Source organism: Tetrao urogallus (genome assembly GCF_951394365.1).
Source record: "Tetrao urogallus genome assembly, chromosome: 2".
NCBI classification, from domain to species: domain Eukaryota; kingdom Metazoa; phylum Chordata; class Aves; order Galliformes; family Phasianidae; genus Tetrao; species Tetrao urogallus.
In genome coordinates, this window is record NC_136814.1 from 29,747,343 (window position 1) to 29,817,728 (window position 70,386).

Below are 70,386 nucleotides of genomic sequence, written 5' to 3' on the forward strand. Positions count from 1 at the left end.
CTCCTGTGTTCTTCCCCTCCAACTCCTGGACACTAACCTGTCCACAGGGCTCAGTGATCGCAGCTACAGCTTCACTCCCTGGGAAACCACTCACTGGAACCAGTGCCGGAGCCTTCTCGTTCCTGGAAAGGGGCAGAGAGAAGAGTGGTATAGAGGGTACAGGATGGACTGGAGCTCAGGGAGCAAGGTGGGAGCTGCCCTACCTCAGCGCCTGCTGGAGCTGGGCCCAGCTCTCCTTCACATCTCGGTGTTTGGCAGTGACACGAGCTGCCAAACTGGGCTGCAGGCTGAGCAGCTGGGACACAGTCACGTCCAGCATCTGGAGGAAAGGGAGCAGGCAGGGAGCAGTGTCAGGACTGCTGAGGGATGTGGTGGCTGTTTGTCCCCCCGCTGTTCCCCAGGGTATCTCCCCCAAGCAATATCCCATGGGTGCCAGAGCTGACCTGGTAAGACACATGAATCGGTCTGCCAGGATGCTACCTTGGCTCGGAGGATGAGCCCTGTACTTACCATCACTTGGCTGGCTATGTCCCTGACATCCTGATCCCGGCCTATCTCAGCTTCCCCTTGCTTCCCCATGCTGCAGACACTCTTCCACTGCAAGAAGAAGCTACGATCAGTGGTGGGAGAGGGACAGGACCTGCTGACATGTCAAACACATCGTCCAGCAAAGCTGTGCTTGCTGTACTGGGCTCTCATCCCATACTGAGCTCTGTCCCCCAGCTCCCTGAACTCCGTGCCCAGAAAATGCTCAGCATGGCAGCTTCCACACAAGGCATGAGAATGGGGTGCTCCCCACCCAACTTCACTCTGCATGGGGCTGTGTGGTCCTGGGGTTCAAGCGCCAGTACCTTGGCATGGATGGCATCCAGTAGGGCATCTGCTTGCTGCAGGAAGGCAGCAACCTCCAGGGCCAGCTGCAGAGCCTCGTGGTGCTCCTTTAGAGTCCCCTGCAGCCGCAGCCACCTGCACAGATGGGAAGGCAGAAGTGAAGGGTGATCTGTGCCACGGTGCTGGCTGCACCAGCAGGAAATCCAGCTCTGCCCTACATAGCCCACACTGCCTCTGCTCACATCTTATTGAGGTGCTTGCGCCGGGCAGAGATGCTCCTGCTCTCACTTTTGCCATGTTTCTCTAGCTTCTGGGCCAGGCTGTTAAGCTCCTCATGCAGGTTCTGGAACTGCTGCTCCTCCTGCTCATACAGAGACAGAAAGAAGAGACAGAGGTGTGAGACCTCACTTGCAAGCTGGAAGGCAGAGATGGAGTGGGCTGTGAGGCTGAACTCCCCCAAAATCAACCTCCAGCAGCCTCTTACCTGCTTCAAGTCGAGGATGCGGCGGGTGAGCTGGATCTTGTCCGGGCTCTCCTGCAAGAGTGCTTCCAGGGATGGCTTCTCCTCCTGGGACAGGGGAGGCGGTGAGCAGGCAGGGACACAGCTGGCGTCCCACCCCAGAGCATGCTTCCCACAGCCCGCACCTTGCTCCGCATCCAGGCCTCCAGCCGCTCTGCCTTCCTGCCAAAGTCCTGCAGACTGCGCAGCCCACCCAGGGCCCGGCTCTGGCTGGCAGCTGTCTGTCTCAGGAGCTGCCACTGTTCCCGCAGGCCCAGCAGCTGCCTCCGCACCGCCTCGGCACAGGGGCTCGGCCCACACATCAGCTGCTCACCCATCTGCAGGGCCATACTCAGCACCAGGGGCTCCCGGGGCTGTGCCCTATCACGAAAGCCTTGGGTAGGGGGGGAGCTCACCTGGTTGAGCTTTATCAATGTGTTCTCGAAGTCCTTCATCTCCCTCTGCAGGGTCTGAGCTGCCTGTTCCCAGTCCTGGAGGTCGCAGCCATCCTTCAGGTCCCGCAGCTTGCCTCGCACCCAGCCTTCTGCCTGCAGCATGGGAAGAGCTGTGTGTGCGAATGCCTCTAACAGAGCACATAGACTCAACCCACCCTGGCACAATGGGGCAGGATGGCGAGCAGCCGCCTTCCCTGCCTGCTCCATCCCAGCGGGAGCAGCTCCTCGCCCCCACTCCCTCTTTGCTGCCCGTTCCCATGCTGCTGGGGAGGGAACAGATGAGGAGGAAGGCGGGAAGGCGCCCGCACACGTGGGGAGGAAGCAGGGCCCGCTGCGGGCTGACCCCCTCTCCCGGGGCTGACAGCCAGGCGGAGGCGGCCAAGCATGATCTCACGCCGCAACAATGGCTCTGCTCGAGGCCGCTGCGCAGCTCTTCCCGCCCCACCGCCCGCACGGAGGGCAGCCGGCCCCAACCCACGCCCCGCCGGGCTCACCTGCAGCACCTCCCGGTTGAATTGGGCGAGCGGGGGGCTCGGCTCAGGCAGACCAGGGGGTCCCACAGCAATCTGCCCGCTGCTTCTTGCTGCCGCCAGCTCCTTGCTCCTGGGGCTCTCCCTGTGGGGTGCTGCTGGGGGGGCTCCCACCAGCTGGAGAGTGTGTGGGGGGGATCAGCGTGCTGCCCCAGGGCCCTCCACACCACCTCCAGGACAGGCACGTGGTTTGGAAGCCTGGCTCAGCTTCGTGGGCCTGCCTCGACCCTCAGTCCACCGCCCTGCCAACATGTTTGGAGCGCTCTTGGCCCGTTCCCAGACCTCAGTCCCGGGCACCACGCTCATGGCTCCTCTAGCATGTGCCCACAGCATGGTGACACACAGCATGGTGCTCCTGAGTCACCCCATGGAGGATGGAAGGGCACAAAGCGACCCAAGGAGACCCCTGCTCCTGTTGAAGGGAGAAACATAGCCTCTCCCTGGGGCCCGGTGCTGACGAAACACACTGTCAAGGCTCCAGCTCTGCCGGGGGCCATGGCGAAGGTCAGCCAGCACGAGGGGCTGGCCCCACTCCAAGCACGGCCCTGGGACCAGCTGCACAGAGCTGGGGGGAGTGCGGCCACCCGGAGCTCATTCCCAGCATGGCGGCTGGGCTCCACCGCCCCCAGGGACAGTGCTACACCCAACCCTGTCACAGCTGAGCCCGGGCACAGCGGGGAGCACCAAGCCAGCCCAGGCTGGAGCTGATTTCACTTCATGCCAGGTCCGGCCATGCCAGCCTCCAGCTCACTCCAGGCATGGAGGAGATGCAGGGATCTGCACTCCACAGCCAGCTTCCCAGGTGGCACGAGGCAGCGGCTCTCCAAGGACCCAGTGGTCCTGCTGGCTGGCACCTCCTGGGAGCGGGGCTGTGAGGCTGGGCAGTGGCTGCAGGCTCCTAAGCACTGTGGCATGTGCTGCCCTGCTGATGACATGGGAGCTGCATTTCAAAGCCTTTCTGCCTAACCACAAGAACTACAGAAGTACTTTCTTTTTTTTCTCTCTCTTTTTTTTTTTTTTTCAAATAGCAGCACAAATTCTCAGGCCCTTCTGCAACTCTGACATCTTCAGCCTCTGCACACAGCAGCAGTCCATAGCCCACTGCCTCCCTCTGGGACCCACAAACCCAGAGCCAGCCCCACTGTGCACACTGGCCCCATGCATGCCCCAAGGCTCCCTTCGCCTCATTTCTGAGCAGACTCCTTGGCAGCAAACCCACAGCCCCTTCTGTCAGCCCCAAACCATGCCCGTGGCTGGGATGCTCAGGATACGTACCATACCAAAAGGGGAACCTCTGTCCACGGGAGAGCAGAAACCACCGGACCGTGGGCTGCCAGCCTCATGCTTCTCATCCTCAGCATCCACATCCTTCCTGAGAAAGACCTAGAGGAGGGCCAGGCAGGTCCCCATCAACATCTCAGTGGTCTTAGCATCTTGTGCCAGCCACTCCCTGCCTAGGCAGGGATGTACTGACTGCAGGCATCCTTCTCCCGCACAGCATAGCAGGGCAGGAAAAGCACAAGCCCACCGGGAGCTGCCACACCTGGTGGTCCGGGAGATGAGAACTGAAATGCGGCTAACTCACAGGGAAGGGCCGCCGCGGGACAGAGAGGTCACGGGTGTGAGCGGGAGAGGCAGGGGAAGGGAACCCGAGAGCCGCGGGTAGGTATGAAGAGAAGCACGGAGAGGAGCCCCAGTGAGCTGCTGTGTTCCTGCCCCGGCGCCGCTGCCCGTCCCACAGGGAGCCGCTCCATCCTTCCACCCGCACGCCGCATCCCTGCACAGCCGACCCCCGCTCTCAGCCGCACACCCCCGCGCCGTGCGGACAGGAAGGGCCGCTCCCGACCGCGCACCGCGCCGAGCACATGGCGCTGCCTTATATGAGCGCGGGGAGCCCTCGGCCGCTGCCCGGAGCTGTACGCGTGCCGGAGGGAGCGGCGCGGCTCCGCCTGGCCTTTATTGGCAATGCAGAGAGAGGCTGGCAGAGCGCTGCGCGGTCCTCTCGGCGCTGTCCCGCCGCGAAGCAGCCGCCGCGGGCCGCCTTCACACGGCAGCGGGATCCCCGTCCCCGCACGCGGGGGTCTCGGCGCCGCCGGGTCGGGGCGAGGAGGGCGGCCGCCAGGCTCCGTCCCGCTCCCGGCGAGGGCAGCGGCCTCCGTGAGTCACTTCCCTTCTCCCGGCCTCGGTTTCCCCTCTGGTCAAAGCGGGGGGGCGAGTTCCCGGCTCTCCGCACGCGGCCGCATCCCAAGGGCCGAGCCCCGCTCCTTCCGCAGCCCCGGCGAAAGCCCGGACCACAGCGGCCCCGGAACCCCGAGCCCTCCAGAAGCGCAGGAGGGCGCAGCAGCCGTCCCGGCAGCCCCGGGGCGCGCCGCAACGCCGGGACCCGGCGCCTCGCCCGCTTACCTTGACGTGCGCCGTCCCCGCGCCGCTGTTGTTGTTGTTGTGGTTCCTCTCGCCGCCGGCCCGGGCGGGGTCCCGTTGTGCCCCCGCGTCCCCCCCGTGCCAGTTGGACAGCGTGATCCTCTTGATGGAGCGCCCCAGGGCACCGCGGCTCACCCTCTCCTCCTCGCCTGGGCCGGTGCCGGTGCCGCGGGGCTGCTCGCGGGGGCCGGCCCGCGCCTGGGCCAGATACAGGGAGATGCGCTGCTCCAGGCCGGCACGGAGCCCGCGGCGGCCGTCCAGCGCGGAGGCGAGGGCGATGCCGGGGCAGGAGTCGGCGGAGAACTCGGCGGCGCACTTGGGCAGCGAGAGCTTGGTGCTGATGGTGAAGGGCTGCACCTTCCTCGCCGTGCTGCCCGACATCCTCCCGCTGCCCGCCGCCGAGGAGAGGCTCCGGGACGGGCGGGCGGCCGGGGGGGAGCGCGGGCCCGAAGCGGCGGCGCGGCTCCCCCGTTCGCCGTCCCCGGCCGGCTCCTTCCCCGGCACGGGCGCGGCGGTGCCGGGGCGGGCGGCGCGGCGACGGGGCCGCCCCTTCCCGCGGGGGCTCTCAGCGGGGCGGCCCCGCGGCGGGGGGCGGCGGCGCGGGGGGCGGTGGCGCGGCGGCCATGGCCGGGGCGGCCTCTGCCGCCGGCCGCTCCGCCGGCCCCTCCGCCCCCGCCGGGGCGCGTCCCCTCCTCCGGGCCGGGCCCTCCTCCCGCGGCGGGCAGGGCAGGGCGAGGCGAGGCGCGGCGAGGCGGTCGGGAGCCCTCGGTCCGGGCGGCTTCAGGCGTCCGCCTTCTTGTGAAGGTTGAGGATGCAGAGCAGGCAGGTGAGCAGTGCCTGGCGGCTCTCCCGGGAGCGCAGCCGGCGCCCCAGGCGGCGGAGCGGCGGCAGGAGGCGCTTGCGGGCCAGCTGCAGCAGGCGGGCGAGCAGGGCGCGCAGCAGCGGGGCGGCCAGCGGCACGACGGGCATCGCGGCCCCCGCGGAGCTCCGGCGGCGGCGGCGACCCCGGGCGCAGCGGCGCCGGGACGGGAGCAGGTGGGAGCCGGAGCGCAGCGCTGGGACCGTCCGCCGGGGCCGCTTCCTCCCGGCCGCTCTCACCGCCCTGGGGGTCCCTCCTCCCTCGGACGACGCTCGCGAGGAGCCCGTCCCGTTCAGCCCCACGTGCGCCGCAGCCACCCCGAATGGCAGGGGCTTCCAAATGGCACGGGCGTCCGGGCGGAGAGGAACGCCAAATAAAACCCGAAAAGCAGCTGCCAGTTTAAATGCCCCCTCCTCCCACACGCCTTCTGTAAGCGATACGGTCCCGACCCATCTGTTGGTGGCGGTGCTGGGAAGGAGGGGGCAAGGGAGGACCGACACCTGCCCTGGGCACGGTGCGAGCTGCAGGACGGCGCCTGGCTCGTGCTCTGAGGCTCCTAAGCAGGCGGGCCCAAAATACTCCTCTGTGTCACTTCGTGCAGCCGACTGCCACCCAAGGGACGGGAGTGTACACACACGGGGCAGGGAAACACCGAGGGATGGGGATGCCAGTGGGGAAGGGGCTTTCTATTGGGTTCAGCTGGCCAAGGGCAGTAGCGTGGGGCTACTGTGGGCTGGGGGAGCGTGGGCAGGAAGTCCCGTGGTACACGTCTGTGCCCCTCCACTTCCCCCTGCATCCAACCTTTGTTGTGCTCCCGGTGGCTGTTCGGACGTGTTTCCTCCCCTTGTTCCCCTCTAAAGCCCTGCCAGGAGGTTGCTCTTGGCCTGAGCAGAACTTACGAAAATAAACAAGGGCCTGAAACAAGCGCTCGCTCTCTTTCCCCATCTTAGCTCACTTGACACAAGCTGCCCTTCATCCAGAGAACCCATTCGGGTGGCCCAGCCGAGGTGACCTTTCCCAGCCCTGCAAATCCCTCCTGGGGAGCCAGGGATGGATGAGGGAAAGAGCCAGCCTCAGTGTGGAGCTGCCACATGCCTTGGTCAGAAGCAAATCTGGGAGCTGAGGGACATCGGTGTTGTCAGCCTTAATACCAGCCTCATATCAGCCCTAGGACCAGCCTGGGCTGGAGGGCTCTCATCCTGTGCTGCCTCCATCCCTGAAGTAAAGGAGAGGCTTTGTGCTTCCTTAGCAGTGAGTGGGTTCCCTTTTACTGGGGAGACAGCAGCAGTCTGGAGTGAGGCTTTGGGTTTTGCTGCTCTAACCCTGGGTATGTCATTTCCTCTCTCCCTGCCTCGATTTCCCCAGCAGGCACCAATTGTGATGGATGAGAATGGAGATCTTATTCCCCATGGAGCTTTACCTATTGCTGTGAAAAAGTACTGAGCAGAAGGGGCCAAGATTCAGTCCCTGTAATCCCAGGAGAAAGGAAGGCACCAGCCATTCACAGAGGTGATGCACTGCCTGCCTGTTGGCACTCTGTGGGCCTCAGGTGGGAAATGGAAAATCCCTTGGGAACAATGGGACTGCAGTGTGCACTTGCTGCAGAGCCTGCTCTTATCCCGAGGCACAAGTGGAGAGCAGAAGAAGCAGTGGCTGCGCTGCCAAAGCCAGTGACTTGCACCATCATTGCCTCCAGCTCACATGGGGCAGTAGCTGTTTGCTAGGCTGCTGTGTTGTGCCAATAACACAGAGAGGTGCTGAGCCCCTTTCCCCAGCTGCAAGTTCAGGGCCTTCAGCCTTCAGGCAAAAGCACAGCCCAGAACGGTGGAGGGAGTTAACCCTGATCCTGGGATGAGTGACACATCCCATGTCCCCTGTCCTTGCAGGCTGGCAGCAAGGCAGAGTGCTCTGCTGCCAGCCAGCTTTGGGGACAAAGCCCCAGGATCCAGAAAGCCCAGCATGGCTGCCAGCTGTGCTGGCCAGGAGGGCCCTAGGGAGCACCCATGACAGCAGAGCACAGCTCGGCGCAAGAGGAATGCCGGCCATTTCTGCTGGGGTGGAAGGCGAGTGCTATAAATAGTTTGTTTAACTCACTGCATCCAGGCCCTGAAAGGCTCCAGCCCGCATGCATTCCCCTTTTCTTTGCACTGTTGAAAAAGGCCAAATCCTCTTGCTTGGGGTCAGACCCACATTGTCCCTCGGGCTCTCCGAGGACATATGGCTTTCTGGGGTGCCTCTCCTCACCCGGTGCTGGCTGCAGGATGCTGCTGGTACCCAGCTGCTGGTGTAGGGGAGCAGGAAAGGGACTGCCCCCCCAGGCCTCTGCTCACACAAAGGTAGCTTTTGCCCACAGGACTAACATTTCTGCTGCTGAGGGACGGGGCATCCAAGGGGGAGATGGAGCCTGAGTACAGCTGCTGGGGCAGCTGCCGAGGACAGCCACAGCCCGCACACAGCCAGGCTGGGGAGGACAGACACTAGCAGCTGGAGAGACATAGGAAACCCCCAGGCAGGCAGACACTCCAAGAAGGCAGGGGATGGGATGCCATGGCTGCAGGAGGGGGACAAGCCAGGCTGCTCCCTGTGGCATTCGCTAGCAGCTGAGAAACCCACCTGCTGACCCCCTGCAAATGCTGAGCTGCCAGCTGCTGGGGCCAGCGGGGAAAGGACCCACCAGCTGCTGCCTGGAGAGGGCACCTGTCACCCCAGAGCCAGGCGGGGGTGTGCCCTACAATGGGGCCTGTGTGCACCATGGGGCTTGCAGCTGGGACAGTGCTGACAGCTCCCATACTACCTAGAAGGAAGGTTGGGCCCAGCCACACTCAGGCTGGGCCGAGCCATGCTGGTGGGGCAGAACTACCCAGTTTCCATGGGCCCCAAGCCCTCACACACCAAGGGCCTTCCTGCCCCTGTACACTGGCTGTGTTAGGCCCCAGTCACCCTCCACCCCGCGCTGGGGACTTCCACCAGCTAAGACTGGGACACCCCGTTGTATAAATCATTACCAGCTGAGCCCTTGTCCAACAGAGCTAGGTTTATTGCCCCGAGCACAAAGAGAGGAAGCGGGCCTGCCAGGTGGGCAGGAGTGGTTATTGCTGCAAGCATGGCCTCCAGAGACGTAGGCCTGGGAGCGGCTAAGGGCCTGCCTGCCTTGGCTGGGTATGCACCCACTGCCATGCTGGAGCCACCCTCTCATCCACAGGAACAGATTGGGGGTGAGGAGTGTGGAGAAGTGCAAATATATTGGCACAGGAGCACATCTGTGCTGAGTGAAGGAGCCCGAGGGCTTCAGGGATCATAACAGGGTGAAAGGAGGGGGAAGAGAGGAAAACAGATGACCGTGTACTGGAGAAACGCCTCCCACCCATCAACACCACTCCTTGGCCCAACTCCACTGTGGCAGCAGGAGGTGAGGCCACGACAGCCCTGGGGAAAGGCTGTAGTGGTATGGCTGTGCGTGCACAGGATAAGAGGAGCATGATGGGATGTGCTACATAGTGGCATGTGGCAGGAGAGTGCTTAAATGATAGGCTTTGGCCTTATGGTGGGACAAAGCGGGGCAGAGAGTGAGGGGAGAGTTCGAAGGCCACGCAGAAAGAGGTTGCAGCAGGATGTAATGAACACCAGCGACCTGACCAGCTGCAGCTCCATGCTTTGGTCATGTTTAGTGCTGATGAGTGCAAGGCAATGGCATTAAGTGTGCACCTTCTCACCCTGGCTCCCCATGAACCAGCTGCCCTGCCTAAGCAAGGCAGCATCTGCTGATGCTCCCTGGGACAGGTAGCACATGCCACAGGGGATGAGACAGCACCGGAGCAAGCAAAACAAGTCCTCCTCCTCTTCCCCTCCGCAGCTCCCACCTCTCCCACTCGGGCGGATAGCCCCCAGCCTGCTCCTGTGCTTGCTTCTATGCAGCTGCCCCAAAGCTACGTGCAGTGACCTACAGACTGCTTGCCCTCCTTCTCTTCTGGGGTGGGACAAGAGGAGGAGAAGGGTGGAAAGCAAGCTCAGCCCAGAAAAGGAGAAGGGCAGCCCCTGCCTGCCTTGACCTCTGTGAAATGCTCCATGGGTGAGGGTGGAGCAAGGCGTGCTGAGAGGCAGGGCTGGTGGCTCAGCATAGGATGGAGCAAGAGAGGGAGATTATCCTGTGTCCATGGACCTGAAGGGAGGCACTTGGAGGTGGCCTGGCCTGCTGGAGTGTCCTAGTCACAGCACATCTGTCCTGGCTCCTAGCCGCACATTGTCAGCAGCAGCCACTGCAGAGAAGGAAGAGTGAGGATGAGCAGGGGCTAGTATACACAAACCCAAAGGCCATCTGAGAACAAGACTTCCCTTTCTCATCTCGCAATCTTTTGCACCCACAGGGCTGGAGGGCACTCTAACACCCACCCCACATGTCCCATCCGCCTTAACATCTTCCCCCCTCATCTCCATCCTACCTCAAGGCACCGAGCTCTCACCTCAGCGAGGTTCATGACGGCAGTGCCAGTGCCATCAGGATCCATGCTACGGAAGAACCCTGCAGGGCACAAGGGCAAGGTGAGCAACATGTCCTTCTGTCCCTGCCCTCCCCAGCCTGGAACAACACTCACTGAACATTGTCTCCAACTTCACCAAGCAGCAGACAAAGTTGTCGAAGTCCACACCAGTCTCAGCATCTGCATAACGGGCAACCACCACCTGATGCAGCTTGTTATTCAGCTTGAAACCTGAAAGGCAGAGAGTACCTAGCACCTGCAAGAGGTGGGAGAAGATGCAACTACCAAAGTTCATGTTCTCACCAGAAGGGGCCAACACCCCACCCAAGGAAGGCCACTGAATCCAGCCTTGGTAGGAGTAAAGGATGCTCTCCCTGGAGCTATAGCCCATTGCCAAATGAATGTTAGCTCACTGACCTGACTTAGCCAGGATGGACTTCACAGGTCAGATGAGGATGGCTGGGACAACCTTGTATTTATCCCAGCTCGGAGGATGCCAGCAACAAGCAAGGATCAGTTGGAGAGAACCCAGCTTACATATGGGCCTCATCTCATGACAGATTGGCTCAAAGCTCACAATGTAGGCTGGTTCCACAGTTGTCTTGCTACTTGGGACGGTTCCTACAACTTTCCTCCACCCTCAGCCCAGCCCCATCCTTTCTAGACTTACCAGCTGACTCTAGAGCCATGCGCATCTCGTATGAGCTCATGGTGCCTGACTTATCCAGGTCATACTGGCGAAAGATTGTCTGCAAAAAACATCACAGAGGATGTGAATGACAGGCCCTCCTTGCAGCTTGGTCATCCCCCTGCCCAAGAGAGGTGCTACCCCTTGCATCCCTCTCCTCCTCACCAGCCAGCTGCGGATCTTGTTCCATAGGATCTGGAACTCCACCAGCCCCAGGCGGGCACTGCCATCTTTCTGGACAGCAGAGGGTTAAGGAGAAAGCAGCCAGCAAAAGGGTGGAGTAGCTGAGCAGGCAGAGAGTGGCAAAGCAATCAGATCCTGGGTACTTTGAAGGAGAAGAGGCACTTCAGCCAGGCCAGCTCTTTTTCAAATTCCCTCCCCATCCTGCAGCATAGGCTAGATCAGAGCCTGCAGGCCAAAAGGGAAAGTTCAGTGCTTAAAGCAGCAGCTGTGCAGCTCCCCAGTAACACCAAACTTTGGCACAATGCTGCCATGCAGCAAACAGGATGCTAGGACATATCTGGAAAAGAGCTCAGAGCAATTTCTCTACGCTTGCCTGACCCTTCCAACTGCACATCCTTGTGCAAAGCTGGAACACAACCCATTGCTCCTGTTACTTTACACCTCATCCTCAATCATAGGATGATTTTAGAGGAAAGAACCCCAGCACCCTTCTTCCTCCACCAAGAATGCTTTTAGCCTGGATGGTCTCACAGCATGCCACACTAGGGTGAAGTGTGGGTGCTGGCTGCTGTGTGTGAACCCACGGGGAAGTGAAACACTGGGCACCTGCTGCCAGCTGCCATCCCAAAGCACCCTCAGTGCAGCCACAAGGACCCTTTCTGCCCTTTTCTCAGTTGCACAGCCTTGGCACAGCTAGATAGCAGAGCCCTAGTTCCCACGGAGGAGTGTCCTGGCTGCCAGGCTGAGCGCCAGGAATGGCAGCCCCTGCCCACAGTGCCAAGAGGATACATCCATCAGGTTGACCATGTTGCGGCAGGAGTCCAGACTGAATCCATCCGTCTTCAGATCTTTGTCTAAGGAGGAAGGAGGGGGATCATGTGCATCAAAGCACAACCTGCAGAACCGGCCTGAGCTACAGGGGAAAAGGGCAGCACTCACGTCTAGCAATCACTCTGTTCAGAATCGTTTTGAGCTCAAAGACGCTGATTTCCATGTCCTGCAGTTGGAGCAGAATTAGTAGAACCTCTTGCCTCCCCCCACCCCTGGGGGTAGCTGAGCTGAATTTCAGCATTTACTGCTGTGCAGGGCAGGGATGGGCACACTATGGGCTGGAGCTTGCTGATGGGAGAGACAGACCCCTGGGAAATTTTGAGAGCCCCCACAGAGCCTCTGCTCTGTGCAGCTCTGACAATGAGTGGTTTGATCCCCTCCCTGCACCCCGGACCTGCCATGAGCTTTCCAGGGCTTGGCACAACTGTACCCACCTCCCCTGCCAGCTGCTGGAACATGTTCTTGAAGCCATCCTCAATGTCATCCTCGGTAATTTCCTCCTGAGGCCAGAAAGAGAGATTAGTAATCAAAGCCAGGCATTGCCCTGCCTCAGAGGCTCAACAAATATTTGAGCCTCTCAGAGTGAAGCTCCTCTCACTTTTACTCTTTCTCACATCCCTATCACAGTAACCCAAGCCCATGCAGCCACCTCCTGCCCACAGCTCCCCCTCCTCAGCCCCAGACCCAGCTAAAGGAGACTGGTAGCTCCTACCTCATCTGCCAGGTCTGCAGAGATCTCCTCGTCCAGCTCCCTGGGAACAGAAAGGCGGGGGCACACAGTGATGAGAGAGCAGTGGAATCTGCTCTAGCACTCACCAACACATGTGATGGCCTGAGCCAACACATTCCCTAACTATGCAAAGGGCTGGGATGTGGCAGAAGGCTTTGTGGTGGAAACTCACGCTGTGTCTGACTGCTTCTCGGTGAAGACCCGCAGGATGAAGTCAGCCTCCTTATGTGGCTCAAAGGTGGAGGGCACAACGATGTACTCGCCAGGGGGCAGCCGGATCTGGTTGCTCACTTCCCTCAAGTTGATGAAGGTCTCAGAGCGTGCCCGCGACTGGTTTCGCAGGAAGAAGTCCTTCTTCAAGTGCACATTCTGGCTGCCCTGGGCCTGGAGAACACACTGTTGTAGGGAACAGCCCAGCAAGAAGAGAACCCACAAGGAGCAGTGGGACCAAGCAAGTGTAATCAGCCCACAGCCCAAGCATCTCTGCTGGAACAGCTTCATGGTCCCATTGCACCCCTGCCCAGTGGCTGCCTGTGGAAGAGCCCTTGTTGTCCTGCCTAGCATGGACCATCCCTTCCACACAGAGGTACTCAGCACCCTTTAGCACCCCAACCATTGCCAGTCTGGTGGAAATTCCACGCCACGGGGCACATGCATGCAAACATGCGTGTGGGTTTGCATCAACCCATTCCTGCCCACTCCTGTGCTCCCCTCAAAGAGGCGGATGGGTCTGGTGGCTCAGGACGTACCTCCTCAGGAACCTGCAGGGAGGAGAGAAGAAGGAAAATCAGAGTGCCAGTGCTGGGGTTCTATCTCCAATGGCAGATGGAAGGGGTGACACTGACCCACAGATTTGTCAAATCAGGTGGGAAAGGATTCCCTGTGGACTACGGTGCCAAGTCCACATGGGATCGGCAGGGCTGAGCCAGTCTCAAAGAAGTAGCATTGGGATTGGGGTTACCTCGTAGACGGCAAAGCCGATGGTATGCATGTCGCCCCCTACTCGCCGCTCCCTCCTACGATGCTTCTGCATCAGGGCCACCAAGAAGCTGCAGGCCACCTCGTCATCCCCAGGGTCATCATCCTCTTCCAGCAGCTTGATCTTAAACTGGGGATTGATCCAGAACGTGGCTGGAAGGAGGAAGATGTGGATGGTACACCTGGCTGAATCACATCACCGAGAGTGGAGATGCGGGAGATACCTGGGTTGTTCCTGCAGCCCCCAGCAGTGCTCCCTCGGCGCCACGTGCCCTCGAACACCTGTGTGTGCCACCTGCTGAGCTCATCTTTGGTGAGGGCATCGGGGGTTAGGTTGCAGATCTCCAGCCTGGAGAACTCCCTCATGAAGTCCCGGAAAGACATCCTGTGGGAAGCAGGCAGGGGCTGAGGTCAAGACATGGCTGAGGAGTTCAAGCAGCTCTGGATTCAGCCACAAGTGCCTTTGCTAGGTGGAGAGAGATGGAAATCATCCCAAAGCCCCTTCTCATGGCAGCAAGCTGACTGCTGGATGCCCTGTTGTGGAACAGGACTTATATGGGCCAGGCTGCCTCTGGTGCAGTTGGAACCCACCAACTCTTTCACCCTAAGTCTTGAGGAACCAAAGCAATGATATTCAGGTGGAAGAAAACACAAAGGCACCATCTCAGTTGTAGGTGGCCTTGGGGCGGGGTGCCAGGGGGCACAAAAGCCAGGACTACTGGCAGGCAGCTTGTCTAGGTGACACATGCTGAACAGCTTCAGCCTACCTACCACAGTGGGTGACAGGGATCAGAGCAAAGGGCTCCTTCTGTTCAATCTCCCATCTCCAGAGGTGGCCAGCAGTGGCAGAGGAAGCAGATCAGACCCAGCATCACCTCAACATCCAGCAACACAAGACCTGCACTTGAGGCTAGCTCAGACCATCAGTTTTATAGCCACCTAGGATCTGGAATCATCTGAGCAGTCACACTTTGAACTTACAAAACAACCTTGCAGTGCAGACTCCCACATCAGGCTTCCAGCATTTATCTAAGTTGCTGCTTGCTTGTGACCCTTTTGCTCTGGTGGTTTCAGAAGAAAAGAAAAAGCTTCTTTCTGCTCACTCTGCATTTCCAGTTCCTTCTAAAGTACTCAGGTTCCCCTTTCAACTACCTGACAACTACACACAGCCAGGGCCCAACCAGCCTTTGGTGAAGAACTTTTTACTAATATTCAACCTTAATCAGATCAGATAAGAAAATGTTACCGGGCTTTCTAGCAATGGAATAGCTAATAAAGGCAGGTCATGTGTTCTGGGGCAACTGCAGGTTCTTTTTCAGGCTCCCCTGCTCATTCCCAAACTGGATGCTGAAGAAAAGCAGCACTTTGCTTTGGCACTCACCAGAACTCGCCATCCTCCATCTTCAGTTGCAGCTCTTCTCTGTCGCTGGGGTCAATGTTGTCCCACTCGGAAGAGCTGGAATAGCCAGAGGAAAACAATTAGATGAGAAGTACTCAAGGTGAGCTGAGACATTTCCAGTGCTACACAGTTTGCAGTTGGCCCTCAAAAGACCCATTCCACACTGTGAAGGGAACAGCATGCTGTAAACTCCCAATCAGCAGCGCTGTGCAAGAGGTGTCCCAACTGTTTCAATGGCAGTGCCAGTGGCTCATTGAAATCCCACCTGAACTCACCCATCACTCCAGGCTCCAGTCCACTCCACCTGACCCCAGGGGTTTCTGATACGGATGAGCTGTTCCTGCTGACCCCGGTAGTTCACCTGCCAGCCATCAAATGCAGGAAGTCAAACCATTGGCCACAGCATTTTACCTCTATTACAGTCTTATGTACCCAACTCACATCTTTGAAAGCTGTGACAGAATAGGCATGGCCCTTCACCAGCTTCTTGAAGGTCACTGCTTCCATATCAAAGGCACTTGTGATCTGAAAAGAACGTGCAAACCTCAGGTGAATACGATTCATGTGTAGTTCTGTTCCCTTACCCCTTCTCAGAGGAGGCTGAGACATTGCAAGGGCAATTACTCTTTTTTTTTTGCAATGTTCCAGTCAGGAGCACTGAAGATTCATTGTGAAACCACTCAAACTTCAAAAAGCATAAGAAAATGTTATTTTGTGCTTCCCAAAACAGTATTTTCACTAGGAGCACAGATCCTCATCAGTTGCAAAAAACAGCTTACACATCAATTGTGCGGATACACAGACAGTGTTGGGAGCAACGGTCTCTTTAGCACAAGTATACCCCAGCCACACACTCAATGCAGGCAGCAGCATTTTGTGTTTGTTACTACTCTGATTTGCCAATCCAACAGGTACTGCTATCAGTGGTGACAGAGAGGGAGCACTCTGTTGTTTGTGGCTAAGAGGGAGAGGACGAAAGTGCCCTGCCTAGCTAACATGCAGATGCTGACGCAGGATGCAGACAGAGCTCTATGCAGAGCCTTGTTCAGCAGCCTGGCTTCAGATGGATGTTTCCCATTCCATCAAAACAAGACCATTCCAAGTCACTAAGATACAGTCCCATGCCCTTCATTGGTTCCGGGAAAGGTGCTCTGCCAAGAGGTGGAAGAAGTCCCCTCCCATCCAGCGTCCCAGCAAAATGACCACCTTGAGCTGGGAGGAGGGCTGTGAGGCCTCACTGTGGCCATCACTGGAGGAGAAGACATTCACAGTTCACTGTGAAGAGCAGCGCAACACTTACGTCGATGGAGCAGCCCAGCAGGGACCCCCTCTCCAGTGCCTTGCGGATGATGTGGCCCATGTTGCGCGGTGCCCGCTTGAGGTCATACATCTCTGCTACGCCGCCAGTGAAATCCTCAAAGCCCTCAGTGGTGCTGCCCCCCGAGAGCGACTCGTAGCAGCCGTTCAGCCTGAGCACCGGGCAGCGAGAGTGGAACGTGAGGTGACGAGGGCACACCGTGCTGCTGCTCCGCCCCACCCCCCAGCAATTTTGTGCCCCCAGTGGTGGGACTCACTTGGCATAGGCCTTCTCCAGCAGAGCGCTCCAGAACTCCGTGCACTCCGCTGAATGCACAAACAGGAGCTCCCCATCCTTGGTGGGCAGCAGGTCGTCCACCACCACGTCCACCCACTCACCGAACTGCCAGATCTAGGGGGAAGAAGGGGTGAGTGGGACAGGGCATCGCCCTAAGGGATGCCCCCAGGCAGCTCATCCTGCCCCCAACCCACCAGCTGTGCAGAGCCAGAAGCTCCCAGCCTACCTGGAAGTGGAAGATGCCAGCGTAGTCCTCTTGGAAGCTCTGCCCATGAGGCACCACACGGTGCAGGAGCTCCTCGTTGAGAGTGAGGGAGCCAATGGCAGCCAGCAGCCAGCAATCACCTGGCAAAGGAGAAGAAGCTTAGCCAGCAGTGGTGATGGGTGCTGGGCCATGCAGAAGCCCCTGGTATGCTCTCTCTCTGAACAAGGTGTTGGGTCAGAAGGGCAGCCAGCAGGGAGGTGGAGTTCTCCTCTGCATGGTGCCCTGCACTGGGCTCAAAAAACAAGTGGAGAACCTGGGGAGGAGTCAATGCCCCTTGCTCCTAGCCCACACAGTATAATGGCAGGTGCCTGGACAGAAGCATTAGCTCAGGGCAGAGAAGGAACAACCTTCTGTGACCTGCTGTCTGCGTCCAGGCCGCTGTGACAGCATCAACAGCCACTCCTGCAGTCATTTACCCAGAGCCTCCTGAATGCTCCTGGTATCTCAGGACAGTGACTTTTGTAATGCAATTACACTTCGCATTGTAATAAAAGTTTCCCTTTGTTTTCAGTCACCAAGCAAGAGGCTTAATGCTGGTGCCTTGGCTTCAAGTTCCAAGAGATAACACTGCAATTTTCCTTCCAAGTGCTATTAACCACAAGTGCTGGTCTATGCCAGCACTGTTTTTTCCATTCTTTGCCTTGGTTCTCCTTTCTCCTCTTTTAAATCCTGTCATACATTAGCCTTGAGCCTGGATAACCTGTGCTGGGCTGTGGTTGACAAAATGGCATTTCAAATCTTGCCCTCCTAATGACCAATTGAGAAACACCACAGTGCCCCAGGCTGTTAACATGCTCCAGTTACCACCACAGTCCTGAAACCAGTCTGCTCTGCTAAGGTGCACAACATTCTCACCTTGATACAGGTCAGGAAACACTGCTGATGGCAGCCAGATCTGGTTTTGGTGATCACTGACTCGCAGTTCCCAGCCTTGCCAGACTACCCGACCCACTAACACTGCTCTCCTTGTCTCAGTACCTGTGCTACTCCATTTCTGTGAGGCCCTTAGCATAGAGCCACCAGTCAAAATACCTCCTCCTGCCTTACAGCTTCCACCACACTACATGAGGAGGGAGTTTGAGTACAGAGATGGTTGCGCACAGGCTGGCAAGAAAACACACCATGAGGATCTGTAGAAAGATGCTGTGAACCCTGTCCACTCAGCACCTTCCCTACACAAATGTCTCTTCTCCAAGCACGCTGTTGCTGCTCTCTAGATCAAAGTTTGGGGACAGAACTCCAGCACTCACCCAGAGCTCCCTGGCAGATATCTGTCCGGGTTGCACCACCAACGATGAACTGAGGATCATCCACTAATTCCTGCATAAGGAGAGAATCAGGCATTGGATTTCAGCAGCACCTGTACCCATTGTAGCTCTGACTCAAGAGAATGGAAGTATCATCCCTGAGATGCACCCATCCTGTCCTCTACCAGGGAAAATTGCTTGACTGCAACATCAAGGCCATCACAGGAAGGCAAGGCAAGATCTTCTTCAGCACGAAATGGCTAGATGGACATTGCCTCTGCACTCATGGCACCAAAGGATACAAAACCCCCATGTCCTGAGCCAATAGCCCCAGTCACCGAGGGTGTCACACCTATGCTGGGACATCCAGAAGCAATGGCACAACTCTCCCATTGTAAAGCCCAACGTGTACTGCCTGGAGGGAGAAAGGTGTGCTATACACAATGCTCTTTGAGTACTCAGTGAGTATTCCTCTGGGCAACGAAGCATGAGAGGAACTTTAAGCACAGCAAGAAGTAAACAGAAGCCAAGCTGCAGCTTGGCACACCACATTTATGCAGACACTGCAGGCGAGGGACGTGAGCCCAGCACTTACCGATGGACGCTTCCACTCCACGCCCCGCGTCTTGCTGGAGTATGGCCCCAGCTCCTTGAAGCCGAGGGCAGTGGGGCCAGCTGGGAACTGGGGGTCCCTGAAGAGGACACCACTCTCGATGCACTCTTGCTTGAGGGCTTCATAGTCCTGGTTGAGGTACTTGATAGCATTGTTGTGATCACCGACCCCCTCGGCTCTCAGGCGGTCCCTTTGCAGCCGGGCAGCGATCCCCCCAAAGGGCATCATAGCTGGGTACTGGCACTGCTACCTCCACCTCTGTGTCCTGCAATGAAACAGGCACTGTGAGGCTGGGGCTGGGCATGGCCTGCCCTTAAAAGCATCCCTGGGATGGGAAGACGCACTGTGAGGATCTATGGCTGGGAAGGCCTCCCCAGCCCCCATGCCCGGTGCAGACAGTGGTGCCTTTCTGATCAGAAGCAGGCCATGGCCTCCAGCCCAGCCATCACGCTCCCAGTGCCTTCAGGGAGGCTGAATGAGTGGAGCTGCTTTGACAGCGGGCTGGAAAGAAATAGTTTGCCAGCTGCTGTGCAGAGCCTCCCCATTCCCTCTGCACATGAGCATTGAGTGAAGAGGAATTCCAAGCCCTTTCTGCCTCTGAAAATCAGTTCTTCCAGCTGTATGCCTTGCCGCTAAGCCTCTTTATGGGGACAGCTTTCTGGTCACCGGCACCTTTCCTATCCTACTTGCCTGATGAGCATAAGCAGCTGCAGGGCTGCTTCTCTCCTAGACAGCCGCCCACGGCTGCCCAAGCACTGAGTCAACAAGACGGGAAGGGAGGAGCCCTCCGGGGAGCAGAGGCAGCTCTATCTGTGGGGCGCTGGGAAGGAAGAGGCGTGACAGCCCTTCCCCAGAGCACAGGGTGACTTGACTCAAGCCCATGAGCAGGACTATGCACCTGCCTGTCCCAGCTCCTGCTCGTAAAGCCACATGCCCCAGAGGTTTGGTAGCTCAAGACAGCAGAGTGACCCTTGGGTGAATGACCCATCTGCTCTCACTCTGCTACAGCCAGCAACACCCAAGAGCAGTGGTGCGGATGGTAGCGCTGGCCTGCTGCCTGCCCAGCACCCTGGCTCTGGAGAGGCCTTTGCCTGTCCCAAAACGGTGCAGTAGCCATGGGAAGGCAGGTAGCACAAAACAGGGTGCAAGCTCTTGTGCTGCTGTGCTGTGCTGCTCGTGGGCCACAGACATGGCTGCTAATCTCAACGCCTGTCCTCATCAGCTTTCCAGAAGGAACATCTGCTCCACTCCACCACTCCTATCCCAAAGGCGGTCTCAGTCCCTCGTCGTTCCTCCACAACAGTCCCAAACCTATGGAACTGCCAACTCTGTGCCTTTCACTTGACTCCTGCTTGGCAACCAGGACGCTGCCTGCAAGGTGCATGTTTCCTCAAGACCGGTGGGGCGACTCCTCCTGACTGCTGCCCAGCAGGGCCGCAGAACAAGGAACCCAAGCACAGCGCCCAGCCTGACGGAGAGGGGAATCCCCGTCCCTGCAACCTCCCCTCATGGTGCAGCCCCAGGCAGGGCCGCAGCACAGAGTCGTGCACAGCCGGGCTGTGGCACCAGGCTGGTTATTCTTAGCCCTGTTACTCAGAGCGCCTGGGCAGCGCCTGGGTGGCAGGCGGAGCGCAGGGTGTCACACGAGCGCAGGGCAAGGGAAAGCGTCGCAGACCACAGGGAGGGACTGGAGTTGTGCGGGACATCGGGCAGCAGAGTGAGGACGGACGATGGGAGGGGGCTTCCCCACGGAGACGCTGATGGATGCCGAGGGCACACAGCAGGCAGGAGGAGGTGCGCAGCCAAGCAGGGGAGAGCCAAGCTGCAGGACGGCTTTCCGTGCGGAGCGACATCCAGCCGCAACACGACGCGGCGCTGGAGGCACCCGACCCCCCACGTTTGGGGCACTGCGACACGCCGGTCCACGCAGAGCCTCGGACAACACCGCCCGCAATCTCTGCAGGCTTCTAGCCGCTCTCGGCGGGGACGTATCGGCAGCAATACCCGCGCCCCGAACCTAGGACCCCGCAGCCCGAGGGGTCGGGTCCACAAGCAGGCCCGGCCCCAGGCCTCAGCTCCGCGCCCGAGGGCAGGGCGGCTCCCACGCGGCCGGGCGGGGCAACGCACCCCGGAGCCCCGCAACGGAACGGGACGGGACGGATCAGCCCCCGGGGCCTCCCGCAGCGGGCCCACGGCGCAGAGGAGGGAGGGAGAGGAGGGCTGGACACTTACCGTTCGCCCGGCGCGGAAGCCGCCGCCGCCCTGCCCGGCTCGGCGCAGCGGAGGAGGGGTTAGTGCGGGCAGGATGTGCGGGCGGCCCGCGGGCAGGGGGAGCTCCGGGCTGTTAAAGGCGCAGAGGCCGCTCAGCCCGCTGCTCCCCGCTCGTCCCGCAGCGCCCTGCCGCGCGGAGCCGCCCCGCCGTGACTCAGCGTGCCGCTATGCGGGGCGGCGCCGCCCGCAGCTCCGGGCTCGGCCGCTACCTGCTGCCCTGCCCACCTCCCGAGCGGGGCGGCGGGATGCGCTCGGACCGGCGGATTTGTGCCCCGAGGCCTCTGTCCGTGCCCGGATCGCTGAGCTAGCCTTCGTCCCGACCCTCTCAGCTCCGGCCGTGCCCCCTATCTCATCCTGTCCCCGCTCCATCGCCTCTCCACGTCCTTTTAAGCTGCTTTCAGAGCTCCGCTGTAATCCTTCCGCGGAGGCCGCCCCGTGTCGCGCCCCGTGCAGCTTCCTTTCAAGCCCTCGCCACCTCCCCGAGCTTTCCCTCCCCGCCATACCCACAGCAACGTGTCAGCAGGTGCTGCACTCGCTCTTGTCTCCCAGTACCCCTTTGTGTGTTCCCGTGCTGCCCCTTCCCTGTCCACCGGATGCGAGCTGCCCCGGAATTCCTACTCGCAGGAACGAGGGCTGTTAGTGCCCGGGTGAAACGGAGTGAGGTGCTGAGGTCAGAGCCGGGCTAGCCCACACCTTGCTGGGACAGGCAGCAGCCGCTTACACAATTCAACCAGTGGGTTTGGCCAGAGGCCAGGCCAGGGCCCTGGCTGCCTGGGAACAGCCCTGCTGCTGCTGCATGCTTTACAGACAGCAGACCTGCTGCAAGCAGCAAAGCCACCGAAGGCAGCTGCTCAGAGCTCTAAGATGGGATTTCCCCCTCCCCGCCACGTTCCCCCTCCTGCTCTGTTCCCAAACCATCCTTCCCCTGTTTTAACAGAGGCAGCTCAGAGTATGAGGCCTGCTCCCCCCCCGTGCTGTTGGCAGCATGTCAGAAAGCAGGACACACGGGGGCATGCAGCCCCCTCCACTGTGGTAGTAGCACGCATGCTCCCACACCCCATTGCAGCCTCCCTTCCCCTGCCACACACAGACAGACTGAAAGAACAATAGCTCCTTTTTTTTTTTTTCCTTTTTTTCTTTTTCCTCCTTTTGTACACAAATATATACAGGGTATTATACACATCTCTACACAGACAGTGCCAAACCCAACCCAGCCCCCTGCGAGCAGCATCCCAGCAGCAGGGCTGGAGCACCCAGCCAGCCTCCAGCCTGCATCCCAGGGTAGGGGCATGGACACAGACCACCAACCAATACCGTTGAGCCTTTTCCTGCAGGAGACTTGTGTTACAAGTATTGTGCCTCTCCCCATTTCTGTGTGCTCTATCTCCACCACTCCAGGACCCACAATTCTTCACCTCTGCCCCACTTTCCTCTGGGCTTGGGGTCCTATAGAGGGATGTAGAGGAAAGGCAGCTCCATCCTTCACACAGCAGCCCTGAAGAGCGGAATCCACTCCTCTAAAGGAGAGCAAGAGGGAGAAAAGCCAGTGCCCGTGATCACCTTTCTCCACAGCAGAATGCTTCAGTTGTTCAGGTCCATAAAGTGCTTTGAGCTCCAGGGCCTGTGTTGGTGATTGGAAAGGTAAATGACTGTCCCTTCCTCCTGGTCTGAGGGAGCCCAGAGGGTGGCTGGGTCCAGCTCCAGAGACCAGAGCACACCCATAACGGGCAGAGTGAAGGGAGCAGTATCAGCAATGAGCACCAAAGAGGATGGTGGCAGGGGGTTGAGGGAAATAAATATAGCTCAGTAGCAGGGAGATTATTTTTCCTTTACATTTTACACAAGGGGAGGGAGAAAGCAATTAAGAGCCACTGATGCTAACCAGAAACCTCCTCACAAGAACCTCCAAGCAGGAGTGCCAGGGGCTCATCTGCCTCTCCTGCCTGCACTCAACTTCAGACAGTCCAGGCCCCTCTCCCAGTCCTTCCTGACCCCTCCCTGCCCAGGACACAGCTATCACTAGAGAGGGGACAAAGTCAGAGGCAAGGAAGTAAGAGCCCTGGGCAGGTGAAGCAGCCCAACGCTGCATGTTGCTGAGGACGCTATGGTCCAGACCCCTTTCTCCCCTCTCCATAGCACCCAGCAGCTCCCCAGTACAGTGCCCCCGTGCCTAGCCTTGCTCCGTAGACACGGGGCAGCAGAGAGGACTGCAGTACCACACAGAGGTCAGGTTGATTTGTGTTTGAAAGAGAAGGAAAATGTGCAAAAAATGCCACTTAAAATGATGCTGCAATCCCCCACCTGTGCATGTGGGGAAGGAGGGGGATGCACTTATAGGGGAGAGGCTGCCTGCGCCTCCTGCCTGTGAGAGCACCTTCAGCACCCCCCACCCAGTGAGGGGCTGCTTTGTGCTCTCTCCTGGGTTCAACCAGTCTCCACAGCCCAGCACACAAGGGGGAAGAAGAGGGACACCATCCTCACCCCCTAGTGCCCAGGACATCACACCCAGGGGATGCCACAAGAGGCTGAGTGAGGAACACGGGAGAAGGGAAGGCAGCACTACTTGGGCACGTGGCACAAAGCCACCCCATCTTCCAATACACTGATTAAAGCTTTTTGTTCATCATCTTCCTGTAAATCTAATAAATTAGTGTTTGCATTCCTTGCCAGGAGGACAGGGGACAGAGGGAGCAGTTGAGGAAACACTAGAAGAGCCCCTTGATCTGAGACCCCTTCATAAAGCACCCAGCCTCCCTCCGCTCCTGAGGTGCTGGCAGGGTCACGGTCTCCCTTCTCCTCAGCCTCTAGGGGTTTACAGTCTGGGTACACATTAATGAAGGTAGCGAGTGAGGAGCAAGCCCGCAGAGGGGCCAGGCAGCACAGCAGTAGGGGCAGGGAAGTGGAAAGCTGGCAGCAGGGCCCCTGCCCTCACTGAAGGTAGTGGCCCTGGGGGTGGGCGAGAGTAGCGGCTGGCCCCCTCAGCTCTGCGCTCCCTTCGCTTTCTCTCTCCCGGTTGCAGTGGGCGCAGCCTGCCCTGCTCCTGGGACTCCATCCCTTCCCTCCCTCCTGCCCTCCCTCTGCAGTCCCTACTGGCGGATCTCATTCTCTATCAGGCTGTCCTCACACGACTGGAAATCCGTGTCATTCATGCCATCAGTAGTGATGAGCTCCTCATCCTGTGATCCCTGCTCCTCCGACTCAGTTGCTTCGCCCTCTGGGGAGGAGTCCTGCAGCACTTGGGCGATATACTTCTGAAAGAGCAGGGGTGAGGAGGGGAAAGAAGAAACACTCATAAGTCTGCAGTGCTTCCTGCAGCCCAGGGGATTAAGCAGAGCTCAAGGAATGAAGCACTGTTTGGGGAAAAGGTCAGGTGTCGGACATGTTGGGAGGGTATGGATGGGTTTCACCCCAGATTACATGGGGAGAAGGAGAACAGCATCACAAAACCTAAAGATTCTGAGTAAGAAGGGAGAGGATGAGAAGAAGAATGAGTAAGAAGGGCCCAGATGGATTCGTTGCCCTAGCCAAGAGAGAGGCAGAAAGTACATGTACAGCATTCAAGGAGAAGGAAATGAGTGCATGTGGGGGAGTTACAATTCATATATAATGCAATTCATCACCCAATGTAGGTGAGGAACACAGAGCCCAACACTTGCTTCCTACCCTCTTTGAGAGACTTTAGGTACTGCCTCAAAAAGGTAAGGAGCAAGGTATTTGAGCAAGAAGGAAAGACTTGCAGGTATTATCTCCTCTTTCTTAAACCCAGGTAAGGAGCATACCAGGGCATGGACATGGAGATGGGGACTCACAGCGGATTTGGGAGCTGGTAGGTTGGTGGCAGGTCTCCCATTCTGCCTGCTTTCTGTGGCATCCACCTCTGTGTGCTCAATCTGGAGAAGAAAGCAGAAATGCAGAGAATGCCAGGATGACACAGCTGCAGGAGCTGCATTCCAGTGAGACTGTCCCCAAATTCTCAGTGGGTATGGGAGCAGCATACACATGGCAATGATGGCATACAGCTCCAGACTACTTTGGGAACTTTCCCCATGGAGCTAACACTCTGCCAAGGAACAGCCAGAGACATCTCCCCCCACTGCCCTAAATCCCCCTATGTCACTGATTAGCTGTGCTCCCATACCCTTGAGCCCCTGCCCACCATCCCACCTCACCTTGTAGTTGTGAGCACTGAGGTATTTGAAGTGCCCAAAGCAGACGTGACATAGGCAGATCACAATGGTGATCACAAGAACCACAAAAGTGAACATAGAAGTTGGGGCCAAGAACCCTGAGATGAAGAGAAATCAGTGTTAGGGTGCCAAAGCCTGAGAGATGGTGTGGTGCTGCTAAGAGGCAGCAGCCAGGGGAAATGCTCAGCTAGACACTTCCCAGCCTAGCACTTACCTGTACGCATAGTGGAGAAGAAGAGAAGCCAGAAGAGGCATAAGATGGGGGCTGCCACTACTTGGTTCACAGCACCAGAATGGATCTTCTTGTCCAGTTTGGCAGGCAGGTAGGCGTAGTACAGATTGTAGCGGTCCACCAGGTGCTTGAGCAGCATATACATGAGCCCTGAGGGAGAGGTGTCAGAAAAGGGCATTGACCTTTTTCCCAGTGCCTCCAGACAAGAGGAAATACTTCCCGTGCAGAGGCAAAGGGCTGTCACTCACCAAAGGGGACAATGATGGGGCAGGTGATGCTGTAGGTCATGACCACAGTGAATACACACATCATCCACGCGTAAGCGGCCCCAAACTGGAACTCGTAGGCCTGGTGCTGCAGGAAAGAGCAGAGTCCTGCACGTTTTTACCCTGAGCAGGGTATAAGATACCCAGCACTTGGCAAGCCCCAGAATGCACAGCCCCCACCGCAGCACCCTCAGCCCTGGCTGCAGGCCATTACCCTCCCCAGCACCACCACTTACTCGCTTGACGTTTCTCCGTTCAGCGGCTGAGCGGGCCAGGCAAAGGCGAATCATGTACATGAGCAAGCCAGGGATGCGCAGCAGGTCCATGGCATTCCCAATGAAAGCAGAGGCGATGACGTAGTTGACAAAGAAGGCCCCGTTGTCTGGCAGGAACACGCACCTGGGAAGTGGCAATGAGAGCAGATTGCAGGAGATGCTCCCGCAGCACGGAAGGGACCGAGACCTAGGTACCACCTTTGGATGCTCCCCCACCATTAACAAGGGCTTTCTTCCCTGCTCCACTTACTCAAATCGCACTGCAGCTTCAGCAAGGAATTTTTTGTCAAATAGCCAGCGGAAAAACACATCCAAGCTGCAGGGAAGGGGGGTGAGAAGAAAAGAACAGTCAGAAGCAGCTTACACAGACATAGACATGCAAATATATGGAAACTGCTCTAAAAAGACCCCAAGCTCTGATCATAGACCTTATTGTTCCTTCTTGGGATATGTCATTGGCAATTATGTAAATCAGACACTGGGAAAAACAGTACAACACCCTTAAAGGGATCTAACGCTTTCCATTCTCATGCACGTTCTTCTCCTTTTGCCCTGATCCTATAACTATTTTCCTTTCCTTTGCTTGGGTGAAACAACCCTGCAAGAAACTGGTGACTGACTACAGGAGAAACTACTCAGGTACATCATAACCTCAAGAAGAGAGATAAGAGAAAAAAAAAAATCTCATTTCTCTCCAGTTCTACACTATTTCGACATAAAATTATGCAATCTTCTGGCATCTCCAGCATCATGATTCTGGTGGACTATAGAGCTCCACACACAGCAGTGGGATGGATTCTGTCCTCAGAGAGAAGTGTAACATGCTTGTTGGTGTACAGCTGAAATGCAGCCTTCTGAGAGCATTCACCTGCTTAAGTCACAAAGTTATAAGCAACAAGACATTTTAAATCTGTCTGGGAAACCTTACTGTAGTCACCCTTAAGATGGAGGGTCATTATTCTGCCTCTGTTAAAAGACCTGCCTATCCCCTATCGGAACTGGTCGATTTAGCCACTGAGGAGTTGTATCCTGAATTTATGGGCTGTAGATTTCCCATCCTACAATACATAAAGAAGCTCCTATCAGAGTAAACCCTCCCATCACCCCTGCTTCTACCTCCCAGATTTTCTCTCCCTCTCTCTCTTTCTCTCTCTCTGTTTTGTCCTTGTTCAGTGCTGAGGCTATGCTGATGTCTGGCAGCTGATGTCCCACAGGGCATTTCAATAGCCTCTACAGGAAGATTTGGGGCTCACATCCAGCAGGATTAGCATTCCTGCAGCCTACAAATAGGAAGACCACCCAGCCAAGCAGTACAGCCCACTCGCTTCTGGCTGAAGTGGGGGAATTTGCTAGCTTTATATAGAAATAAGGAGAGCAAGGAAGTACTGCAGGAGAATCACTGGAGGTGCAACTCAACCACCTCCACACTCCAGGTCTCTGCACTTTCTTGCCCTCCCATCCACACTTACCTGCTCAGGCCCAGTGAGGGCAGCAGCAAGACCATGAAGATGAGGAACGTGTAACACTTGTGCATGGTGGTCCTGTTCTCTCCAGATCTGTGGGCAGAGAGAAAGCTGTTAACATTGTCACCTCACCAGCACAGGGTGCCCCCACATAGCAGAGACTGGGAGCTCCATGTGTGTGCCTTGCCTGGCCACAGGGAGGAGGCTATAACAGGGGGCTGACAGAGGCAACAGCGAGAGAAAGCAGAAGGCAGGTGAAAAGGCAGGAGAATTTTTTTTTTTTGGGGGGGGGGGGGGGGGAGGGAAGGGGGAGTAGAGAGAATAAGCTACCTTCAGTAATCTGCAGCTGCCAGAAATGCCAGCTGAAAGAGTTCATGTTTTAACACATGGTGGGGCCTGGAAGCTCAGAGAAGGGTAATGCTGCCTAGCAGCCCTGCATCCCACCACACAAGTGGTGAGTGGTCTTGTGCTATTTGTGAGGTATATGCACATTTGCCAGTGCTCTGCAAGTCAAATCCATTCACTACTGCCAGAAGCCATGGCAGCCAACACAATTTTTCCTTGGGAAAGTGATGACTTCCACATGAGTACAGGCACACCACACCTGCACACTCACCTTAGCCAAGGCTTCCCTTGCTACTAGCATTTCTCAAAGGCATTGGCCCCAGCTCCTCCCACTTTTCCTGCAGAAGTATATCACTCTCTGCTCAGTATAAGCCCATGCTGAACCCCACCACCCAGCTAATGGCTGGCAGAGCTGTCCACAGCAGGCCCCAAGGTGACCAAAAGGTGCCACATGACACCACGCTTGGAGTGAAGACAGCAATCTAAGCAAGATGAGCTGGTCACAGCTTTGCATTAGTGAGAAGTATCAAGATGCCAGGCAACAAGCCAAGAACAGGCACTGGCTGTCCCTACCTGGTCCAGTGCGCTTCAAAAAAGGCAGAGTAATACACAATGGTGGGCAGCAGAGCTGAGAAGCACCACAGCAGCAGAGTTGGAAAGAACTGAGTGATGATGGGGTTCTGCGACAAGACAGAAGAGACTGTGTGTTACACACAGTGCAGCAGCTCTCATCACAGGTGCTGCGTTTATTGATGCAGAGTTCCCAGTGCCAGCTGCTATGACAATGCAGCCCAGCCCAGCCACTCTCAGTACCCCCATACTGGAGGGCTTGGGGGGCACATGACACTCAACCCTCTCCTGAACCACCTCTCCTCTGCTCTCTGGCTGACAGGACCTGGGTTATGCTGCCAGTTTCTCTTGCTACTCACTCCCTTTCAGGGGCTTTTGTGCCTTGGGGTGGCTTCAGTGCTACCCATTGTGCAACCCTCCCCAAAGGCCTTACATTGAGGTACTCCACAGGCTTGGTGACATTGAACTTGTCCATAGTGGTGATGATGATCGCAGGGGTGGTGAGGAAAAAGAGGAGAATAAAGAGGACCACATTGATCACCAGGCAGCGGATCCACCAAATGAAGCCCCGGATGGAGAGATGTTCCCTGGGATGAGGAAAGAAAAAGGGCATCAAAATCAACCACACTAAAGATCATATTCACAATACAGCCAAGCCTGTGTGAACAGAGCTTTGGAAATGAAGTTAAGGCCTTCCCCCTCCAAAGTTGGATCAAATCTCTAGCTCAGCCAAGTTAGCCATCAGCAAGACCACTACCCTCCGTTATCAGATTGTGAGGGTGCATTCTCTCTTTTTATCTCTACAGACCTTGCTGAGCCCCACTTCTGCTCACCAGTAAATGTTTTGTGGGTCAGGGGCATAACTGACAGTCCAGTTGGAAACGTGCAGAGATTCACTGCAGGAGGAGGCCCTGGGCTCCCCACGACATGCGCAGCCCTGGCACTTACAAGCATTGAAGTCTTTGAGGATTCTGGAAAAGAAGAGAACAAGGGAGATGCTGCCACAGAGGGCCAGGGCAGGAACAAGCTGATGTGGATGTCTTGGGGCTGGGATTTCTGATTTAAAAGAGTTGTGAGATGCCAGCGTCCTGGGAAGGACAGGATCTCTTGCAGTACTCACATGGCTGTGATAGTCTCATTATGAAACGTGACAAAGGCCATCCCCAGAGGCTTCTCATTCACCTTCTCCTTCTCCCGCTTGTAGTCATCTTTGAGTTTCTCCTCCAGTTTAGTGTAGTACTCAATGGCTTCCACCTGAGCAGAGGGACAGGCATCAGAGCAGAGACCAGGGGACCTCACCCCTTAGAGCTGTCACAGCATCACAGCAGGGAGACAGCAGGCAGTCAAGACAACCTAGGCTAAGCTGTGGGGCAGCAGCTCCGTGGCTGAGTGCCAGGAGAGCTATGATACGCTCCTGGTCCCAGACTGGGTGGCCAGCAGGACCTAAGCATGCTGCAAGTCAGCGTGGGCAGCACAAGGACCCAGTGCCCACAGTACCCCTCTGCCCAGTGCCTCCAGCTCTCCTCACACCTCCTCACAGCCCCTGATGACACAGCAGCACAGGTGACCGCAGGGCTTGGGGTTGATCATGGATGGGGTGTTCTCCTTGCTCTGCAGGTTGGTGAAGTAGATTCGTCCGCGCTCAGCTTTCTTCCTGAAGCAGGAGAAGGGAAGAGAAATAAAGTTGTCTCAGAAAACCTCCATGGCACCAGACTTGAAGAAGCGGATGAGAAGAACTTACACCTCCAACTTCTGTGACTCCCCACCCCAGCCTTCTACCCCCAGCTATGGGCTGGTTACCTCTCAGCATCGAGAAACATCAGCCGAGCCACATCATAACAGGGACGTGCTTCCAGCACAGTGCAGTTGGCATAGGCCTCCCTGTGGATGGAAAATAGCTGCTTGTCATACATGGCATCAACTCCCTTCTCTAGAGTGCTTCTAAACTACTACAGTTTTTACTCAGGTTCCAATGGAAGATGACGACTTCTTGTTTTGATATTGGTTAAAAAGACAAATATACTCTTCTACAAAGAGCATGACCGACAGAGAAGCAACAGCACAGTATCCCACTGTCACTGCTGGAGTGCTTCCTGCCTGCATCTCACTTCTATGAGCTTGACAGCTTTCTCATGATGTGCCCTATCCCACCATGTACCATGCTGACCCCCTATGGCTCTGCAAAAGACAGCTCAGCGTGTCCCAACACACTGCACATTGAGATAAAAATTCACACAGGAAAATAGCAGCCAAGTGCCCAAAAAAAAGAGCGTTCACCAATTTTAACCAGCTTCTGCCCCAGGATTTTCAACGTATTATTGCTGTTCCAAGCAACATCAGCACCACCCCACTAAAAACATTCCTGTTACAGAGCAGCCTTTAATTAGGAAAATAGTGAGACTCACTCAAAATGCTTCTTGATCTTTTCAGGCTCAGCATATTTTGAAATCCCATTGATGAAGAGAGTTCGCTTCACCTGAAAGGAAGAAAGTGAAGATAGGTGTGGATGGTGTAAAAGATCAGACTGAAGTAAAAAAAAAAAAAAAAAAAAAAAAAAAAAAAAAGTTGAAAAAACAATAAGACTCAAGGCCTGAGTTAGCAATAGGAGGGCATCCCAGACACTCTGGGGAGGTTTGCTCCCTATCTCCTACGCTTCTACTAGCTGTTAGCACTCCACATGTGATGTGCTGCAGATTGACAGGATAGGGGCTCACACTGCAACTGCCTGAACAGAAACAATGGTGTTCAGAAGTAGGCAAAGCAAAGGCAGCTAAGGTACAGCCCCAAATCCATAGAGCAGCTGGAGCAACTCTTTAAACATGGGTCCCCCCACACACGTTCACCCAGCTCAGACCTCTCTCACTTCACCAGGTGGCATCAAGATTGGCTGCTCCAGAGGAGATCTACCTTTGGCCAGGCAGAACAAAGGAGACAAATCACAACAGCCCCAGACTGCTATGGAAAGGGAAGTGCTTGGCACCCTCTCCCAAGCCACCCAACTTGACAGGAAGCCATGAAAAGATGTGCCTGGGGCAGTGCTCAGACCCCACTCACCAAGTCGTCCTCTTTGTAGCGCATCTTGGAGGTGTGCCGGCGCATGCTGTACACTGTCAGCAGCAGGTACAGGAAGGCAAAAGATGTGTGCAGCCACAGCAGGTTATTCCTGACACAAGAGAGGAGCGCTTAAAGCCAGCACGAGGTTGCCACTACAACTCAAAGAGATCTCTCAGGGACCCCTTCTCCAAAGGCTCTGGGGCCTTGAGCGGTGTAATTGGCACAGCATACACATGCCCTGCCAACAACCTCCAGGACTTCAACATGGCAATAGGAGCAGGGCTAGCAGCCTTTTTGCGGAGGGCAGAAACACAACCTTCAAGGAGGAAAGGCTCTGCAACAGGTAAGCATCTAGAAGATACACCTTGAGTGCCACAGTTATCCATCCCATTCCCATCCACACCTACCCAGAATTCAGGTTAGCGATCGTTGTCCTCCCAAAGCTGTATGCATTGTTTTCTGGGGAGAAAGAAGCAGACACAGATACATTCAGTTATACTGATGGGCTGTGGCAGAGCTCCAGCGTGGCATGGTATAGCAGGAACCTCACCTGCAAAACACCCCAAAAACCTAACCTCCCCAGGACAATCTTCTGGATACTCCATGCCCAAAGTGGGACAGGAGTCAGGTTTATCTGTGTTACTCCCTAGAGGACTGAGGCCCTGGCACTGAAAGCAGCTTCTCCACTTGGCTCCCTGCCCTCACCTAGCAGATCCCCTGAGAAGTTGACAGGCAACACGATGCCCACGGAGAGCACACCCACAGCCACCAGCAGCCCGATGATGTGCCTCTGGAAGGACAGGTAGTGTACTGCGTCACCTCCGCATTTGTCCCGGATCTCATCATCCCTGCCAGGGAAAGAAAGGCAATCAGGCAATCTTTTCCTGCACCGGAGGGAATACAGAAAAGCACAGGGTAATGGCTGCCCATGCAGTTGGTTTGAATGTACACAGCACCCCTGGAACACACCCTGCAGAACTGCAGCCATGTCCTGGACATTGACTCCAGCATCTGGCCATGAACCAGCTCAGGCAAAAGCCTATCTATGCAAAATTTGCTGCAGCTCTGCTCCCCACACGCTGCCTTCTGCCACCAGGAATGGGCAGCTGGGCCCACACACGCCCACACCTAACAATCATCCCTGCATGGCCTGATTCCAGAAATGCTTAAGAAACTGCTCCCGAGTGCCATCCAGCTGGCAGCATCTCCCTGCCTCCTGCAGTCCATCCTTCACGCCAGAAACCTTCTTTACACAACAGTGCCCCTAGCAGGAACCATAGGGAAGGGAGCACTTCTGCAGCGTTTCTAAAATTGGACTGGGAATAGGGTAGATGTGGGTTGAGCCATCTCTGTCGCAAACTGGCTGTGTGACCTTAGTTTTGGCCCTGGCACAATTTGTATCATCCTTGCCTTTGCTTGTCCCCTCCATACAGCCTTCTGCAGCCCCTTCTCTGAAGTGCAAAAAAGGACACTGACTTCACACTGCTATACTGGGTTGTTGTCCCAGTACCCCACACTGCCCTTCTTCCTCACACAGTCCCCCTCTGCAGATCCTGGGGCACTTACTTTATTCTGAAGATGGCTGTTAACCAGGAGCAGAAACCCTGTGTGGAAAAAGAAGACAGAAAGGTCTCACGTCACCGTATGCTCCCCTATTCCTGCTCCATCCTCCAAAGGCTTGGGAGACCCGGCTGGCATCCCTGAACCCACACAGATATGACTGAGGGCAAGGAGCCCAGATCACAAGCAGCTACCAAAATGTGCAAAGCTGCAGAAAGGCCTAGGTGGAGGAGGTGACAATGCTACTACATAGGGCACAACTCTGCCACATGGCTGTCCCCCAGCAGCAGGTAGCTTGGCCTTTCCAAGAAGCACTGGGCTCCTGGTTAGCCTAAGAGCTCTCAACAGCTAAGGGACGTCCAGAAAATTAATCACACAGTGGTACTGCAACTGCCATCCTGGACAATAGCTCTGTAGAGACTTGAAGAACAGAGCATGCCAGGCCAGTGCTTCTCAAAGCACATCCAGTGGAGGCATATCTCCTGGGAAACTTCACGCACTACTCAGCTGCACTTACTCTTTAGAGAGGACTGCAGGAGTAGACTGCTCACAGAACGGACGCTCATCAAACCAAGTAGATGTACAGCTACCGGTTTAAAAGCATGATCAGAAGCCAAGCAGTACTATGTTGCCTTGGGCTCTGTACCATACAGTCAGACTATAAAGTGTGGGACTTAAGGCTCTAGAATGGGCAGGCAGAGCTACTTCTGAAGAGCACTTGGTTCTCACAAGCTGTGGCCTCCCAGCTGCCCACAGACAAGCAGTTTGCCTCTTGCAGCTACTTACATTGTCCCTCTGGTCAAAGTCCACAGAGCTGGAGACGGAGGTGAGGCGCTCGTAGCGGTCATGGTTGTCAGAGTGCAGAGCGGAGGCTACGCTAAAATGACAAATGTTGAGGGAGAAAGTTAAAAGGTGAGAGGAGGCAGCTCAGCCAGGAACCAAGAGCACCCAGGCCAGCAGTTAATTCAGATCAGTTTGCCCCAGGTGAGACGGAGACAAGACAGCCTCAAAGAGCAGAAGGCAGCAGTAAGCAGAGACCCCTCCTTGGGCAACGCTGCACAGACAGCACCCAGAGCCTGCTCCCAAGCATGGGGCTGGGCTCTGGCAGCCTCCAGGGGCTTATGGATGCTGCACCCTCTGTGCCCCTTCTCTGAAGGGCGCATAAGCCCTTCAAGGAAGAGCTGGCAGCAGCTGCCACAGAGGAGTGATCGAGTCTCTTTAGTGCAGAGCTTAAAGAAGAAAGAGGAATGTGTGAAGGAAACAGTGCTACAAGTGGGGTGCTCACCTGAGGGCTCCTGTTTTCCCTTTTGCACCACATCTACAGAGATGAGTGCAGAGGTGAGCATTAAAGGTACCAAGAGGCATAAAGCAGCTCCCAGGCTACTGGGGAGAGAGCTCTGGAGAGGCCCTGGCAGCATCTTCTTGTCCCTGGGGCACCTCACCTACCCAATTCTGCAGACTTTAGCTGTCTCAGGGAAGAGGAAGGATAGGAGCCTGGTGGACCCATATCACCATTGTACCAGTGCCTCAGTGAGAGGAGACCCAGGGAAAGAAAGACACTACTGGCATGGTCACACTGTGTGCTGATTGAAGCCAGGCTGAGCCCAGCTGCTCGCTCATGGCTGGGTCTCCTGTCTGCCTGGGAATCCCTAGAAAAGGGGCAGGGAAGCAAATGGGAACAAATGGTTGTAGGCTGGAAGGTGAGAAGCAAATATCCCCAACTGCTGCGCTCCAGACACAGGCAGGGACGTCAATGAAGAACTGGCAGCGCTAGCATCCAAGGCAGATAATAGTCCCCAAAATGAATGGAGGTGATGAGTAGGCTGGCAAAGAAGATAAAATGAATGGTCCAGATACCTAAATTAAATAGCACTTGTAAGATGACATTAGGCTGGGACCTTGGAAGTACGAGATCTGGCTAGAAGTAAAGCAAACACTAAAAACAGTCTCTCTGTAACCACCACAGATGAAAGAAGGATCAGATGAACAAGAACCAACAGAAGAAACAGATGAGAAACAGACTAGAGACAAGTGATGACACCCCAGAATGGCAAACAAGCTAAGACCTTTGTGACCCTGTTGAAGGGAAAAGGATGGTACACATGGCTTCCCTCAGAGCAGGGCAGCATCTGCTGACTTTCTAGCTGGAAACAACACCCAGAGGAGAACGGAGATTAGTGAAGGTCATAGAACTACAGGACAGAAGATTAGACAGTGGAACAAGGGCCTGCAAATGCACAGCCCCACACCTACACCCTGGACCCTCAGCTCTCTGAAATCCCAGAGGCTTTGCAACTGGATGAAGGGAGAGGGTGTATTTCCGCTGCCTGCAGCCCTGAGGAGACCCCAGCATGATGACACTGTGTGCTTCTGGCTCCTCAGTACTGGGAAAGTAGACAGTGGGGAAGCACTAGAGGGAATAACTGCAAAGGGTACCATTTGTTAGAACAGACTAACAGCTCCATGCAGGATGGACCATACCCGAGAATGTACATGATCAGCAGTGCTGAGAAGACAGAGGGTGCCATGCCCTTCCAAGGCTGGGAGGATGGAGAGGGAGCTGCAGAGGAGTACACTGCATCTAGCTGGAGGCTCTCTAAAGCCAAGCACTAACAAAGCAAGTGGAAAGAGGTGATGCTGCCCTCTTTCCTGAGAGGAGATTAATGTGGGACCCAAGAAGCCTTCTCCATGCCTGCTGCTAGAGAAGAAAAGAGACTAGGTTTGAGGCACTGCCAACCCCAGGCTCAAGGAGGGGAAGGCTGCCAGGCAGCTGTGCAGACAGCTTGCTGTGGTGTGATGCATGAGCTCGCTGTGTGGATAGCAAGCCCTGCAGGACTTTCCATCACTACCCTTACACACGGAGGTGGGAATGGGCTGCCACCTCCTCTTGGCACAGACTGAGTCACTAAGAGAGCTAATGGCTACACCTGCTTGCTCTGGCAAATGTCAGGACAAGGGTACTTGCTGGCTTCCAGACAAAGGGACACATTAAAGAGGTTGTGCTCTTGCACGTTCAGTGACTGGCAGTGCCAGTCTGCATATGAGTCCCTAACCCACTACACGCCACTGCAACTCTGCATGGAGGATAGCTCAATGGCAACGTGCTACCAGATTTAGAAAAACACTGACCAGGATGAGGTTTTCCTCACTGAGATCCACAGGCTTTTAGAAACTTCTGTCTACCAAAACCAACACAGCTCAAGCACTGCACTTGGAGGGCAGCAGAGAGATTCAGCAAGCCCAGATGAGTAATGGGAAGAGGAAGAAGAAGAAGCAGACCCCTGGAAAGAGAGAAACACTCATGAGGATAACAGATGGCCTCCACTAAAAAGCTGCTTCTGAGCCCCAGAGCATGACAGCTCTGCTACAGTGCGTTAGCATCCAAAAGCAGCCAGACACATACAAAGCAGGGCCATCCACGTGGAGCGCTAAGTGTGAGCAAGGCATTCCCTCTGTGCCATGTACCACAGCTACCACCAGTTTTGCTTTCACAGCCAAGACTGCTCTGCCCTTTGAAGCTAAGGAGCAGAATAGGAAAACAGGAGGACTTCTCTGCCCTCTTGAGACAGTAGCAGGCCACTGCTTTGCAAGTGATGGAATGCTCAGTGCAGGCTCTGCTGGCACTCCTGGCTGACTATGCAGCATGTCACTCAGCATATTGGCAAGGCAATGGAATGGTTTTTACTTGGGTATAAAAGCAGCAAGAAAGAGAGAAGAACACAGAGGAAGGATCTGTGACAGTGCTCAGCTGTCCTCACTATGAGTACCCTGCAGATAAAGCCAGGTCAAGGTGTTAGAAGATGCTCTCAGCCATGCTGAGACAGGAAAGTCTCTTCCCACATGGGGAAGAGAAAAGGGACAAAGACGCTGCCTTGCTAAACACAGTACCAGCCTGGGGTAGATGGTAAGGGAGAAGGGCCAATACTTGCTCTTGTTCTGGAAGCCTCATGAGGCTCAAGGCAAAAGAAAAGCCTAGTAATGACCTCTGTGCACCTGCCACGAGAACAGCCCTTGGGGCTCACCAGCATGAGGGATGAACAAGGAAAAGGCAGCTGCCCTCCTCTTGGCTGACTCAAGTATGCCGCAGGCTCATGTTTCTTCCCCAGTACTCACAGTGGGAGGCAGGTACAGCAGGGTGCATGATATGTCACTATCTGTCTCAACTAGCAGCTCCTAGGCACTGCTGCACACAGAGAGCATTTAAGGGCTGAGTGGAAAACTACAGTGCACCCAGGTGTGGTAGGTGGCTGACACAAAGGGGTGGGGGGGAAGGGGAGAAAAGAGCACAAATCCATCTAGAGACACAAATCCAAGCCCTGAACTCCCGGCCACTTAGATTAGTTCACAAGCAAGAGAGAAAACTGCAAAAAGAAACAGAGAGAGACAGAGAGAATAAAAAAGACCCTGAAAAAACAACATACTATTCCCGCTCCTCTCGCTCCGTCTGCCATCGTCGGCGCCTGGGGGCACAGAAACAGAAAGGGAGAGGTTACAACCAGGGGAGCAGGCGCCAGGTCCCCTCCATCACAGGGCTCCACGTGGTCCTGAGGAAGAGAAATCTGCTGGTGGTAAGGCTGGAGAAGGAGACCTTCCCTACAGAGCTCAGTGCTGCCCTGAGCCACTGCAACCTGCAGACTGCATGAGCCACCCACCTGCTCTCTGCTTCCTTTACCCAGCTTCTGTCCCTCTCCTCCCCATCCCAGGCAGCCAACGTGCATCTGTCCCAGGCCAAAAATTCCAGCCCCATAAAATGCTCAACCGGCCCCATGGATGGGCCAAGCAGCAGGAGCACACAAGGACAGACAGCTGCAGCAGCAGGAGCTCCTCCTGCAGATTCCAAACTAGCTGGCATTACTTGTACCAAACTTATCTGAACTGATATTACCAAGGGGACCAAACAGGCTGGAGCTCAGCTCTATTCTAACCTTTTGGTGACATGAGCTATTGGAACTTACCAAGCAGAAGCAGCACCGACCACCAACAGCTTTAAGCCACACTGCCTCCGGCATGTGACAAAGTACAACACACACACAATAAACCACCTCTGGATACTGCATAGCACAGAGCAAGACTCTCTACACAACCCCCCCAGCTCCACCAAGGGGAGTTACTCGCTCAGCACTGGAAGAAACCAATTGTCCTTCCCACTGCTTACAGCAAAAACAGGAGCAACAAGGCATGCTTCTGGAAGGAATCTCAGACATCTGCCTTCAACGTAGGATCCCCATTACCAAAGGGCCCTGACTTTTGCTAGAAGACATGACTGGATGCATATCTCCTCGGACACCCTTGCTCTGTCCCTCCAGAGCAGTTTGTGCAGCCTTCTCCTATTGCACTCTGCTCTCAGGCTCATCACAGGTCCTGTAAAGCAGAGCAGGGGAGCAGTGAGTGGTAGTTCTGTCACTCTTCCTTCTGCAAAGAACAGCTGGTGACCCAACACTTTCATCAGCCGAGAGAAAATGAGCTGCATGGGATGAACTCAGCATTTGCACTCACTATTCAAGCTCTACTACTGCCTGGGCAGATCCCTGCTCCAGCCTCATGTCATATGCTCACCTTGCCAGCCAGGCATGCCAGCCATCCCTGTTACTGCCTATCCTGCTTCAGCTTTATGAGCAAGTCTGGCACCTAGAAGCAGCAGGCTGCATTTCTAAGTGCCCTTCACAAGAACTACATCCTGCAAAGCTACCTTCAGAGGTTTAAAAGACTTCAGCATGGCAGCCCCTGCCCCTTCTGTGACCTTTTTTCCCCCTCCTCCCTCACCTCTGCCTGCTGTTCCTCAGGTCATTTCAGCCCCTGTGCAGCTCTGTCAGCACAGGGACCAAAGGTGACATTGTAGCTTTACTTCCTGGAGCCAGCAGAGACTGCTCCCTGCACTGGTAGGAGGATGCTGTAACAAAAAAAGCTGGTAAGCACAGACTTCCCCTGTTTGTGGAGCTCGGGGGATACAACTGGCATGCCTTCCCCTCTTCTCCATCTACCTCTGGCACACACAAGGGGATTCATCCCTTCTGCAAGGAAAGACATTGCTTGTGCTTTTTTTTTTTTTCCTGTCTGCCACGCTTACCTGTCAGCATCAGTCACCAGGGCCAGGCGTCCATAGTCCCAAGCAACTTTACGCAAAATTGAGAAGACAAACAACAATGCCTGAAAGAGAGCAGAGAAACAGTTGTCTGCTTGCAGAACCACAGGAACTGGGGGCAGGAGGGGAGAGGACTGCTCAGCTATCAGCACACTGAGGCCACAGGACAGCAAAAGTCCTCAGAGCTGAAAAATCAGTCTGTCTAGGTGGTTAGAGGCAGACTGAGGTCCAGGATGCAACACACAACAGCCAAGTTAGTCATAGGATCAAAAAGTCCTCGTGACCTAAGGAGATAAGGTTATGACTACAATGTCCATGGTCCCACAGTTGCCAAGGACCAAGCAAAACCTTTGGGTAGGTAAGTCTGTGGGGACTCAGCATCACAAGGAGGAATTCTGGGACATGGGACTAACCTAACGTGACCTGTGTCCTTACAGAAAATTGACAACACCATTCCACAGGCTCAATGCAGTGGTGCTAGAATTAAGGCCTAGAGTGGTTAAGGGACACAACTGAGGCCACAAAATCTGCTAGCAATAAAGTCAGGAATGGAATTTGGGATTCTCAGTTCTGACCAGATCATAGTTATCCCTTCACGACTAATTACCGAGGAAGGTGCCAAAGCAGCCATAGGCAAACTTACAAGAAAGCACATGAAATCAAGGGCTAGGACAGTGGGCACCCCGCCGAAAGGCAGCCCCTGCAGCACTGTGCTGCGGATGCGGGCACTGTAGCAGTAGTCCTTGGTGCTGTTGCTGCATGTGGAGGTTTTGCAGGTGGCCCCTGCTGAGCCCAGCGTGGCGATCACGTAGGGAAGCATCTCTACAGCTTCATCGTCTTCCCTGGGGAATAGAGAGAAAGGCCTGGTTAGCACACACCAGCTGGTTAACAGTGTCGTCCCATTAGAGTTGGGACCACTCTCAGCCACTATCTTGGGTTCTCCCGTTGCCATAGGTGCTCTCTGAGAACCAGTGCCCAAGAACAGGGTCAAGAAAAGAAACCTGGAGAGCTTTCAGGGATGCTAGAAGAGCTCATGGGGTCTTTGGCGAGCTGCTCCCACCAGGCACAACCTCAGAGTGTTCCCACCTGCTCCCAACTATCACATCATTTAGGACTCACAGACTACCCTCCTCTTCCCAAAGGAGCAGTGTCTCAGCACCTTCCCCTTGGCAGGGAAGGCATTTAGCTACAGGAAAGAGCGAACGTGTGAGGTGGCATTAAGTCACGTCTGGATGATGGAAACAAACTGCTACGGGACAGTTGCTGCATCACGATCCACAATTTCCTCTGTCTGGCTGCATGCCATTAGCTGTATTAGGCTGAATCATCGCTCACAGCTCACTGCATGCCTCAGCTCCCAGGGCCCCACCAAAAAATGCTCCCACCCCTGCCTGTTTTCTTTCCTCCGACTCGGAAGTATTATGCAGAGGGCAGAGAGGAAACTCGGGATCCACTGTTTAGCTGACCACATTTTCCCCCTCCCTCCCCCCCAGTGCCCTCCCCAAAATGCTGGAATTGTACAAGAGCCAGCACAGTGCTATCACTGGAGATGGACAGATTTTTCTTCTCCTGCACAGAGCAGTTCAATGGGCAATGCAAAGTGGACCACATTACAATGACCAAGAGTGAATCGAGCACAACTGGGATGCTCTGGAAGGGAGAGATCAGCAGAAACATGATCACTCTATGGATCAGTGGGGATGAAACCCCACGAAACCCCATCAGCTGTGGAAGGACTGTACCTATTCCAGAGGGCTATTTGCCCCAAGCACCAACAAGCCATCCTGCTGTCTTACGCTAGCCTGCTGTTGCAGCATGGTCGACATCATCTGCCCTGCCCTCCTAATGCCACAGGAGATGGTGACATTTGCAGAGAGAGGCCACAAGGTGCATCCTGGCAATCTCCTGCCTCGCTGCAGTGATTTATCAGTGTCACAACACGGCACTGGCTGGTTAATGACCGCCACACAGCTCACTGCAGTGCTCAGAGAGCCCAGATCAGCTCAGCTGGGTGGACATATCACAACAAGCAAAACCCCCCTGCATATAGGCACTGAAGGACATCGACCCCACGGGAAAAGCCACTGAGCAGTCCTTTAAGAGATTCACAGGCAAAGAGCTGGAGTGAGGCTGCCAGGAACTGCAAAAGAGAACGGAAAAACAGCAGGAAGCCAAGCCATGAGGTCGCAGCTGGCAACTAGCTGGGGTCTGGCCAGCAGGATTCACCCCAGCTGAACCAGAAGGGACTTGGGAGCGGGGAACATGCGACAGCAGCTGGCAGGAAGAAAAGGGACAGCAAGGGACACAGGGGGCTGCCACCAATAACTCCACCAAGCTGCCTTCTTGACAGCATCATCACCAGGCCAGGACTTGTCACAGGGAAATCGTGTGCTTGTGAGCAGAAAAGGCTGTGCCCCTCTGAAGTACCAGTCTAGAGGGTCACTGCAAAAAGAAATGCCGCTAATTCCTCTTTTGGAGAATCTTGAAAGCTTTTAGGTCTTAAAGGGTGCAGCAACAAGTTCCAGATATTAGCAGTGTTGAGTGAAAGACCATACTATCCCACTGCAAGTCCCCTCCTCGTGTTAGCGCAAAGGCACAGAACAAAAGCCATTGCTGTCTCTAGGTCTCCTCCTATGATACCCACAACAAAGCTCCTCCCTTCCCACTTCCCATGGCTCAACGTTCCTCCAGCCCCAGTCCCACTCACCATACACCCCTAAACACTGCCCACTCTCTTCTCACCCTAAGGAAACCTAAGTTCATAAAAGTTCATAAAACACCCTGGATGTGGGAGACGACCTTGACTTCCAGAGCAGCATTCCGATGCTCTCAGCATCTCTTACAAAATTCCTCATGCATCCAACTGTGATTTATTTCTCTAACTGCATCCATAAACCTTGAGGAAAAGCATCTCTATAAATGGTCGGCACACACCACAGCCCTGAGTAGCTGCAATAGTTCAGAGACCAGTCTCTGGATGTCCCAGGACAAATAATTTCTTACAATACACTGGGCTTCACATTTCTCAGTAGTGGTTTTCTCTTCCCTTCACACCACTCTGCATCTTGTCACTCAGGAGTTGTTTCATCTTGATAAAGCTGAACATCTGTGGGATACCTGCAGATTTCATATACCCCGTTTACACATTTTTTTGGGGGTCACTAACAACACTAACCTCATCTTCCTGCTTTGTCACATTGCAAACTGCACATCTGCTTCTGTCCTAGGTTTCTGGACCCTTGGCCAGTTTTTGATTCAGAATGTTACACCTCCTCCAACGGAGGGCTCTGTTTGCTGCCTTTCATGGGTAATTTCGGAGGTTTTTTTAAGCATCCAAGCAAATTACAGAACCTGGCTGAGAATTACCTATCAACTATTATTGCAGTGAAATACTGAAAGACTCACAACAGATTAGGAAAGTATGATTTTCTGCAGAGACCAAACCATTCACCTAATTCCTGAATATTTTACAGCCTCATTTCCTCCCTTCTGAAAGAAATGAGGCTCATTTGCTCCCACTGTCCGTAACTCGAACATTATTTATATAAGACATTACACATTCAAGACAAACTTAATCCTGTGGGTAATGTAAGCCACATTTCAGAGAAACAGGTAGCAAAGATGCACTTTTTTTTTCCCCCCCGGGTCCTAGAGAATGGACTGGAAGAGACCAGAAATGAACCCTCCTAATCTAAACTGGTCCACTACCTTGGCCAGAACATCCTGTGGTAGAAAAGCTGAAGCATACACCCAAGACTTACACTGCTTTTAAGCTTAAAGGGATGCCTGGAACATCTCTTTCCACTGGCACCTTTTTTGCTGCCATTTTGGGGTGACATCACAGCACCCCATCATAAATGCTTCTTAGTCTCCCCTTCTTCAGAGGATGCTACCTTAGATGCAGAGGACGTTAATGGTTAAATGAGTTGGCTGAATCTTGAAAGAGGCAAAGGTCAGTTGAAGCCCACCTTGGCACGGTCCTGACAATGCTGACCTCTCCGGAGGTCATCCCTTTGTGCCCATCCTTAATGCTCCATCCCAACCTTCAGGCAGGGAAGTACTGTGAGGGCTGGGGTGCTGAAGGCCAGCTGCAGAGCCTGACCTTCTCCTGTGCACAAGCAGCACTGCCCACTGCAGCACAGTCAGCAGGACATCAGATGAGGCCCCATTCAACCCTATAGCCTTCCCCTTCTGCCCGATATGTTTAATGCTGACTTCCCCAGATCTGCAAGGCTAGCATAGAAAGCCTTGCCAAAGGCATTTTTGCCTCGTGTTCAGCAATATGCACACCCATTCTCTTTCCTCCATGCAGCAGGAAAGAGGGGGAGGAACAGAGGTCCCCCTGCCTCCCTCATCCCCTGCTACATGCAGAGCTGCAGGAGAGGACTTGTCAGTACACTGAGCAGCCTCCTGCAGCCAGGCAGGACACTCACTGGGGACCTGCTGCCCCACAGAAAAGAGCAGAGCTGCAGGGCAGAGGCATGGATGTGGGCGAGCTCTACCAACCGCGCCACTGATGTCAGCCAGACGCAAGGAGGTGGCCTGAGAAACACTTGCAAGGAAATATAAATCAATACAGCGTATGCCCGCGCATGCAGCCAGAAAGACGTAAGCGCCAGTGACATCTGTTTGTTCCCTCACCGGTAAATTTTAATAACCCTGTTGGTAATTAGAGGAGCGAGACTGTTCTGGCAGAGCTGTACCTGTTTATGGTGACAAGACAACCTCCTAATAGGCTGGGGCATGGAGATAGGCAGCTGGGCACCTGCAGCTCCAAGGGCAGGGCACTGCAGATTCAGATATACAGAGATGAGGGCAGAGACCTTCTGTTCAGCTTCCGGTGGACACACCAAGTGGCCTCACAAGGGCAGGGAAGGCAGAGCAGCAGAGAGAAAGGGCATATAGCTTTTGGCTGCAGGGAAGTGCTCTGCCTCCTCAGCCAACACACAACTCTCTGCACGCTTCACCTTCCGTGTAAGCTGGCCAAGCAGCCTCCCATCAGCTGCCGGGCCTCCAAAGCTTTCATCTGGCAGGCTCCGCTTCTTCAAAGGAAAATCCAGGTCAATGCAAAAGCCCTGGGTACAAAGTTCTTCCAGCTGGCTCTGCATCAGGCCTCAAATATCTACTAGCAAAGGGCATCATATCTTTCTTCTGTGTATCAGCACCAACCACCAACTAGTAGGTCACAGTCATGACCAGCTCCTGGCTCCATGCTGCTCTGCAGCTGCCTGCATGCCGTCAGTGGTGTACATCCCGCTGCTCAGCAAGCCCTGGTCCTGCAGCCAGAACAGTTGTAAGCGTTGCTGGTCACACCAGTGGCTCACTGTACTGGGAGGGTGCTAGGCAGGGATGGACAGAGACTGTGGCAGCAGGAAGGCTTTGTATCCATGAGAAATCTAAGCCTAATGTTCTCCTAGAGGCTGAGACCCTGCAGCTTCCTGCACCAGCAAGAGGGTGATCCTGAAGGGACACAGATGTTTTAGAGGTTCCTACTTCTTTCCTGGGGCCCAATACTGCGCTGCTCCTTTGTATATAAAAAAAAAAAAACATTCAGTAGGCTAGGCCATCAGCATTAGAGTTATCTTCAATCAAACTACCCTCTTTCCACAACCTCACCTGGACAGCCCTCCCTTGACTAGGAGGCTGCATAACTCCTCTTCTTTCCTGCAGGCTATTTTCTCACCCACGACTCTGAGTACAACTTCCATGAAGTTCAAGGAACCCATCCATCTCACAACTCTGGTCCTTTCAAGATGTTCTCTTAGCCTCTGTGTTTTGCTCCCACACCATATCTCACTGCCCTCCCACCAGAGTTTTCACATCCCTTTGGGTTGTGCCCTGAGTGTTCTCAGCACAGTTGTCCTCATCTAACAAGGAACCAACCAATGCAGACAGAGCACCAGGCACTTCTGGACTGCTCATGAGAAGCCTCCAGCTTCATCCCATTTGCTTCCTGATGTCGTTGCAATCTGCAGTTGGCCTCCTGACACATTACAAGTCTCCATTTGCAGGATGCCACCCACACGCCCCATTCTGGTCCATGCCAAGGGCCCATCTCTCCCTCTGCCACTGGGACAGAGCCCACACCAGACACGTCTCCACACGCAACCTAGCAATTGCTCTCAGCCTGTGCACAGTGCCACGGCCAATCTGATTCGTATTACATTCGGAGCATTAGATTTCATGAGTCACCAAATCAAACACTTTAGTTCCAAATATATCTACCTGTCATTTCCCCTTCAAGCTCCCAGGCTGTAAATCTATCAGAAGGAACCCAAGTTTGCCTGCCAGCACATACTTTATAAACAAATACTGCTTACTGTTTGGCCTCCCTTGCTTCCTGCAAGCACATGCTGATGGTGATACAGCAAACACAACACAAACATTTAGTGGCAAGACCGATGTGGTGCTGGACTTCACGCTGTATGTTTTGTGGAGCTGTGGCCACATAGTTACAAAGCCCTGGCTGGGAACTCCTGGCACTGTGATTATACACATGAGACCCAGAAAACAGCGCTTTGGGTGGCTTCCTCTCCTACCACCCAGCATCCCCACAGCAGCAACTCCACCCATTCCCAATGGATGTTTGCTAAAGCCAAGGATGGAGACTCCAGCATCCCCTTATACTACCGGTTTTCAGCTTCTGGTGTATGGATCTCAGCAGCACATTGGTAGTTCCACTGGGGTTGCCTTCTGGGTCACCTCTTGAATATGTCTTGTCAGCACTTACACTACTGCTCAAGGTCTGCCTGCAAAGGTTCAAATGGCCTGCTCCAGGTGGGCTGTGCCAAAATACATTCTTTAGGTGAGAACAACTACTTATAAAGAATCTTCACTGCACAAGTATCACTTTGGCTTTTGAGCACTGCTAAGCAGAACTGTTCAGGCACATCACATCTGGCTTGGCTCAAACACTGACCAATCTCCCCACTGGTCCCTAACATGCTCTGGATTTCAACACATTACCCTCAATTTAAGTGGCCAAAAGCTATCCTGTCAGTTTCGCACAGGTACACATTTTTAGAAGCCCTACATCTCTTCCAGCTCTCATCCCCCTTGTTTATCAACAAACTCTCCTCACCTTGGAGCTTCTTTTTTTATCTCTAACATTAATCCTCTCGTGCATAGGGGAGTATGAACACGTTTGCCTTCCCTCACATCCCATATCTGTCCTTTATCAGGCTTTGCAGGTTGGGCATTCTTATCCACACCCAGCTTTTCTTCCTGAATGCAGAATCTCTCTGTCACAGAACCAGGTTTCTGAGCTAGTTTCTCAAGGTCACATTGACTGTTTCCTCCTCCTCACTTCTGCATGACAGGAATCTTTACTTTTTTTTGCAGCAGAGCTCAAAATACACAGGAATTTCATCACCTGGGCACATTTACAAGCCCTTACCTACAAAGCACGATTAGCACTTCCCACTAAGGAAACCCTTAGTGATGCACATAACCAAGAGATGGCAAGCAACATCTCAGTTGTCAAAGCTGCCTTCCCCCAGGGACCAGCATGATACCCTGCTGCATCAGCCCTGAGAGCATCCCTGCTCCCTAGCCTGCAAGTTGCTCGCTTGGAGGTTACTGGGGTAAGTTCCTTTCAGTCCTCCCTCTGCAAGCATTTGACAACATGACACTGGACAGGCACAGAACTGAGGCAGTTCTCTTGGATGGTACTGCAGAAAAGCCCCATCCTCGTGCATTGAGTAGCTGGTCCACAGAGATCCAAGAAAATTGAAACTCTGCATCAATTCAGGAACCATAGCAGAAGGGTGCATGTAGGCTGCTCAAAGCAACATCACTGGAAACACTTGGCAGCACTGACAAAAACCCTTCTTTGTTTGGTACTAATGGGAACGTGCCATCTCTCAACCAGCAGGAAACACACAGGAAGAGAAACCAAGAAGCCTAGAGGGAAATCCCTTTCCTTGTGAACACAGCAGGGCTAACATCTGTAAGGGCAAGAAGCCAGAATGCCACATGAGCTGCTGCAGCAGGCACAAATTCTCCAGACTGGCAGGAACATCTATTCCAAGTTCTGCCACCTGCACCCTTCCGACAACAAGCAAGGCCGATGCTTTTGTATGGTCCTTACAGAGACCACTGCTCCCAACACTGGCAGGTTGCGGAGGGTCTCACCTTTCCCTCACCTTCCTTACTGCACTGCTAGAGTAGCGCTTGTGTAGCAGGGTTGGTTACAAAGAATCCACAGCACAGGGAAGCCACAGGGGCCAACACAATCACAGCCCCACAGCAAGAAGAGTTGAGCTCTCATTCTGACCACAGGCTGAGAAGGGATTCAGTATCCAGAGCAAAAGGAGGAAAGAAGTCAATAGCTCCTCAACAACAGCCAACATCAGCAAAGGCTGAAGGGCGTTCACAGCAAGAAGACTGGATGCAGCCAGCAAGCCAGGACAGCTAGGGAAGAACATCAAGGAACCAGCAACCTGCATCTACTGGGGAAAGAACGACAGGAGCTAGAGCTTCAGCAACAGCAGTACAGAGAGACTGCACACACAGCTGACACAGCATCCGGTAGAACCAAAAGCAGCAGGGTGACCTCGGCCATGACAGCACCCAACTTAGAAAACTGTGATGCTGAAAAAACAGAGGCTTTAAGGCACATCATTCCCCCCCAAGCACCAGTCCTAGTAGCTATTTCTTCCAATAGCGAAGACGAGTAAGTTGCCCAGCCTGTGAGAGACCAATTTTGAGCTCCTGGGAGTTGAATAGAGAAGGTCATAGAATGAGATGGATACTAAACAGAGCTTTGAGACTCACCATCTCAGAGCACTTCTGCACACTGCTTTGAATAGAAGACTGCTGGACCCCACTTGGTGTATTATAGTGCTGGAAGATGCTGCAGTCTGTCTTCTACAGGACACTTGTTCTGACGCTGCCAAAGAAATCTGCTCCAGACAGGGAAGTGCTCCTGAATAACTTGTGCTTGCTAGGCAGAACAAGAGTAGAACACCTCTTTTTGAGTTCTTGAGGTAGATGTGACCTTCTTAGGCTGCTTGGGCAGGGGTCTGTGGCCAGGAATATGCACACAGACAAGGCAGGGGATGCAAGGCCCATGGACAACCACCAGTCTTTGTGACATGTTAAGCGGGCTGTTCTTTTCCCTGGTCTCTTTCTACTCTCTGGTGTTGGCAAGAGGAGCTGAGCCATGCTTGGGAACACAAGGAACAAAGCACTGGTTGGGCACTGGGCACAGAGATGAGGGTGGCCAGCCAAATCAGAGAACACAGAAGTACTACTTCAAGGCAAGCAGCCTGGCTCCCAGGCCCACAGATAAAGGTAGGTGAGATAAAACAGCTGCTTAGACTTGAAGGAGAGCAAGCCTTGTTTAATCTGGAGCCCCACCTCAATGGTAGGATAAACAAAGAAACGGTACTTTAATTGGGCAAAGCCACTCTGAATCATTGTTTACATGGAACACAGCTCCGCAAAATTAAGTATCAAATCTATGGAAGTCCAAGGACTTGCAGTTGGTAACAAGGGTTCTTCTTGCCCACAGCCCTTCCTTGCACTTACTAAGAACACTGAGATCCCAGCTAGACCCGAATGTCACACCTGCAGCAACACTGCACACTGCAGGCTGCCAGAGGTGATGTTAGGAATGGCTCTCCATCCTAGATGGGTCAGCATCACACAGGAGAACAAACACTGGGCATCAGCCAGGCCTGGAAGAAAACAACACCATAACCCAAAGCAATTGCCCTGACTTCTACATAACAAAATCATTCCTAGCACAGGCTACAGAAGCAAACATCTGCCGAGAGTTTGAATCTTGGTCGTTCTGAGTCAGGGGGCACAATGAACCCATTGCATGTTCTGCATATTTTCCAATTCCACCTTTCCCTCCCAATCACTGTCTCTGTGCTTCCACTGACTGCTTCTAGTGCCATAGGAAAACAGTGTGTCTGTAATGATGGCTGGGACCCATATGCTCTGAGTCAGGATGGGCAGTACACCCAAATCAAAAGGGGCTAGTGGACCCCAAAGACCAGTAGGGCATTTCCACAGTCAGCAAAACTGTTCTTTGCTGGCTCATGTGCTGCAGATGGTGAACACACTGTTCACATCTTGTTTCTGGATCAGACAACATGCCACATGTACTACACAAAATGGCAAATCACCAATAGAACTGCAGCTGATGCCTCCAATGCAACATGACAGAACAGCAAACAATTCCTCCAGAATTTTTCATACAGGAGCAAAGTTTGGCCTTCACAAACATATCACAGAAACAGGAGTATAAAAGCAATTAATAGCGTATAGCATTCAGAGATTGATTACTAATTAATAACTCAGATGAGCTTCTCCCAACACAAATCTAGCCTTGGCAGCTGTAAGGGCTTAATGCTTCTTAAGATGTTTCTCCAAGGATCTTCATGCAAAAGAAATCACCCCTGCTCAGGAAAGCTCCCAAGTACATACTTATCTTGAAATGCTCTCACTGAAGTGCTTGAAACTTAAGCACATGGGTAAACTTAAGTGTTTGCCTAAAGAGGGACAGACTCAAGCAGTGTGCTCTGGTTCAAGCACCTGATGTTTCCCAGGACCACTCATTGACCCTTGGCTATGTGCACTGGTCGTCAGCCCAGCCTCAATTGAGCACCTTGGGGTATAGTAGTTGAGCCAGAATTTACCTTTGATGGCAAGAAATAAGGTCCAGTAGCATACTTCGCAGCAACAACTGTCACACACTGCCTTTGTATCCATACCCTGAGAAGTCAGAGTTCTCCTTTGATCACATCCAATCACCAATAAACTCATCGTGTCTCCCTAGCATATCCTCTCATTTCCCACTCACCCTCAGGACCCTTCCTGCAGCGTCCACACTGTGTAGAGTGGAAGACGAATGTATTTATTTATTTTTTTAATAAATACAGTAGTTCGACAAACATCAACTCTCACATGATGAAGTTCAGTTTTCACCATTTAAAATCAACAAACATTCAAACCTCTTAGCTGTTTCACTTCCAAATACCAGAACACAACTGAACCTGTCTGCCAGACTTGCTACGCATCACCAATGTTAGGGCTTATCAGGCCCTTGGCAAACATGCACAAACATGACCTTCATGTCTCCATTGCTTTATAGTTGGGTATTTTGAAAAAAAAAAATTTTGGAAAAAATAAACAACAAGAAGCAATAAAACAAATCCATCTAACCTCATGCTGTGGAAGATGATCTACAGATTTGAAGCACAGAGAAGAACTTTCTTACCACACGAGAGAAGACAGGCTTCCTACCACTTGATTTCCAGAACATGGTACAAAAAGACACATACTGCATGCTGGAAATAAGGTACAAATTTTTTAAAGGACATCGAGTTGTTCTTGTTTTTTGTTTTGTTTTTAAACCAGCAAGGAAAGCACAGCACCACCAGCTCAGCTCACATATTAGTCAGTTTGCTTCTAGAGTGTCTTTTGCCTGGCTCTTCCAGTGCAGCCCAGCAGCTGAGAGAGGCCACCCTGAAAGCCCAGCACTGTGCTTACCTGTTTGAAACCAGCACCTGGAGGTGGAAAAGTACAAGGATACAGGAGGACCGCACCTCCTCTAGCCTTCCTGCGCAGCCGCCCGCTGCCTGCCTATCTATGCTGGAGGCCTGTCGCTGTGATCTGGCCACAGCCCTGAAAGCAAGCAGGGAGGCTGGAATTTCCCCCCTGGCAGCCTGCCCTCCTCTGATGCCACCTGACTGGCATCCTGATCAAAGCCTCTGAGGAATCCCGAGTGCAGAAGTCAGGGCCACACCATCCACCCGGCACAGGGACTGTCAGCAGGGTGACTGGTTTTTTCACAGGAGGCAACAAAGGGACCAAGATAACACTGTGGGGTTCCACACTGTGCAAACACCCTGACATGGACTCTCACCTTCTGTGGATCATCAGAAATCCACAGCCTTTTCAATTCAGACTTCAGTGTTTGCTCTGAATGGCACACATGTGACACCTGTGTGACTGGGCAGAGAAGACAGAGCTCATTCAGTGCCCCAGGCTCTACGAGAGCCAGCCGAGCTCATGGCAGCCAGGCCCAGGTCCCACAGTGCCTGTGCTCGACAGCGGGCAGAACTCCTCCCAGGATAGCATCAGATGACTATTTATAACGTGCTGTTTACCAACACTGAGCACTCCAGCGGTGGAAGCGGAGGACCTTGATGAGTCAAGAGAGTATGAGCACTCTGGATCAGATGAACCTTCCTCCTGTTACAGAAAGATCAGAAGTTCATGGGAAGCTGACTTAGGGTGGGGTGCTGCAGGATGGCTGATCATGTGCAGCTCCCTCCATGGCCACTGGACTCGAGGGTACACTCAGCACTTCTTATTAACAGACACCTAAACTCTGGGCAATCTTCCTGTGAAAGGGAGAGAGTGCTGTTGATTAGATCCACCACACAAGAACGGGCCATCATCCTAAGGCCTGGAAGCACAGTGCCAAAGAACAGATTTAACACAGGGCCCCTGAAAGCCTCCTGACAGCTTGTGTGATGTTCTTCCAGCAGCTCAGTGGCTGATGTAACGCTGTGCCAGGGAGTTCAGGCACTGCCCAACTCCTGTGGAGGAACAGCAGCCTTGCCAGTTGGTGAGCCTCTGGCAAGCACGTGGGAACCTAGCCCCAGCTGCCACTCTGCCTGCCTCCAACAAGGCCACCCATCACATCGACTCATTGCTCTTGGGCATCAAGCAAGGACACCCGACTGCCCTCAGCTGTGGGAAGAGACAAGCACAAGACAGTTCGGGCTCAAAGAGGGATTAAGAGCCCAGGTCCACAGAACTCCTGTTTGAAACAAGGCACCTGAACAACAAAAGGAAGAGTATCTCCCAGGGTTCCTTAAATTATGCAGGCTTCCTGTGGCGTCCAAGGCATACCCTGCCAGGGTATGAACCTTCCCAGCGAGAAACAGACCCTGCAGTGTTGTTACTGAGCTGAACACCCATATGGTTGCAGATCAGAGTCTTGAAACCCATCCAGGCAGAACAATCAGTGCCAACTCCTGGCTCCTCCTAAAGCCACCATCGCATTTTCCATTCCTTCCTTCTAGCTGAGCCCATCTGTCTCTCTGTGCCAAGCTCATTTTTAGAACCTCATATTTTCCTCTCCTTCTTGGAGAAAGTTATTACTTTCCTGTTTTCAGACACTCAGCACACCTTCCATACCACTAAACTGATAATGGACTTCCTGGCTCCATTCCCCTTTGCCATTTCCTGGATCCATCTTCTAAGCCATTGCACTTATCAGCCTCAAACAGTTTGGAGAGGACATGCACTTACATTAAGAATCTTGGATCGATTTCTGAGCTTCCACTTCTCCTAGCAGGCACAGGGAAGGTTGTTCAGTGGTCTCACCAGACAGCCTCAGCATATATCCAATCACAGCTTGGAGTCCAGAGGCCTGGCTGGACCACATAATTAGTGACAGAACCACAGGACATCATCAGATGCAGATCCTAGGGACTGTTGATCACCTCCAGGACAAGTGTGTTCCTCCTAGAAGCTCTGCTCATTCTCACATTCATGCCTTCAATGCTGATAAACCTTCAGCTTGACCTGACATGTAGCATGAGATGAAGGAGTGCTCCAGTGCATCACTTGGGTGTTGGATCTCTACCACAGCAGGGGCTTGCCGGGGAAAACATACCCAGGTACCTGTTAGTAAGCAGGCCTGTGGCCCACCCACTCCTCCCACCACCAGCATTCACAGATTCACCCCCATGATCACCATCCAGCTCATCTCCTCCCACCCACAGCCATCCCTGCTGCCTCAAGTCACAGGCATGCTGCTGATACACCCCACACCTCTTCTGCCTAGCAGAGAGGAAAATTCCCATGGAAGCCCTCCCAGGAAGGCCAAATCATTAATTCACTGGAGCAGCTTGCTGTCTGCATATCCAGGAGAGCAGCATCATGCATTATCAGGTTTTGCCATTGCTAGTTCAGTCTTCCATCCAACGGTCACGCTTGTCAGGACAGGATACACTTCCTGCTCTCAAGGGATGGGGGGTTGTGGTATGGCAGCCTGGTCTAGTGGTTGGTATCCTGCACATAACAGGGGGGTTGAAACTAGATGATCATCGTGGTCCTTTTCAACCCAGGCCATTCCATGATTCTACGACATGCGAGTTTGCCAGGCAGAGCCCCAGAAGCATCTCTTTTCCCCAAATGACATATATATATTTTTTTCCTCAAAGAGTGAGAAAGAAAGTTTGTCCTGAAGGGCTTTGAAACTTATCCTGCACAAGGCTCCTGCAGGCAAAATGGGACATGAACACTCATGAACCTGTACGTGGGGATACAGAGCAGGAATAACGAAGCCAGCCTTGGCACGGGCGTTGTAGAAGTTGTTTTGCTGTTACTCCAAAACTCTGCTTGGGGCTACTAGAGCCAGCTCTGCAAAGAGGCAGTGCAACCAGCAGTGCAAGATGGCATCTAGGGGAGGCTACGACAGATTGATAAGGGTGACTGAGTGGACCAGAAACAGCCAGAGAGGGAAAGACAGAGTCAGAGGGAAAGCAGGCAGGCACACTTGCTGCGGACCAGACATTCATGGTACTCTATAACTTTTCAGGACTAGGCTGGGTGTTCCCAATCCATGCACTCGCTCAGCCACAACGCATGAGTCCAGCCTGCACTACTGCACAGATGGGCTAGTTTACCTTCTTGACGAGGTCTAAAAATACCTTTTCTTGCTACAAAAGATGCAGTGCAAACAATAGAGCATACTTACCACGACCCAAACAGCAAATCTCTCTTATCTGAAACCTGTGTTCAGCCCCTCCCCATTTACCAGTCACTTGCCTTCAGCATACCAATAGATTGGTCACTCGCACATTCTGTAAGCTCACTAGAACTGGACACTTCCACTGCTTCATCTGCCCGCTCCCTTCTCTTCCCAGTCTGAGCTTTTGGACAAGGCCATCCCAGACACCTTCCAGCATGGTCTCAGACACAGAGGCAAAGTCCCCAGTGATCAACATGTCTGCACAGGCAGAGTCTGCTGATGGGAGTGCAGTTATACTGGCAAAACCGCTTCTAGGTGTTTTGAGGTGGTAGAAGAAACCAGACTGAGAAGTTGGAGCATTTTTGCCAAAATAACAGATCAGTAGAGCAACCAAAAGAAGCCGTCCCATACCTCAAACCAGCCAGAAGACTGTAGGTGTTTTGAAGGAGACACCCAACGCACCCACAGGCACAGCCCAGATGAAAAATCACCACCACCAGAAATATTTCCATGTCTTCATCCACCGCAGAGGCGCACCCTGTGCCCACCAGAACAGAACTACAGCTGCTGTTCCATATGTCTCTCCTGGAGCAACTCTGGCTGTAGGAGATGCTCCCCAGAACAAACACAAACGCCTACTGAGGTTATTTCCTGCACACCCAAATTCTGCTCTCATCTAAATGGAATAATACTTGAGAAAAAAAAGTACAAAAAGCAGTGACACACTGCGGGAGGGGGGGATTCTCCCCAGTGTGCATCAAAGCATTTATTTCCCCTGACTTGCAGCAACAGTCAAGAGCTATCTATTCATTAGCTTTGAAGTTCCTCTTACCACAGACAAGAATAAAAGATGAAGACGTGAGAGTGCAAGATGCCATGAGCTCTAGGCAGTGGGGATTTACACAGGATTCATCCTCATCAGGCAAACTGGATCATCTTTATTTTTAACAGCATTACAGCGCTAGTGGGTAAAAGGGAAGCCGTGGATGTAGCGAGATTTTAGCAAGCCATCTGCTGCAGCAGCTCACCCAATCTCCCTCTCAAGGTTTCTTCATTGGGCTATGACAGAAACATTGCCTCTCAGACTGGAAGCTGACTTAGTGAACCTTAATACAACAGCAGCCACAGGTGATAATGCCCTGGCCCATAGGCTGGCCAGGACTAGAGGCAAGGGTGATGTTTAGTTTTATTCATCTTTGACCCCAGTGACGAGTTTAGGAGCTGGTGGGTAGGCTCCCAGGTATTTGTTTGGCAAGGAAGCCAAGTGCCACAAGGGGAGGGATGCAGCCTATCACTCAAAGAGACAGATGGGCTGAGGCAAGGAAAAGCAGGGAACAATCGTAGGGGCACAAGCACAGAGAGTGCATGAAGGGCATCACTGCGTATTAGCTGAGCTCAGGCTAGTGCTTGCTTTCTGTTTAACAGGTGTCTGTCTCCTCACAAGGCAGAGGAGTCCCAAGGAAAGGGCTAACACAAACAGCAAGGCAGGATGTGCTGAGAAAGTGGTAACAGGTTGCAGGGAAGGGGTGAAGACAGAGACCCCCAGCTGCCTATTTGGCCCTGGAGGTGATCACAGCCCTGCATTTTTCATGCTATCCTTTACAGCCTGGCATCCCTACCCTTCCAAGCTAATGACACACAGTCATAAGACGTGTTATGCTTATGTAGGATAACTAAGTCCCACCTTAATCTTTTCCTTGATTAGATAAACAGATTGATCTCCTTATGTTTCTCACCATAAAGATTCATCTCCAGCCCTCAGATTATTTTGTAGCTCTCTTCAATTTTTCAACATCCTTTTCTGAGCACAGACACTGGATTTAGACAAGAGTATTTTAGTATCAGTCTCCTGAGCACCTTCTCCTGCAGTATTCATATTCCTATGGCTACTCATTGCTTCCTCTGCAGGTACCAAACATTTCATGTAATCTAAGACGACCCCTTCCACCCTGGCAGTTACAGGTGAGATTCTTCATTTCAAGGCACAGCCAGCTATAATATGTCCATATTTAAGAACTATTTGCCAATTTGTTAAAAAAACAAAACTAAAACAAAACTCAAAACAGATACAAAAACTCACAAAAATCTTCTAGATAGCCTTTCCTGCTTCACCATCTCAATTGATTCACCACTACAGGTGAAATGATTTCCCACCCCATCTTCAAAGACAATCAACTACAGTCTTTGAGCAGCACACTGCTGTACATTCTTGAGAAAGTTCCCTCTTCCACCTTTTTTCCTCAGGCTAACTCAGTCCTAACTCTTTACATCCTCCCTCCCACATTGTATTTCTAAAGACCTTCATCATTTCTGTTGCACTGCTGGATACTTTTCTTGTTTGTGCACATCCTTCCAAGGATCTGAGCCTATTGCCTCAGTAATCCCCCATCTATGTCAGGGATAGCAGTAATTATTTCCTGCACTTTAGACGTGACACTCCCAACACAGCCTGGCACAAGGCTTGTGTTGTGTGCCCCTCCCCAGCAAAGCGCTAACTCATCCAACTCCCAAATCCTGGTTACACCAACATTTTCCCCAGCCCTGCCTCTGCCCTAAGCAGGGTGTCCTGCCAGGGAGAAGTGCTATCAACCTGCACTTTGAATGCAGCTTTTCAACCAGTTGCACATCCAGCTGAGGGATGCTTCCCATCTCCCACCCTTTCCCCATTTGTTTATGAGGCTGACACATGGGCCAGTGACACAGGCTGACTCAAGTTAGGATCTATAACATCCATCGCCCCCGCTCAGCTGCCAGGCGAGCCATCCTTCTGGGCAAGGGAACTGACTGATGTGATGAAGTATCATCCAGACAAAAATACGTTGGTGGCTTTTTAAAATCAGCATATTCTCTTAGCACAACAGACATTGCTGCTCAGCTATTTATTCCAATTTATTTAGACTATCTGGTTGTAGCCCTATTCTTTCCCCCTATACATCAAACCTTGAGATTTTCCTCTGCTATGTGTTCTTCAGCATGGCTGCTCACCACACAAAAACTGCTCTAGCTTATTAAGTACTCAGGTGAATTTCATAAAAGTTTGTCCACTTGATTACATCTAATTGACCTAAATGGTCATCACCTGTTTTTACTTCACTTGTGCTTGGATTCACTTTTTAAAATTAATTCCTCCAAATCCCTCATCACCCTTGACCTTCTGTTCCAGGTGAAGACAAAGTTCCTACTTACTGTCACCTTGCATTTGTTCTTCTCCACTCAGACAGTTCTTTGCTTTGTCCAACAGCAATGACCCTCCTGCTGCAGCCAGTCTTCACATGGTTTTGTGTCCAGCACAAATTCAGTTCCTTCCTCCAGATTCATAATGTTGCAACTCATGTCAAGTGAACTGCTTTTCTACAGTGAGTAACAACAAACCCTTGGGCAGTTACCGCAGTGTAACAGGCACACTGCTAATTTGTTAGCAGGTCTATGCCTCAAGTATAAAGAGGAGCCCAGCCAAACCAAATCACCAGCTTGAACACACAGTCACCCCAGGGAAGATGTCTGCCTCACCAGCAACACCAGAGCCCAGTGTTTCATACAAAGGGAAGCTAGATAATAAGTACAGAGCTGAGGGATGCATCTGTTTTAACACCTTCCCTAGACCAATGGCACTAGATTTGTTATCAAGTCAGAAGCAGATACCCTCCCCAGCCCTGCAGTACTACAAGGCTCTGCCTGACCTTCAAACAGAAGACACCAGCTGATGATGACTGCTTCAAGCAGGAGATGAGGCCTGCAGCCATCTGGGTTTCCTCTAAGTAACAGACAGTACCAAGACTGTCTCATTCCCCAGCTTTGAAGGAACAAGAGATAGAGCCTACCAACAGCCACTGTTTAATTTGTGAAAGCACCAAATGCAAGCTAGAGCCCCACTGGCTGCTACCCAGAGTTGAGGTCTGCAAGGAGTTTAGCGCAGGAACCCCCAGGGAAAAGGGGAGAAGCAAAGGTCAGAGCAGGACAAGAAAAATAAGGCAGTGGAAGCTCACAGTGCCTTCTTCAGGCAGGGAAAATGGGGGGCTCTTTGGTGGCTGCTGCGTTTTGGAAGCTTAGGAAATGTCTGCGGAAGACAACAAGCATAGCCAGGCATGAGCCCTGCCTGCAGCCACTGCCTCCAGGTGCTGACAGGAGACCTAGCTTGAAAGATGCAGAAAGTTCTGCCAGCAGGATCCCCACCTTGCCAGCACTAAGCAACTACAAACTTGTGGAGGCAGAGCAGGGAGATAGGCAGGCAGCATCAATATGGGATGCCCCATCCCTGGAGGTGTTCAAAGCCAGATTGGATGGGGCCCCAGGCAGTCTGATGTAGTATTCAATATGGAGATTGGTGACCTGCATGCAGCAGGGGGGTTGGAGCTTGATGATCCTTGAGGTCCCTTCCAACCCAAGCCATTCTATGACTTTGACATGCAGGAGCAGTGAGGAAAACAGAAGCATTTGCAGTACTGTTTAGCAATTACATGCACATAGAGAGAACCTAGCAAAAAGGAGCAAACACTGCAGAGACACGGAGAAAAGCATTCACATCTCACATTTTGCAAGGGAGCCTCCGCCTCCTGCAGCTGATCTGGAGCAGAGGGCAGACACCCAGCTCCAGGCCAGGAGAAAAGAGCAAGGAGGCAGTGCCAACCACAGGCCTGCAGCCTCACAGAAAAGCTATTTCACACTGTGAGCCTCTGCTTCACAGGCCTGGCACCAGCACCACAAATCTTGCCCTCTCTCTCTTGCACTGTGTGTACTCACACACACACAAAATAATTCCTGGATTTTTTATTTACTCATATTTATCAGGAATCCATCCATCATAGCCAGAGTACAATCAAAGCAACCAAGCCAGCAGGCATACTCACAGACCTGGGGCTGCAGGGGCCAGAAGCTGGACTGCACCAAGAGCACCGGGGTCCCTACTGGAGCTCACAATGTGTCAGTGCAAAAAAGAATGATGATAACTGCCGCTCGCAGTGGCTGCAGCCATCACACTGACCAGGGATGAAAGCAGAGCCATGCTCGCACACAGGTACTTGCTTTCTGTCTTCTCAGCTCCAGCAGAGCCTCGGGGGAGCTGGGAGGAGCGGGAGGCACCAATCTGACACCAGACAAAGGCCTTCCTCTGAGTCACGCAGCATCCCCACGGACACAGCCCAGCCGCTCCCTTCCCTGCCGCCCCCGCCATCGGGCCAGACCCGGCACTGCGTGCCTAGTTTGGGGCACAGCACCTCCATGTCCCTTCCACGGGGCTGGGCTGTCGAAGGGCAGTGCAACACCCGGTGCCACGGGGAAAGGCTACTTCGGCTTGGTTGCCATGGGGATGGAGATGCAGCCCAGCACAGGCAGGAAACGCAGACTCACCCGAGGGCAGGTGCCTATGGGAGGGGAGAGGGGCTTCGGGTCCGAGAGAGAGGTGTGGCCCCTCTCCTTTGTTCCCACCCCCCGGAAAACAGCTGTTAATTAAAGAAGGTCTTAACAGACGTGGAAACAAACACGTTCTCCAAACATCCCCATTCTCTCACTTCATCTCTGCACCAAAAAAGCTCTGGGAAAGCTCCAGCCCACTCCCCAGTGAGCCCCACCATCATCCTCGCCTCCGTCATCAGAACAAAGCTGATGCTTTGATATGCAAATCCGCCATCGGATCCCTAATCGTGCTGCCTGCAGGCAGCACAACACCACACACAGGGGCCTCCTTTGCCTGGGAGCTGCAGCCCCTTGTAGACTCCATCGCAAGGATGGGCACTGATGGAAGGAATGCACACTGAGATCAAAACCAGCATGCCAAGGGTGCAGGAGGCAATGTGGGCAGCTGGCAGAGCCCCACTCAGTGCCCTTCGCTCACTGAAAGCACGACTACAAGACAGGAAAGACAGGCCATTGGTGCACAGGTTTCTGCTGCAGGTCTCACACTCACAGAGATGTTCTTCGCATCCTTGTTCTTAGAAAGAAGTATATCCTACTTTATTGCACAAACATTTATCAGAAGAAAGCCCGTTTCCAGGCCATTTTCTTGCTAGGAAACATGACTGAGGATACTGTGAAAGCCTGAGCGAGGAGACAACAGCAGCACATAGCTCGGCACCTTCCTTTTGCTGCTTCAACTCCTGACCCCGGGATGCTTCATGACAGTGACACCACGCTCCGGTCAAAGGGGAAGAAACCGGAGCATCGCAAGGCTCAGAGCAATACTCCCAACAGGAAAATCGACACCTCAGAACACAGAGCAGCCTCAATTCCTCCCAAGGTTACCAGCGGCTGGAAATAGAACAAACCTGGGGCAACCAAGCACACCCCTGAGCCAAAGCAGAGCCTGCTCCCAGCCTCATCTCCATCATGCTTCCGCACCCAGGTGAGGGCTGCAGGTGGGCCCCAGCCCTTAAGGACCGTAAAAGAGCCCGGCACGAGAAAGGCCCTCCCAGGCGGACGCCAGCTAAATGCAGTCAATAGGATCCACGTCTTTAAAGCACTGCTATTATTTCCGATAGGCACGGAGCCTTCCCGCAGCCGGTTCCGAGGCCAGCGCTCAGCTCCGCGAGCTCTGGAAGCATTAAGGCGGGGGGCTGGAAGGAGGTGCGGCCGCAGTCTGAGGCCCGCGGAGCTTCGTCCCACGTACGGGCGGGGCACCCGCGGGGCCGTCCAGAAGACACCGCAGCAGCGGGCAGCGAACACCCCGCGAGGCCGACGCGGGGCCGAGCGCACGGGGAGGGGACGGAGCGAACGGCCCCGCGGTCCTAGCTTCGTCCTGCCCCGCTCAGCACGGGGCCCGTCCCGGGCGGGCCATAGCCGCGCCGCTCACCGCCCGAACGCAGCCCAGCGCGGCCGCGGGCTTCTCCCCGCTCCAAGATGGCAGCCCCCCGCCCCAGCCGGCCTCGCCGCCCTCCTTTCCTCCCCCTTTCCCCGAGCCCTTCCCGCCGGCCTCGCCGCTCCCCGCGATGCCGCACCGCTTACCCTGCGTCAGGCGCGGACGGGCTCCCGGGCTGCCGCTGCCGCCGCCCCGCCGGGCGCTGCGGTACCGCGCTGCGCTACGCCGCGACGGGAGGGAACGATCGGCTCGGCTCGGCTGGGCTCGGGGCGGGGGCGCGGCCTCGAGCGGGCGTGGCCTCGGCACCGCACAGCGATGGGCGGGGCCTGCGGGCGGCGGAGCGCGCGTGCGCATTGCCGGCGGGCGGAGGGCCGCGGTGCCGCTGAGGTGCGCGGCGGGCGTGGGGGCGGTCGGTGGGCTGGGGGCGCGGCGCGGCGCGGCGCGGGGCAGCCGGCGTCCGGCGTCCGGCGTCCGGCGGTGGCTGTGTGGGAACAGCCGTCTCTGTCGCCGCCGGTGCTGGAGGTCGCCGATCCTTAGGCCTTCCGGGCGGGCCTGGCTGCGGCCTTGTGCAGATGGCGCCTTGTGCAGATGCCGCCTGCGCCGATCCTCGTGGGCCGGGGAGGAGGGAAACGCGGAGGCTGCTCTGGCGCTTACACGCGGCCGCCGTGTCCTCCGGAACGCTTTCTTCGTTTCGGGATCCTTTGGGGACCGTGCTGCCAGGGTTAGGCTATGAGTGGTTGCATGGTGGGATGGAAGCGGGATTCCTGTGCCCTGATGTGCAGCGTGGACCAAGCGGTGCTGCGTGCTGTGGAGACTCGGGAAGTGTGTGTGCAGCCTGGGCCCTGCTGCTTAGCCCCCTAAACCCTGCTTTGGAGCATTTCCTTTCAAAGAGAGCTACTAGCATTCACCTTTCTGTGGACAGCTGACCTAGGTCAATGGTTCCTGACTTCTGTTGTGTTCTTTTTCTTAATGATTGAGCTGTCACTCCCCACCTTCTCCTTCTTGCTTGGCTCCTTTTCCCTGCCATCACACTTCAGCGCTTGCGAGTTGGCAATCACACCTTGCTGGTTGGGATTAGGTCACACAGGTTGCGGCTGCAAACAGGATGTGGGCTTGTGGCTTGCTGTCTGTGGTCCTGTTCTGAGACCTCAGTGCTTTTAGATGTAGTGGAGATGCAACCAAAAGGAGATAGTAGCAATGAGATAGTGGTCTGCAAGTTGTTCTCTCAATATATGTGTGGCTCCAAAAGACCCTAGCGAGGACAGGTTTTGCCTCCATCCCCACAGACCACGTGAGTGCTTCTGGGATTGGAAATCTACTCTGTCACCCTTTTCCTTTGACCTTAGGAAGTTCTCTCTTTGGCTTAATTTCCTGCTGATTGCCCAAGGAGGCTGTGGATGTCACATCCCTGGAGGCATTCAAGGCCAGGCTGGATGTAGCTCTGTGCAGCCTGGTCTGGTTGTTGTCAACCCTGCATGTAGCAGGGGGGTTGAAACCGGATGACCATTGTGGTCCTTTTCAACCCAGGCCATTCTATGATTCTGTGATACACTGGGAACAGTCCATTGCTATTTTAGTACAGCACCGTGGATATGAACGTATGTAATGTATTAATGTGCTTGGATACTGGAACAGATATAAGTACCTTAGAGCTGGGACTTCTGGATATTTAAAATAACTAAAGTTTTTCATTAAAGCTCTTTTTATCTGTTTTTCCTGATAGTGCAAATGAGGTTAGTGTGTTTCACTGGAGAGCTTTTAGCACATGTACCTGCAATGAGTTGCTGTTGGTAACTCAGATCAATAAATACCCTGTTTAATAGCTAATACTGCTCATAAATGGAATTCATGAAGACTTAATTCCTCTTTGTGAATTTGGCCTTTCTGCCTGTCATTATTGCAAAACCAGTTGTCTTGGTAATGGGTATCTTGTGTATTTTTAACATACCCAAGCCCTTAATCACATTGCTTCCTTTACGAGGATGGCCATGAATGGATCGACCCCACAACTCTCTTCTGCCTCTTGCAGCACACCCTGACAGGCATTCCATAAATAAACCCATTGTGCCCAAGTAGGGGTTTGGGTATTTGCATTGCACATATTGTCTTGGATTTATTTCCTGTATTTTAATAATAGATGGCAGATGCAGGTCAAATCTTTGTGGTGTCCAGAGCATGTCTTTTTTCATCTCTTAGAATGCTGGCCCCCACTATTTGACAGTTCAGATCACTTTGTATTTTGACAGCAGCTTTTGGCCTCAGGACTTGCTTTGCACATCCGTTGACTCTCCCTGTGGCCTGTTTGTGTGGGTGAGTTACAAGCTGAAATAGAAATAACTGAATGATTGTGGAACTCCAGCTCTTCAGGGGGAGCAGGGAGCAGATGTCATTTTTGATTTCTCATTAAAAAGGAAAGCTGTACTGGATTGCTAGCTAATAGCATTATTTAAAAGTACTTCTACTCTAGGATGCAGGCAAAGTAAGAATGACATCTTAACTGGGTTTTAGGCTTTGCACCATTGATTAAAAGCTTGGTCAGAGCTGTTTCACTGTTCCATTGAGTGTTCAGACAAAGATGTTTTTAGTGCTCCCATGACTATATTAGTAGAGCAGATTGATACTGAGTGTTGTGAGATGCGTTTGTATTTTTTGCTGAAATGGAAGAGATTCTTCTCTCGTCAGAATCTCTCGAGCTGCTCTCCCAATGTAAGTGAATGGAGATTTGCCAGTGTTCTGCCACATCTTCTTGCTCTGGCATTCATGCAATCAGGCTACAAACAGTACTGTAACAAGAATGCTGGAGCCAGTATAAGGGAGCTGATGGAAATGTGTTTTGTGGGATCAGAGGACTCCTTTGTTAGTACTGTGCGCCCTGAAGTGGGCTTAAAGCAGGTCTGTAATTCTGCCTTCCTTATCTGGAGGATGTCCTTGCTTCATATCAGCTCCCTGGGGTGTTCTATTCGTGTGTTTGCATGTGTTTTATGAAACTTGTATGTAACCCAATTCTGTTATTTGGGATGAAATTTTCCAGAATTCCACCATTCAAAAACCACTTTAGCCTGCGGTAAATATAAATCACTTCTTTAACCATCTGGGAAGGTGGTGAAGGTAGTAGCTTTAATATGGTACTTGAAAATGGTGCGGTGGGTAAATAACTCCCTGAAGTGTGAAACTAATGAAGAGCCCCTTTGTGGTGTGATTTTTGAACTTGATGTCAGTCTGTTGCACTGGATGTGGTAATGCTGAAGGGTCCTTGAGATGAGAAGGGAGTGTTTGCCGTAGCGAGTTATTGCGTGTTGAGTCTGACTCAGTGAAGTAGAAATTGGGTCACCCTAGTGAGTATTTGATTAGCAGACTCCTCCCCCTTTTCAGAATCTGAACTCAGTCTGAATTCTGGGTGAATTTTTAACTGGTTTGTGGAGCAGGAAGAAGCTGTGCGCCTCTAAGATTCGGATTTCAAGAACTTGAGTCTCTCCAGCCATGAGAAAGAGCCACTGCTAAAACTGAGGTGCTTTTTAATACTGCTCTTGCCTCATATGAACGACTTTGAAGTTAATCCTCCTTGAGCTGGAAGTTGGACTAGCTGACCTCCAAAAGTCTCCTCCAAGGTAATTCCTTGATCAGGAGCACATGAGTGACTAAATGCAAAGCACCAGTGCTATTTCTCCTGTCCAGGCTACGGCAGAGTGCACTCTTCCATCAGCTGGGCAATACCAACAGCAGACTTCCTAGGAGTTAGTGCACACATGCTCCCGGTTAATGGTTATAGGGATACTCTTACCATGTGATTCTGAGAAGTGAAGTTGGATAAGGGACCACAATCGGAGATCCACCTTTGGGAGCAATCCCAGGTCATGTGCATTCCCCAAGCATGTGCTAAGCACAGCCTTCTTCAGAAAGTGTGAGACAACATCAGCTCTGGAAAGGAGGGGACTTTCATCTCCTTAGTAGCATTCAGCCTTTGGCACCGGCTCTGAGTACTTGTGCTGCAGTGAATGACTTCTCTGCCCTTGCAAGTTTAGTTTGGTCTTAGCTCCTCCACAGTGGGCAAAACAAAGGGCAAAGGAGATCAGGTGTCTGTTCCAGCCACAGAGGGAATGAGGTAGAACTGGGCCACGCTGAGGAGTGCTGGAACCAGACCCAAAGGGTAGGCTGTTTCTGGAAGGGAAGCTGGCTTGTTCCTACAGTTAGGGGTATGATTCATTGTTCAGAAACCCACTTGCACCCTTCCTTGCATGCTGGGCTCCTTGCCACAGAAGCATTCTTCCTTCTGCCCTGAACCTTCTTGCACACTGGAAATATTCTGTTTACTCAATTCCGAACAGGATGCTGCATTCCAAGTAATCAATCACTCAGAGTTTCTTAGTTTATGACACATCTTAATATACTGAGGAATAATTCCTAGCAGCGAAGGGATACTGAGTCATGTGGAAAAATAAACAGTCCTTGTACACTTTAAACTGTTGATGCTTCACTCAGAAGTTTTGTAACTTCAAACCTTCACTGCTGCCACAGGGTAGAAACAAGCGGTGACTCCTCCTGAGACTGGGTAGTGAGTTCAGAGTTTAGGCAGCACTCTGGGGCTCTGACACATGGCCTTGAGCACGCTGAGCTGGTTGCGGTGTTGCTGTCCCTCTGACAGTGGGCAGAGCATGTTCCTGTCCCTGCCCTGCAGTCCAGGGCTGTCAGCCCTACACAGCTGTGAAGGCGATGGTGTACTCCCCAGAACACTCTTCTCAGAGGCAATAGAGAGGTTGACTAAGCAGTGCTGCTAGTTTAGGTCTTCTGGTGGGCTCCGAGGCCTTGCTGTGCTGCTGGAGGAATTAGGAGCACTCTTGCACCCTGGGTTTGAGTTTCGCGCTGGGAAGCAGCACACCCATGTGCAGAACAGGACATGGGCTGTTCTACCTGCTGCCACAGGGCGTAGGATTACAGCAAGGGAGTTAAGCTGAGGTTGTGTAGCAATCCTAACAGCAAGGCCAGGTAATCAGGCCTTGGTAGCCAGCGACACTGTAAATACTGCAGGGCCTTGTTTTTTGCTATGCTTGCACATTTAGGTGAGGCACTGTTGAAAAATACAGCCTCCCTGGGGTCTTGTTTTAGTGCAGGAGTGGTAGAGGTGAGTTCAGAACAGATACCCTGAGTCATCTGGAGACTTCATCTCCTGCCCAACAGAAATGTGGCTTTGTTATCGACTAAATGTAAGCGCTGATTATAGCTTTTATCTATTCCAAACCTGCCTGGGTGACAGCTCAGATGGTTTGTCACACATGGGAGAATGCATGTTTCGCTCAGGGTGCTCTAAGGAGAAGTTAGGTCATCTTTATTAAAAAAAACAGTTTTACAACACAGGACTCCAGAATTTGGCCTGATGCTCAATACCAGCAAAAAGAGATAAGTGGTCCGTATAATTTTAGTGTTTAGAGAGGAGAGAAGCAGGGCAAATGCTGGTTATGCTGCCAAGGTCTAGGTGAGCATTGTCACACAGCAAGCTGCAGTCAGAGAGAAGTCTCACTCTGTGTGAGCTGGCCTGAAACAGGATGGCATCAGCATCTTTGCTGCTTCTTGCTGTTGCTTGGATGTGCTGCCATAGCTGCCTGGGTCATTGTTCCTAACCCATGTCTGGCCAAGTGAGCTGGCATCAGATAAGCTGTTGTGACTGACTCAGCAGGCTGGTCCTGATCCGTTTGACAGAATGGGGCTAGGGAGCAACTAGGGATGCAGTTAGGGAAGAGGGTGCGGTCATCTCAGAGGTTAGCCTTGTAACCTGGTTCTGCTGTGATCAGGGTAGTGTTTTGGTTGGGATTGAGCAAGCACTGTGAAGGCATGGGAAGCTTTTCCTTCTGGGCAGCTGTAACAAAGCAAGATTGGTAGGAGTGAGATGTTGGGCTCCAAACAATGCTCAACAGCTTGTATATGTACAAGGGGAATCCCTCATTGGTGGTTGAGCTGTGTTTGTCTAGCAGCTTGTGTTTTGATGCTTTGATTCCAGTCTGCAGAGCATCTCTGGCTTTTTGCCTGGTCTTGTAGGCAACACTGATAGCTTTTACTGGTCACTCTAGTTTCTAAATTAGAAGCTGTTCACATCCAAAAATTCTCAAACTTGTTTGTTGTTACATGGTTCACAGTGCACAGAAGAGCCTTTAACCTTGTGAGAAGACTGCAGCTCAGGGGTACTGAACTCAGCTTTATAGGATAAGCATCTCAATTATATTCTCTAGTGAATTCAGGCAGAGGCTCTTGCTGTGCTTTGTAGCACACTGGTGATGCTGTTAGAACTCTGTATGCTGAGGATTACAAATGTACAAAAAGTTGCTGAAACCCTAGTGTGTGATTGCCATAAGAAAAAGGGAGTGAAAAAAATTCTGTACAATGCCCAGAGTTCATAATTCTCTTATTTCTTAACAGGGCAGCTTACCAGAATCCAAATGGCTCTCTTGCACAGGCAGTTGGGATTTTCCTTAAGCCATCTGAGCAACGCAGTCATCCAGCGACACCTCAGGTGATTTTCAAATCCTGCTTTTGGTTTTATTTTCTTGCTTGGAAGTGATGCTATTAAGTAAATCTAGCATAAGATATAGTATTTCTAATTAAAAAAGAATAATGTAATATAAGAAAAATACCATAGATGTCTCTTTGCAGACTGTAAAGTGAACCCAAATAAATGCAAGTTCCTGGCGGTCAGAACATGATTCAAACTCTGCAGATATTCCATGTTCTCTAAACTCTTCATTTAAGTTTTAACATGAGCTCCTTGCTCATCCATGCGAGTCTCCTGCCACTTTTTCCTGTTTTTTACGCTTAGGGATGCGCTGATCTTGAGCTTGGAGGGAGTGGTGCTTGAACCAACTCTCTTGGCTCCCTTACCTTTTAGTGCTCTAACCCACAGGATACCTTTAACTAGATCTTTGCAGAGATCAGAGTTGGCTTTCCTGATGTCCAGGACTTTAGACATTCAGACCAGAGTCCTGGTTATTGCCCTGTTTCTTCCATATAAGACCCTGAGCACTATCTCATGGTCTCTGCAGCCAAGGCTGACCTCAGTCTTCACATCCCAAATCTTCCTTGTTTGTAAGAATAAGATCCAGTGGCACACGTCTTCTTGTCAGCTCTTCCACCACATATTTAAAGGATATGCATTGACAGTGAGAAGGAGGTGAAAACCCTGAGACGAGGAGTGCTGCTGCTGGAACGCAAGTCAGCAACCTGAACTGAGAAATCATTCCTGTGTGGTGAGCTTGCTTTTGGATGTGGGGACTTCCACTCTAAGACTGTGTCAAAAATGAGAAGAAAAGTCCACCTTGTGCAGTTATCTTGTCTAACAGTAATCAGGCAGTCACACATTCATAGTTGTCAGTTTGCTACTGTTGCTTTCTAGACTTTGTGCAGCCTAGGTTTCCCTTTCTCCCTCTGGCAATGCTCCTCCTTTAAACTTCTGCTGTTCTGCCTTCTGTGTTGTGCAACCATAACCTGGCAGACAGAGGAATGGGGTGTGATAAAAGAAGAACAATTCCTGAAAGGGAAGTTAAATTCTCAGCTTATCCCTGCTGCTCTCAAGTGTATTCAAAGTCAAATCTACTGATTTAGAACCATGCAGTGTATTGCTGTTATTTCTTGCTACTCCTGATAATCCCACAGTGCAAGCAGACACAGAAGGGAATCTTCTTTCTGGGTTCCTCCCACATGGGGATGGTGATTCTAATTGGCAGCAGCTTAGCACAGCCACAGTGGGACTCAGAGGTCTCATTGAGAGCAGAATAAGGTTGGTGAGAGCACCTCATGCACTTCACTGAGAAGGAGATTGGTCAGAAAATTGCTGGGTACTGTGTACAAGACTGAAAGAGGCTGACTTGAGTCTTAGCTTCCTGTTTGTGGGAGAAGCAAGTGCATTTTTTTTGCTTGTAAATTGAAGTTGAACTGAATCATCCACAGTTGCTTTTAAAAAAAAGTAAAATACAGGCAGTAAATACAAGCCACTCTTCTTTTAGTCGTGTTTCAGAGTAGAACCGTTGTCTTATGTTTGATGTTTACTGAAGAGTGTGCAATGCTCATAGTAGCATCTGGCTTTCAAAGAACGCATTGAATGCAATGGATGTGTCAGCCATGTGGTACGTATTTGTCGCTGGCGACTTCTGAGTGGTTTTGTAGGCACAAGATCCCGTGCTGGCTTTGCCCTTGCTCCCCAAGGATTACTGGGGAGATCTGTCTCTCATTCTTTCCTGTCTTTTGCCAGTGTCAGTGGAGCATGCCGAGCAATACAGAAACTTACTCGTGTGCGAGTGGTGGACAACAGTGCCTTGGGAAACGCGCCCTACCACCGGCCACCAAAGTGTATCCACGTGTATAACAAGACTGGAGTTGGCAAAGTAGGAGATAAGATCCTTCTGGCTATCAAAGGAGAAAAGAAGAAGGCTTTGATTGTGGGACACAAGATGCCTGGTCCTCACATGACACCTAGGTTTGATTCTAACAATGTGGTGCTCATAGAAGACAACGGAAATCCGTTAGGAACTAGAATAAAAACACCCATACCCTATATCCTGCGGCAGAGAGAAGGAGAGTTCTCCAAAGTTTTGGCCATTGCCCGCAACTTTGTATGAGAGTTAAAGATTTCTGGCAATCCTGTTCATACCCTTTCCTACAGTACCCGTTCCTTGGTCCTTTTCTAGAAAAAGGTGAAACACGCAGAAGTTGAGGTCAATTAAGAGTCTCTTTTCCTGTTTATGACATACAAACAGCTAATTTAAATTCTGAAATGCCTTGTTTTTCTCCAGAAGAGAAAACAGCATGTTTGGGAAATGGTCCTATACTAACACTGCTCTGCTGGTGTTACTTTGGTCTCCAGTTATTAAAGTAAGAAGATGAAAATCCGTATTGTTTTGTACTGCTTATGCTCTGTTTTCCCTATTTCGACTGTTCACAGTTCTGCTGGAGCAAGACACAAAGCCCAGTCCCTGGCCGGATGGTTCTGGGATGTACAAAATGGATTCACTTATAATAAAGTAGGAGAGATGAGAGCAGTGTAATGAATTGTTGGTCCTTTCAAGAAAAGTGTTAGTTTCCACATCTTTGCCTCAGAAAGAAGACTTTAGGAGTGAATGGGATAGGGAAAACCTGATGGCCTGCAACTTTGGTGGTGTGCGGTTGAACAGGACATAGCAGAGCTGGGAAGGGAAGGAGAATGTGGTAGGTTTGGGACATAGCCTATGCTCTCCACCTGATCGACTTCAGGAAATTAACTTCTGTTCTCTCTGGACAGTACAAGGGTTGGGTTGAGACTGAAAGTTTGACAGGAAGAAACATTTCAGTTCCAGACAGCTTTTTGAGACTGCATCAGAGAACCTAGGTTTGTCCATTATCTGTTGCTGATAGGCAGCATGTACTCATTGGTAAGGCCAGTTATTGTCCAGAAGTGCTTCCTAAACTTAGGCACGACAGTGTGTAGGTGCTGTGCTGTTGTGTTCAGGGGTAACTGTAGTCCAGGAGCCAAACTGCTTTGTTGATATGAAGCCAAGCAGAAAAACTTGGTGCTTGCAGTGGGTAAAAGGATGTGGGAGAGCCCTGGATCCCCTCCTGCTCCGTTACTCTAAGTAACGTGGATTGGACAACAATGTGTGTTTAAATTGAGCTTTAAGGAGCTGCACTGTTCTCCTTAGTAAAACTTCCCTGTGAACTAGAGGAGCCTAAGCCTATCAGCTTCCCAGTTCAATACAGGCAAAACCTCCCTCTGCCTGCAGCACTTTTTTGCTGCTTTCCATGAGCCAGAAAAAGCTGGATTTGCTGCTCTAGACCTTCCCAGGCCCCAGGCTGTTGCCAGTAAGCCCTCAGCCTGCCTGCTGGAGGAAGCAGCACAGCAGGTGCCCAGCTGATGTCAGTCTTTCCAGGCTGTCCGAATACAGTTGCTTTCAAGGAGAGATTTCTTTGCTGGAAGGTGACGTTTATGTCGCTTTGCTGGGCGGGTTAGTGAA

The 70,386-nt window shown here is 52.9% G+C and overlaps 3 protein-coding genes across 3 annotated transcripts; 1 reads left to right on the forward strand and 2 right to left on the reverse strand.

Annotated features, from left to right (window-relative positions):
- Positions 1–9,824: 9,824 nt before the first annotated feature.
- On the reverse strand, positions 9,825–18,829 carry CAPN11 (calpain 11; the record flags this gene model as incomplete). The annotated part of the gene is made up of 20 exons (XM_079550804.1): positions 9,825–9,851; positions 10,056–10,114; positions 10,188–10,304; positions 10,744–10,822; positions 10,927–10,995; positions 11,734–11,798; positions 11,884–11,941; positions 12,210–12,275; positions 12,488–12,527; positions 12,678–12,901; positions 13,467–13,636; positions 13,708–13,868; positions 14,865–14,939; positions 15,158–15,243; positions 15,324–15,407; positions 16,183–16,351; positions 16,457–16,590; positions 16,703–16,821; positions 17,992–18,061; positions 18,584–18,829. The coding sequence occupies 20 exons, from the start codon at positions 18,827–18,829 to the stop codon at positions 9,825–9,827; spliced, it is 2,118 nt and encodes a 705-aa protein (XP_079406930.1).
- Positions 18,830–23,958: 5,129 nt separating this feature from the next.
- Positions 23,959–39,726, reverse strand: TMEM63B (transmembrane protein 63B; the record flags this gene model as incomplete). The annotated part of the gene is made up of 23 exons (XM_079532694.1): positions 23,959–24,123; positions 24,682–24,762; positions 25,042–25,157; positions 25,274–25,441; positions 25,540–25,645; positions 25,794–25,956; positions 26,083–26,148; positions 27,302–27,388; positions 28,214–28,320; positions 28,644–28,797; positions 29,044–29,181; positions 29,331–29,464; positions 29,741–29,864; positions 30,011–30,091; positions 30,616–30,686; positions 31,265–31,373; positions 31,672–31,723; positions 31,970–32,112; positions 32,831–32,868; positions 33,611–33,701; positions 37,246–37,284; positions 38,892–38,971; positions 39,550–39,726. The coding sequence occupies 23 exons, from the start codon at positions 39,724–39,726 to the stop codon at positions 23,959–23,961; spliced, it is 2,490 nt and encodes an 829-aa protein (XP_079388820.1).
- Positions 39,727–66,846: 27,120 nt separating this feature from the next.
- MRPL14 (mitochondrial ribosomal protein L14) lies at positions 66,847–69,217 on the forward strand (the record flags this gene model as incomplete). The annotated part of the gene is made up of 2 exons (XM_079550262.1): positions 66,847–66,920; positions 68,652–69,217. 2 exons carry the CDS (start codon positions 66,847–66,849, stop codon positions 69,016–69,018), a joined length of 441 nt encoding a protein of 146 aa, XP_079406388.1. The 3' UTR covers positions 69,019–69,217.
- Between the last annotated feature and the right edge of the window lie 1,169 nt (positions 69,218–70,386).